General features: G+C 40.0%; 4 protein-coding genes across 5 annotated transcripts; 2 read left to right on the plus strand and 2 right to left on the minus strand.

Moving 5' to 3' along the window:
* Positions 1 to 7,838: 7,838 nt before the first annotated feature.
* PRT1 (proteolysis 1) lies at positions 7,839 to 15,110 on the minus strand. The gene is made up of 9 exons (XM_078583761.1): positions 14,959 to 15,110; positions 11,783 to 11,811; positions 11,504 to 11,683; positions 11,238 to 11,294; positions 11,158 to 11,165; positions 10,228 to 10,386; positions 9,493 to 9,583; positions 8,350 to 8,444; positions 7,839 to 8,239 (listed from the first exon to the last, which is right to left on the minus strand). The coding sequence occupies exons 1-9, from the start codon at positions 15,108 to 15,110 to the stop codon at positions 8,000 to 8,002; spliced, it is 1,011 nt and encodes a 336-aa protein (XP_078439887.1). The 3' UTR covers positions 7,839 to 7,999.
* Positions 15,111 to 27,851: 12,741 nt separating this feature from the next.
* On the plus strand, positions 27,852 to 37,278 carry LUH (LEUNIG-like protein). The gene is made up of 18 exons (XM_078583826.1): positions 27,852 to 28,300; positions 28,480 to 28,515; positions 28,598 to 28,695; positions 28,778 to 28,887; positions 28,951 to 29,240; positions 29,316 to 29,370; positions 29,469 to 29,571; positions 30,268 to 30,317; positions 30,398 to 30,703; positions 31,140 to 31,232; positions 31,316 to 31,540; positions 31,629 to 31,770; positions 34,933 to 35,042; positions 35,178 to 35,327; positions 35,409 to 35,564; positions 35,662 to 35,778; positions 36,235 to 36,429; positions 36,914 to 37,278. The coding sequence occupies exons 2-18, from the start codon at positions 28,484 to 28,486 to the stop codon at positions 37,055 to 37,057; spliced, it is 2,376 nt and encodes a 791-aa protein (XP_078439952.1). The 5' UTR covers positions 27,852 to 28,300; positions 28,480 to 28,483; the 3' UTR covers positions 37,058 to 37,278.
* A 695-nt stretch (positions 37,279 to 37,973) lies between these two features.
* LOC144710240 (uncharacterized) lies at positions 37,974 to 38,594 on the minus strand. Its single transcript, XM_078583949.1, has one exon. It carries the CDS (start codon positions 38,455 to 38,457, stop codon positions 38,104 to 38,106), a length of 354 nt encoding a protein of 117 aa, XP_078440075.1. The 5' UTR covers positions 38,458 to 38,594; the 3' UTR covers positions 37,974 to 38,103.
* A 397-nt stretch (positions 38,595 to 38,991) lies between these two features.
* On the plus strand, positions 38,992 to 42,281 carry LOC144710514 (Alba DNA/RNA-binding protein). 2 transcript variants are annotated; one of them, XM_078584320.1, is made up of 8 exons: positions 38,992 to 39,235; positions 39,979 to 40,059; positions 40,160 to 40,245; positions 40,325 to 40,399; positions 40,483 to 40,601; positions 41,506 to 41,718; positions 41,802 to 41,873; positions 41,943 to 42,281. In XM_078584320.1, the coding sequence occupies exons 1-8, from the start codon at positions 39,113 to 39,115 to the stop codon at positions 42,026 to 42,028; spliced, it is 855 nt and encodes a 284-aa protein (XP_078440446.1). In that variant the 5' UTR covers positions 38,992 to 39,112; the 3' UTR covers positions 42,029 to 42,281. The 2 variants fall into 2 exon arrangements, with proteins under 2 accessions (XP_078440446.1, XP_078440445.1); XM_078584319.1 differs by having other exon boundaries at positions 38,993 to 39,235; positions 40,157 to 40,245.
* Positions 42,282 to 60,948: the final 18,667 nt, after the last annotated feature.

Below are 60,948 nucleotides of genomic sequence, written 5' to 3' on the forward strand. Positions count from 1 at the left end.
GAACTCTAGGGCAGAGGATTAATAGAACTAAAAGTGCATTCTATGTGGCTGATAAAACATCTTTACATAGGAAAAATGAAATTAAAGAACATACTTCTTTTTCTGCTGGTTGTTTTCCTTTTTTCTATTTAGGTTGTCCGATATTTACTGGTCAAGCTAAAAGTATATATTTTGATGACATACTAACAAATATCAGACGACGATTGGAAGGGTGGAAAGGAAAATGGCTATCTCCAGGAGGGCAACTTACTTTGATAAAGCATGTATTAAACATCATTCCTATTCATACACTCTCTATATATGATGTTCCCCAAAAGTTTAATGCAAGGATAAATAGGATTCTGGCACAATTCTTATGGTCAAGCAATGAGGGAGCCAAGAAGAGACATTGGGTGGCTTGGCCAAAACTTTGCTTTACAACCGAAGAGAATGGACTTGGCATACGGTCGTTAGAGGACACAATGAAGATTCTTCGAATGAAACGGGCATGGTCATTTCATAAGAATACCTCTCTTTGGGCCAGACTTATTAGAGAAAAATTTGGAAGTTGGGACATCATGCAATCTGACCAACCACTGCCCCAACGAATACAAAATCTCAAGGCCATATGGCAAGAGATGGAGAATGTCTTACAATGGAATTTGGGTCATGGAAATATCGATATGTGGACTAAAAGCCGGAGTGGAATTGGTTGACTTGAATATATTCCAGGCTACATCAGGCGAGAATCAACACTAACGGTAAAAGATCTACTCACCCAAGATTGGGAACCCTATCTTCGACATCACGGGGTTCCTGAACAGACTATCACACGAATGAGAAATAAGGAATATGAATTATCAAATGTTTTGGATTCAACAATTTGGACTCTTACTACACATGGAGAATTCACTACAAAGTCAGCATGGCAGCATTTTCGCAGCAAAAAACCCCAAAACATCCTAAACACAATAGTATGGAAAACTAAGATACCTACTAAGATCAAGTTTTTTATGTGGAGATTTTTCAATGATGTATTGCCAGTGGGCAAAAAAATACAAAAAATTGGTGTCCATCTTGTATCGAAATATTCATGTTGCCCAAGAAATCCTCACATTGAGGATCGAGACCATCTATTTTTCAAGGGGATTGGGCGAGATACCTTTGGAAGTGGTTAATGCAGAAGTGGAATGCGACGCAAACTTTCCATTTGTTACCGAAGGAATGGTTAATGAGCATAATGAGGCCTGTATCCAAAGAGAGTAAAGCCTCTATCTTAAGGAAATGTTCATGCCTTCTACTCCTATGGGAAATATGGAAGAAAAGAAATCTAAGGAAATGGGAAAATGGAGATAAAGGATATTGGTCTATCACGCATAAGATACAAGTGTGGATAAAAAATATTGAACACATCAGTACACCCACAAAGATCACAGAAAAAAAGATGTTCAAAGCCTGCTAAACTGGAACATAGACCCGGGACCACTGGAATACAAACATAATATTGTACTCATTTCCTGGAGGCCACCTCATGGATCAATATATAAACTTAATGTAGATGGCGCATCAAAAGGAAATCCTAGGAAAGCAGCAGGAGGAGGAATAGTAAGAAATGCGCAACATGTGATGATTTTTGCCTTCTCCAATGGATACCATGAAGGCACTAATATGGAGGCAGAAGGCTGGGCACTACTAGACGGATTAAGACTGTGTGAAAGTAAAGGTATCAACAGAATAATTGTAGAATCGGATTCTACAGCACTCTGTCAAATAATACAAAACCGTATCTGCTCTATGTGGAAATTAAGAGAATGGTGGGAACAGATCATGAGACACATAAATCAAATAGAGGAAATCAAGCATATTTATCGAGAAGGGAATAGTGTTGCAGATGCATTAGCTAACTATGCTATTGACAAAAATGAGAATTTTTTGTTCTGCAGGGTAGAAGACTTACCAATTGAAGCAAAAGGCAGATACCGAATGGACAAATTAGGTATGCCACATCCCAAGTACTTCAAATCAATGAGCACAAATTAAAAGCAAGCCAACGATATGGAAGCTGGACGCAAGCCAAGAGGTATGTTTTTCGCTTCCAAATTTTTAAATTATTAAACAAGTTAAAATTTCAATGCAAGAAATCGACTACTAATATACCCTGTTCATCATGTTTTTATGTGGTCATTAGCTACGATATACTTTATTTTAGATTCATTGAAAAATACGAATATATTTTCCAACTGTCATACATGATAGAATGGGAACTCCTAAAGATGAGACAGCTTATATTCCTCTGAAAGATGAGAAAGTGGGATAGGAGTGGAATATTCAAGGTCAATCATGAAGCTATAGATACAAGATCATCAATCCAGTAATACAGACTCTGTAGTAGGGACAGCTAGAGTGTGCGTCTTAGTCTGGGGGCTTGCTATTTGAGGTACGTGAAAATGACCAGGGGAACCACGACTAGAAGGGGGAAAGAGGCTAATACAAAATAGTGAAGACCTTTGAAATGGAAAATGCCCATCAACATGAACGCGATAAACGCAATCAACATGGTGAATGCCCCAGAAAACAAGTCTCTTAAATAAGCAAGAACAAGCACAATATTGGAAGGGCAACATATCAATCATGGGAGAACTCAAAACTTCGAAAAAAGAGAAAAAGGAAAAACCAAAGCTCAAAATGAAGTTTATGCAGAAAAGTGGAATTCGCAAAGCAACTAATTATGGCGATTAAGCTCATGTCAAAGCTGAAAATAAGCCCCCCCCCCCAAAAGTCAATGCTAACCCTCATCAAATGCACATCCTTAGATACCAAGTCAATGGACTGAGGAACAGATTCCTGCTGTAAACTGCTACAGTTTCTGTGTTGCTGTTTTGGAGAGTCAAATTCTATTATTTCTTGGTTAGCCTTGCGTATGTCCCCAAGTCACATGTCAATTCCTAACGAGGATATAGGCGTCATAATTGAAGGTTTTCTCATAGAGTATTGTGAAAAGAAAAGAAAATATAAAAATATTTTGCATGACCTCAATTTGATTTGAATGATTTTTATTTCACTTGAACCAGGAGCTCTAATACAAATCCTAACCCATATCCAAGTTTTTACTTGAGATGCATTTGTGCGTGCCATGGTGTGTTTTTTTTTTTTCAGGTGCAGGTCAGTTATTCAGCAGAAACAATGGAGCTTCATCCTAGAGAAGAGCACTAGTCACCATGATTTGAAAATGCATATCTGAAGCAAACTGAAATACGAGGAAAACACATGGCATACTTCTGAAAATGCCTCCGAATACAGAGGATGAAAGCAAAATTAAATCGCGGTATAGAATGCTACATGCCAACATACATGATGAAGTGAAGACTCTAGATCCACAAGAGGAAAAAGAATTACTATGTTCATCATCGCCGACGACATTCATACGAGGACGTTTTGTCAATTTCAACCTTATGTACCTCCTCCACCGGATGAATAACACTCATATCAAAGGTGGTGGCCGAATGGCCAAAGAAATTTTGTAAAGTCACATTTTATATCAATGAAATGTCAATATTGAAAAAAAAAAAAAGATAGATAGATAGATAGATGGATGGATGGATAGATGGATAGATAGATAGATAGATAGATAGATGGATAGGTAGATAGATGCATCGATAGATATATAAATAGATAGATAGATCGATAGATAGATCGATAGATAGATCGATAGATAGATAGATAGATAGATAGATAGATAGATAGATAGATAGGTATATAGATAGATAGATAGATAGATAGATAGATAGATAGTTCAATCGTCATTGACAGAGATTTATTCATATAATTTCCTTGTGCTATTTGTAATGGAGTCCAAGGATTCATGCAATGACTATTTAATTATAATGAGATCATATTATGGTGGTCATTAATATTTTTCATATTTATGGGATATTCAAAAATCACATCAAAATATTTGGATAAAAACTATCCACACAGGCCATAGGATTATCCCAATCAAATGATCAGTATGGCTGATCAATCAGCGATTAGTTTGGAGATAAAAGTTACTCTTTAGGGAAATACTTAAATGAATTAATACATATAAAATCCCTAGATTTTATTATACCTTACTATCATTCAGGTTGATTTATGTCATGGCTTTTTAAGTAATCCTGATACCTGAGACACCAAAGACATATTGTTGGTGTATGGTTGCAGTCTAACTATGTATGAATGAATTCCTAAATGACTCAAAAATGTTTCAATTTAGACATGACAGCAAGTCCATTAAGGTGACTGTGTGTTAATTAGGGACGGTCTATTCTTAGTATAAGAGGAGACAACGTCAAAAAGGTTATACAATGAATTCATTGGCAAGGGCAGTGGAATGATCTATTAGGATTTCGCTATTGACCATACCCTAAGTTGAACTAGGAATGCAATGCAAGTGAAGGATTATAAGTATAAAGTAACTAATGACTTAAAGGTTCTATCAAAGAGTTTAAAAAGTCATTTGTGACCTCTTGAGCATGAGATATAACTTGTAACCCCATGGTCTAACAGCTCAGCCTATTGCTTAGATTAAATCAAAATTTGATCAATAAATATATATGTGTCATACAGTCATGTCATAATATTTCCCTCTAATGATACAGTATAAAGGGAAACAAATGCATCTTTTTTATAAAGGAAATTTATAAACAAGCTGAATTAAACTGTCGCTTAAATTATTCTATTTTTTGATAAAGACAAAAAACTTCATTCATTAATGCCTCTTTAACCTCTTTTGGTCCAAAAAATGTAAAAATAGAATATCCAATTCTTTTTAGCTCGCATAGGATTCACAATTGTAGGTATTGGTTCATTAACCATCTGATTTCATTGTGTAAGGGCCACGAGATGGTAGCAACAGAACAGAGAAAAGTACAACATAGATTCTGGCAAATGTTTGAAATATAAAACTACCATTGCAACAAAACAATCAATTCAACTGGGTCTTGTAGCTCCAATTCGGAATTGTACCATGATGAACTCCTGGTACGAGTCCTATGTTTTTTTCTACATGGGCCAAAGATAAATGGGGCTCCACAGAGGGTTTTACCATGAAGAGAAGCAATAATTAACAATATATCTTCTTGCAGATATTTGAAATCTAAAACTACCACTATGACAAAAAGAATCAATTAAAACGGGTCTGAAGCTCCAATTTGTAATTGTTTAGGACCTTTAGATACAGTAATATTCAAAATTGCAAAGGTATATTTATCTTGCCATTTAATAACTTAAAATAACACTTAGTTAAAAATATTTTTCACAATGTTGGAACAGCTTCTTTTGTTTGGTGGATCTAAGGACCACCTATGATCAACCTTGATGGAAAGTTTCTTTCTTCCTACTTCTACTCCTGCTCCTCATGCATTCGGATAACTGTGAAATAAAAGAGCTGTAAAATTAGTTTAAAGAAGTCAATAATTTGTGCAAGTTATTTCAGAACCTACCTATAATTATGTAAACATGACTTCTCCGCCGGGAAGTTGCAGTTATTAATCATGTTAGTCAATAAAATGTTGTTGGGCTATTAGAGTTATTAAGATGACTATTACATCAGCCTAGAGGATCACATGAAAACTTTTTATAAAGCATTCCTTAAGTATAGAGTTTTTATGAAGAAATGCAGTTAAGTATGAATAGGATAAAGTTCAAAATGAAAGCACCCATGAAAGATGTGTTTGCATGTGACCGTCTAGGCCAATGTGCTAGTATTATTACTAATTCTAATAGCCCAACAACATTTTATAGGGGTACCCTCTCTTTTCGATGCAACCAAAACAATGAGGAGATCATTCTGGGATGAATTGCATTGCCTATGGAGTAGATTATGCATGTCAAAAATTGTTGGATACCAATTGAAGCCGAACACTTGTGCTGGTCATGACTACTAATTTTAGGAACCAAAATAGTGGTGGATTTGATTTCATACTAGTAGATTTGATCAAAAAAATTTTATTTTATTTAAAGGTCAGTCACGATTCTGTTTTGATTTCTGTTGTGGGAATCATCTTTGTGTCTTAGATCACAAACAATAGAACCCAACATCTGATCCCCATCCACATTTCTGATTCTCAATTTTTCGTTCTTTCATCTCACCAGTACCCAATCAAACTTACACATAAGGAAAACTTGAAAGGTTGAGTTATTTTTCTAACTTCAGGTCTCTGTACATACCCTAGTTGAACCAACTTTATTTAGGGCCCCTCAGCACCGTCAATGGGTTAAAGGAATGTAATCACAGAAGCCACCCTCATGCACGCTTAAATCAAGATATTAGTTCCACAACTAGATAACATGAGTATAGTTGGTAAAAAAAATTATCATCAAATTTTTTTGATTCATTTCTTCCAACAAGATTTTTTACCCAAATGATCTTGTAAATATTTGGTTTTGACTTTATTTATATGTTTAAAGGGGTTATCATTTGACTTTTACTTTATATTAGAAATTGAATGTTTCAAATGCATTTGGGCACGTAGATCTGTTTGAATGGATCTGCATGGAGCATCTTTTGGGATTTTATTTAAGGCATCATGTATGTAGTCTCAAATATAATTGGCTCAAAGAGTTCCTAAAAACGTGTTTTACCCTAAATAATAATTCTCTCTCAAATTATATTTTGAAGATCTAAAATGGGGAGTTTTCTTCACTTTTAGTTGAATTCATCCGTTAATTTTTTTAAAATTTATAGGATTTGACCCAATGGCCGTTGATTGTGTCATTCCTTCTTTTTATCTACATCTGCTATACAATATTTGGTTCAGAGTATTTATTCCTTGTTAATCTACTAATTATGTGCCAATGGGATGCTTATATATCACAGGAAAAATATTTGTTTAATATGTTAGCCTGTGAAAAAATGTCTACTTATGACTGCATCATATCTGGGTCTCATGTGATCCATATAATAACCCAAGGTTTCGTTCATTGTTAATCCTGCATGGTACTATATGCATAAACCATCAGTTCATCATTGGCTGGTCATCAAACATCTACATTGCTATTTGCTACGTATGTTGGATTATCTGAGAGATGATGCCTATCTCAATATTTTAAATGCTGCTAACTGGGATGGTTGCAATTATGGCATAAGACCAACATGAGGCTACATAGTTTAATTTTTCAAAACCTTAGATCTGTGACAAGCAACCCACCGTTGCTCATTGAAGAATGGGTCAGAACATAATGTTATTACAGAACATTATGAGCTCAATCTCTTCTGCATAAACATCAGATCCCACATCTTTGGGACAAAAACTTTGGTGCTGCTTACCTCATGACAAACCCCACTTTAGATGCACAAAAAACATATCAAAATAAATTTTCACATCAATGGCAAAGGGCTGCCTCCAACCAGCTGTGGATTCATTTTAACCTCCAAGTACAATCATCTTGATGACATCCTGATAAAGGCTCTCTCTCAGAATTGCTCAGATCGATGGATTATTGAATCTGAATCACTCTTGGATATACAGGGGTTTGTGAAGTCATCAACAAATCAAAATTTGAATTATCCAACCATTGAACTTTCAATGCCTCTAACTGTATCTTTAGAAACATGTCTTAAAACATTCTCTGAGCATTTAAACTTTCATTCAAAACTCAACTTAAAACATTATCTACTAACATGCCCCACCCCCAGCCAATGCCACTTGTTTCATCACCATCCTCATGAAATGTCCACTTCTATTTCAACATCATATGCAAATAAACAGAAAAGCATCACTATACTCATTGTGCTCTCACTTGTGATTCATTATTTTGAGGCAAAGAGAAAAATAGAAGGGTAAATATGTTAGTAGATATATAGATAGGTTGGTGGACAGTTGGATAGATAGAGAGAGAGAGAGAGGTGGATGGATAGAAAAAAGAGCTGGATGGATAGGTAGAGAGATAGATGGATAGGTAGAGAGATAGATGGATAGAGAGAGAGAGAGAGGAAATCCCACTTTTGGAGCAAAAAGATTCCCCAAAAGAGATTAAAAAGTCAGGGGGCATCAGGGCTACCGGGCGGCTCTGGGCCAATGAGTTGGATTGTGCGCACGCCGGGCCAGGCATGCTGAAAGTACACGGCATCGTAAACAACAAAGGTGTGATCTGGTGTATGATGCTGGTTGAACCGGGCCGCAAAGAAGGACCGGCCCTCGTAGCAGCTCTCGCACAGGTCAAAGCCCATCTTCTCCTTGCAGTCAACGCACTTATACCTCTTTCCCACAATCGGGTACATCTGCATGACCAGCCAGTAAAATAAATATGCCAAAAAAAATTTAGAATTTATTTTCAACAAAAACTTTCTTCCTGAGCTTAATGAAATCTCAATTTATTTCAAGATCTCACCCCGCAGTAGTCGCATCCAACCCAGTAATGAACCATGGTCATTTGGGAAGGATCCTCATTAGTGTGGCTCACAGGTTGCTCTGATTGCAGGACACCTGTCGTCGTTATTTAAAATTAAAATATGTATTAATTTTAGTTAGGACTGATAAATATGCTAAGAGAGAGAGATGAGAACAAATAGATAAGCATATCAATTGATGTTGGACAATGAGAACAAAGCGAGCATGTCGATGAAGATATTGAGAAAGGAAGCATATTAAAATGCATATAAACGGCCAGAACTTGAGAAAGAAATGAGTGAAAGAGAGATGGAAGGAGAGATGACGAAGTTATACAGATGAAACAGATGACTATGCATATAATGGGCAACAAAACATGTGGTTGATGACAGATAGATAAGCAGATAGCGAGAAATGGTGATATATCATACGAAGATAAAAACATATGGATATGCACATAAATGGACAGCATGGGGGAAAGATATGGATGTTTGATGAAGTTATACAGTGAAAATCCAATGGATGTCCATACAAATAGACAGCAGAAGAGAAGGAGATGGAAGATGGACAGAGATATATAATGAGAGAGGGAGAGAGAGAGAGAGACGTTGAATAAGTTCTAAACAGAAAAAGCAAATAGATATTCATAAAAATAGATAGCAAATGAGAAGGATATTAATGATAGACAGAGATCGAGAGAGGGTTGTCTAGAGAGAAAAACATATAGATATCTACATAAATAGACATCAAGTGAGAAGATGGATGATGGACATAGATCAAGAGAGAAAGAGAGAGATGGATATTGATGAAGATCTACGGTTAAAACGATAGATATCCACATAAATAGACAGCAAGTGAGAAGGAGATACCAACATAAATAGACAGTAAGTGAGAAGATGGATGACAGACGGAGATCGTGAGAGAAAGAGAGATGGATATTGATGAAGATCTACAATTAAAACGATTGATATCCACACAAATAGACAGCAAATGTGAAGGAGATGGATGATGACAGATCAAGAGAGAGAGAGAGAGAGAGGAATGTTGGAGTTATAAATAGAAAAACAGATGGGTATTACATATTAATAGAGAGCTAGGGAGAAGGTATGGCTGATTGACAGAGATCTAGTGAGAGAGTGATTACTTGAGGGTGCCATGGGTTGAACGGAAGCTCTCCTAGCCTCATACTCCTGGGGAAATATCATCTCCAAAATGGCGCTGAGAGGCAGACAAACCTGAGGCGGATCCCCGGATGAAGGGCCCCACAGATTTGGCATCTGCCTTTCTCTTTCATCAGGCTCGTCGCACAACGCTCACAGTAAGCTGGGACATATGAATCAAAGGACCAAATAACGTGACTTCAGGAGTCATGAAATATTATCTACCAGATAAATGAAATAAATTCTTTCAAAACTTCTCTTGAAGATAATTATCTGCTGGATAACGTTATCCAGCAGATAAACGATGAAAGTCAAAGTAAAGAAAACATGAACCATAAAATTAATCAAAAGAGAGTGCTTTTTTTTTGTCATCAATTGAAAGAGGGTTTCATGTTGAGCTAAGATGGCTGGCGAGTCCCATTAGGGATTTGTCAAAGAAAACCTAAAAAGGTCCATATGAATCAATATTTGGGAAGGAAAGTTTGTCTTCCAGACAGTTAAAAATAAGAGGTGTACCGAACGATGTATCAGTAGAATGTTCTGCTATCTCGAGGGCAAGGTTTTCTGTATTCAGAAATACTTGAGGTTTTGGGCATTCTAGCTTCTCATATTGATCTTATGCTCTCTTCTTTTGTGGTTCTTGATAAATCTCAATGAGGGCTCCATCACAGGGCGAGAGTGAGTTCCTGGGAGAGTAACAAACGAGGGAGGAGTCTCACCGTGTCCACAGTTGAGGACCGCAGGGCGGAAGAGCAGATGCTTGCACCCTGCGCAAAGAGCATCAGAGATGGATACTTCTCCATGTGTACAACCACCCTTGGGTGGCCTTTCATTTGAATCTGGAGCCGGCCAGCGTCCTGTATTGGAGGTGGCTTCTTCTGGAAAAGAAGCCCATGAGATACTCAGAAATTTGGAGGAGAAATTTTCTGGGAATTGTAAAGTAACGGTTCTACAGAATGACGGGAGCAGGGAGATAGAGAGACAGGGAGAGACCATACCATAGATATAGAGAGGCAAGAAGACGAGAAATGGAGGCGGATAGAGAGAGAGGGGGGAGCGGAGGGCACTCAACAGACTCGGGTGAGCAGAGTTACAGTTGAAGAACCGACTTAAAAGAGTAGAAGGAGAAACAGAGAGAGGAAACCACAACAAAAGTTTGAGAGGGACCAAGAATGAGCTAGAGAGAGGGAGAGGGAGAGCAACATGAGAACTGGGAAGCAAGCTAAAGAGAGACAGCTAGAGGAAAGCTGGAGAGAGAGAGAGAGAGACAAAGCCAAAAAGACCTTCCGAACAAGCTACAGGGAGAGATGAAAGAGAAGAATGGAGCCAAAATATTTTGTTTTTCGAAGAAACGGAATGGAGCCAAAAGATAGGTGACAGCTTCTAAAAGCTTCAAGATTCTTTTAGAGCCTTCTAGATGCTTCTAGAATCTTATGGAGTCCTCTTGACTATTCAAGAAGCTAATGAATCCTTCTAGAAGCTTGTGGGTCTTTCTAGGTGTTCTAGAAAGTTGCTTTTTTTTTAACTATGTGTTCTAGAAAGTTGTAGAAACCTTCTAGAATGGGAAGAGCAAGAGAGAGATAAAGAGACAAATATCGAATAAGACATGTTGAAGGAGCCGATATAGAAAGAAGAAGGAAAAGAAAGACATGATCGCCTGATAGAGATGCAGAGGAAACGGCGAAACGCTAAGTGATGTGCAAAGGAGATAAAAGGAGAAAATGCTTACCGCAGGAAGCAACCCCGATGAACCTTGTGGAAAAACAGTCGATCTCCTTTTCGCTCTCTAAGAATGATAAAACCAAAGTGAGGACCACATGAACTGGCCATGAAAGACTCTTAAATAAACTCTTTTGACAAAAGGCTTCTGAATTGATTATTCTTAGACTCACGAATGATGTAATCATTCTGTGGTAATTTTTAAGAACATTAAAATACGCATAAAAGACAAAATCTAACAGTTGAAAAATAAATGTAATAATGACTGCAGTTCACCTAGCACTTCATCCTCTCGCCTCTTATAATCTGTTGGCTTTAGTTTCCAGAGAAGATTGTGGAGCAAGTGGCAGACGGCAGGAAAATGTTTATATGGCTTCCTACAGATGGGACAGTGGGACTCCATGATCCCACTCATGGCCTGATGGACGCACCAAAAACAGGAGATATGGCCGCAAGCTGCTTTGCCAAAGAGGGATAGAATGTAGTGAGTACACCTAAAAAATTTGGGAACCCATCTGACAGTACAAAAAGTGTGGCAATGCAGAGTGTTCTCACCCAGAACAACCGGCTTGTAAATGAGATCCCTGAAAAAAATGTGAAAAGGATAAGACCAGACATTTTTATTTGCGTTGTTTCACAAGACATCGGAATTATCTCTGGAAGAAATGGAGAATGTGGAGAACCGTCACTGAGAACAAACAAACAAAAAACCAAAAATTGTACCTGGTGCATCAGGGTGGAAGTTACCTAGTTTGTCACTCATCAACATCAACCGCACTCATTAGCGAAGACTATGATGTCGTTAGTTTCAACCGCCCATGATGACGATGAGGTAGACAAATTTTCATACTATGGACGATCGATTTTGATGACGATGATATCATCGGAATTAGGACAACCATTGATCATCGTCATCATCATCTAGAGGATGTAGAGAGTGAGAAGATATGCCAAGATGCGGAAAGATGGATGACTCACAAGAGATTGTCTCCCTCCTCACCAAAAGGTTCCTCCCACAAAACTGATCCCCCTGATCCTTCATGATTCGCCATTCTGGCCCCCCCTGAATGGGTTCGTGCCATCTCCTTTTCCTTGAAAAACAAAATAACACTGAAGGGGTCTGATATTACCACCATTTCCCACTGATGGAACCACTTTTTTCCCATGTGGACGTCAGGGAAAGATCTTGGACGTCCCAGCATGTTGATATTGTAGTGGGAAGAGAACCTGTTATAATTGACATAGTTATTTGGTCGAGGGACGTATTGTCCTCACAGATACTTCCAACTTTCTAGAGAACAAGTCATTCTGGGCTGCAGAATGGCCTGATAAACAACAAAACAACTAGAATGGACAACATGTCCAACACCAACTCCACTGGATCATGACTATGCACATCAGGGTATCTAAAGGACATCGAGTTGATGGGCGACTTTCTTGGAAGCTGATAAGTTCTATTCAAGAAAATACCAAAAGAGGTGCGAGTACAAGCAAGGTCGGAGCACTGCCTACTCTGGGCATTGACCAAGTCAAGATCCAGACTTGGTTGGACACTATAAATAAAGTGGTCGTGAACCACATTAACACTTTTTGGCATTTTCTTTCTTTTGAAGGGAAGAAGCGACGGTTCACTCCGTCGGGGTCGACAGCGGGAGAGCATCGCTGACGGCAAATCGCTGCAACAATTCAAGAAGAGGAGGGAACCAGATCGTGGAAGGAGCTGCTTTCTCCAGAGAAGCCGTCTCGATTTGAGCTGCGGAAGGAGCTCGTCTTCGAGGAGGAGGGCCGTCCGTTCTGTCTATCTTCTTGATCTTAATTCTTCTTAACGCACATTTGGGAATTGAGGTTTCATACTGGAATTCTTACCAATTTCTACTATCGATACCTAGAGAGTATCAGAAGCAGGTGTCTGGAAGATCACTTATGTCCATTTAGAACATTGTAAAATGATAATGTAGCAAATCGTCAATCAGAATTGGTGTTTGGGCTTTTTCCTTTGCGACCAGCCATTAGCAATCAAATGAAGGTATATCCAGCAGAACCATAGTCTGAGCCCCAATTAAGGACTGACCAAAGGGACAACCTTGCGCTGTTTCTTGCATCAAAGTGATATCGTCACACTCTTGCTACCTACCTTGAGCTAGGTGACTCGCACACCCAAATGAACCTGAGTAGGCAAAAAATTCTCTCTCATTTTGAGTCCTGGCGGCCAAACTGTCTTCATAGTATGATAGAATAGGGTAGACCACTGTTTGTTGCAGCTTTACAACCAAAGATGATATGGAAAAAAGAACTCCATAGCTGGATAAGAATTACCACTTCTCGGGACAAAACTTTGACATTAACCTTCAACCTTTAGCAGAGTCGATGGATCTCTGAAGGTTGGCTTCAACATTTTTTGTCATGTTATTTGCTCTGAGTCCACTTCGGAAGGTCCACCCCGATTGTCACACTGATCTCCTGATCTGTTCCTAGTAAGGCATACAAAGAACTGTTGAAGTCGACATCCTGCTTTGGTAGGAAGTGAAGCAGCACCATTGCATTCCGCTGTAGCTTTTAGCACAGAATTAGGCCCTTGAATCTTAACATGGTACTGGAACCAAGGTCGAGGGTCTGAATCCCAGGAACAACACACTGTGCTCAGCAGAATGTGATGACACAGAATTTCGAAGGCAGCATCTATGTTTATTTGCAATAGATTTTCGTACAATGGTAGGCAGCAGGCACTTGAATCTTAACAGCGTTCACAAAGATTTCTCTGACCATACTTCCCATCATAATGCAAGCACAAAATTCTTCAAAAAAAATAGTGGAAACACAAACCTAGGATGGTAAACCTGGTATTCGAGACAATTGAGGAGTCCCCTTATTGATGTTCTTCCTCGCTCTTAGACCCTTGAGCAGGCTCCAGAGGTTGGATGCCACTTTACAGGGGGGTGAAGTTCATCACTCTGCCAGAGGATGAAAGACCGTGCACCTGATGTGCAGTTGTTGGCTCCACAGAAGTTCCATCCACCTCGTAAGGCATTGAGATTTTATTTGTCCATATGCACCAAATCAAGCATATGACATACTCTACTTGGCAAAAGCATGTTAATTCCAGCCACAATCTTCTGGAATGTGTGAATCTACCCATCTGCCTAAAGCTTTAACAGTCTTCGAAGTAGCTTGGATTGAAATATCAACTCTCAGACGTAGAATCGAGAGACAAGAGACACTTGTTGCCAGCCTTCGCTCATCAAATACGCAAGCAAAGAAACCCCATTGCACTACTGGAGCCCTAAAATCTAAGCCACATCACCCAAGCCGTGGGAGCATTGGCCGTCACAACAAAGAGCATGAATTTATTCTCCCCTTGAGGATTATCTCTTTCCTGCCCATAAAAAAATAGAATAAATAGGAGGTTTATTTTCATCGGGTCCGACCGGGAGATGATCACTCAACAGCCACTACGACGCAAATTTCACCAAAAATTCATCTCACGCCTTTTTGGAGGCTCTACATCTCCCATAAATTTATAAAATCTTTCTTTCACGAACCTAATCACTCAATCCGCAGACCAGATCAAACAGATCAAAGGATGAAACGCATAAACGAATTATAACACATTCTCGAGAATCGTGAAAGCCTGGCAGGATCGAAATCGTTATCACCAGCAAAATTAAAGTAAACTGAAAGAGAGAACGATTAAAAGATCTACATGCACAAGGACGGCGGATTTCAAATCTTACAAGCAAACACAGCAATCGAACGACTCGAGAGGCTCGGCGAGAGCAGACTGAGAGACAAGCTCTGTTGAACAAGCTCTGCCTTCTTCCGGCGGCGACGGCGACGGCGCCGCCTCTCCCGCCGCCGGAGTCCCCTCTCTGACTTTTGCCTCCATCGTCCGTGGCAAATCTCAATTCCGCCCTTTCCACGCGCTCTAACTGCCGCTATTTATAGGCCTCGATGCCGTAATTGGGCCAGAATTATAAATCAAGGCCCAACTCCAAATAGTATACTTCTACTTTTCTAGGTTGGTGTGGAAGAAGATATTTGAAATGGGCTAATCAGACATCCAGCTTTACGGATATTTTGATATAAAATGATGATATTAGATATTGGTTGCGCTAGTACTGTTAGGTTATCTGTCCTCATATCGGCATCTGTTTTCGTCTCAATGGTTGGATGAAGATATCCAAGATTAGTGTCGGATATTGGGTGTTTCCATATCTGGCGTTTAAAGTGAAATATAATTTAAAGAATTCATCATTTTACTGGGAGACATAAATGTGCAGTTTAGATATGTGAGTTTTATGTGTAGAATTAATATTTGTTAATAGAGTTTATCAGTATTCAATTAAATGATACCCGTTGAAAATGTTAGAGTTTTTACTTAGTCTGATGGACCCAGACTAAAGCCTGGGGTGGTCCAGACTAAAGCCTACAACTTGGTCAAACATATTTACTGCACATTAGGTAGAGGGTGGTGTTTATTATGAGTCGCGTTAATTGAAAACATTTATACTCTTTATTTATCTTTTTCTGCATGGGACAATGGGTGCTAACTTTTAAACCTGAAATCCAAAATTCGAGAGACCTATATGTGTATCATGACTTATTATGTGTGTGAATATTCAATATATGTTTACTATTGTATAATTGGTGTATTAAATCGTCTCGATGTCGTTTGGATAACAGATATTGGACAGGTGGACACTAGTCTCCACATTGAAATTGAACTTTGAGAGCCATGGAGATTATGCTAAATTGTTTGGTGTTTGTTGGGTTATAGCGGTCTTGATATGGATGAAGATTTCAAAATGATTCGCAGCGGAAGACTTTAGCAAAATTGTAATGGCATCAATAACATATTGAAATAGATTACCTTGGCACTGATCACACTCGTGATTCGTTTAATCCTCGAACAAGGCACATAGAGCTGCTCATATGTGCAGTCTCTATAAGTATCCACACAGTCATCGGCACGTCGAATCTCCTCCTTTTTTATTAGCCTCATTCAATCTCCTTCGTTGTCATTCTTCTGGCCCAATCGCATAGAGTGTGGAGAGGAAATGTGGAAGAAAGGAGAAGGAGAAAGCCCCTGAACAATTCTGGACTAGGTGAATTTCGTTTAGGGCCTTCCCCCTATTTATACTAAGTGAGTATTTTTCATTTGCATGTGACCCTCTAGGCCCCTGTATCAGTCCAATTAAGGACTCTAGCAGTCAAATAACCTTATTGGTCTTCCAAATTAATTAGTTATAACATTATATGGATTAATTAATGTCGTATCGATTTAACCCAATTGATAGGTCGAGTCTCCAACACGTGTGTTGCCAAGCTACACCTCGAGATCTAGAAGATACGAAGGAGTTTATATTGACTCATTCATGGAACATATTTTTTTATCAGTTACGATGTATATAAAATCCCATATCCACTTGATGCTCCTATGAGGACTTAGGGTATGGTCAACTATCGAACCCTAATCGATCATATGAGTTAGTACTAATGTGTTTGGAAATCATCGGAGAACTCTTGTCCAATATTTCACTGCCTTGGCTAAGGACTTCATTGCATCGTCTTCCTTGAGTTGTCACCTCTTATAATGAGGATAAGCGATCCCATCTTGACCACTCAGTCGTCTTCGTGAACTTCTTGATGCACCCGAACTATGGCTTTTTAATGTCGGACGTCATCTAGGACGTTGTCCGGTCGGCACCGAGTATGATGGCTCGATACCGATAAGGGATGGTGGTATCAAACGTCGACGGTGTTGTTGTCTGACGGATGAAACCCTTACGGGTTATGTAACTACGACATGATGAAATGCATCCTACGTGTCGTACGTGAAAGTTCTGACTCAAGGGAGGCCCCGAGCTCCGAGCTTGAACGGGGTCGTCAGGTGACGGCGACGGTGGCCTCTCGAACCTCGTCAGAGCGACGTAGGCACCTACAGTCGAACGGAATCAATCCGTAGGGCTCGCATGCAACGGACGGTCTTGTCCATACCGGTATGACACTCAAGTACATCATAGTTTTCTCTCAAAACCTCTCTCGCCTACCTTGCCCGAGTGCAGTGGAGTCAAGACGAATATTTACTGCAAGTGGTAATTAAACGAGCAATGGGAGAGGACAACGTACCTCGTCAACACGGCTCGTGGTGCAGAATTTTTTGACGGTCAGCGACTGTCGAAGCGGGTGGAGTGGAGAGGGGGCCGGAGAGCTAACGACGGCTCGACAGGTGATGTAGTGCCGGAGCGATGATAAAGGTCGGAGGAAGAGAGAGACTACCAAAAGGGCCACGGCGAGCTGACTCAAGCGTAATTCTAACCCGGGTGTGTCCCTATAGTGGATAGGTGCTGTAGGGTCAGGCAGGTGACGCGAGCAATGCGTCGGCACATCGACAATGCGCAGGTGGCCCACGTTCATTCGATCGTGGGTGGGGGTCCGACAACCAGTTACGTTTGTTTGAGAAGGGGTCCTTCAGTCGACCGGGGCATTTGAAGTCCACGGCCACCAAAGAACCAACAAACCAAGAGTTCCCACAAAATTCCACCAACTGGTCCTTCGGGTTCATTGGGTCAGCAGCATGCGTCAGGTTGATCGCCACTGGTGGGTAAGACAGCCTGCGTGGCGGAAGTTGGTGGCTCAGCAAGGGGCGTCCGCTGGGAGGTCGGTCGCGCATGAAGTTGGTTCGCATGGGGCGGATGAGGCCGCCTCCGAAGTAGACCTCGGTGGACAAGCCGATGGCGATCGCAGGTGGGCCAGAAAGGGCTGCCTCCGCACTGAACTTGCGTGGGATCAGCTTGTTAGCAACCGCCTGGGGTTCTTGCGCACCGTAAATTGACCGCATGGGGTGGATTTGGCTGCCTCCTTACCCGACCTTGGTGGGATCCGGCTGATGGTGACCGCCTAGAGATCTGGTGCAGTTGAATTTGACGCCCAGAGATCTGACGCCCAGAAATTGACCGCGCTGGTTTGGAGTTGCATGCCTCAACAGTTGAATCCAGGTGGGATTTAGTTGTTAGTGACCGCGTGGGGGTTCTGGCGCACCAGAAATTGACCGCGCGGGATCGGATTTGTCCGTTGCGGATCTTCACTTGCATGGAGTGCCGGGCGGAAGGGGAAAGCTTCGTCGAGATGGTCAACCACTCCAGTAGAAAAGGACGATGACTCACGAGGGAGAAATGAAGTTGGGGAGGGGGAAGTCGACTCCCTACCTCCCAATTTCCTTCCCTTTGCCCCTTATGCTCTCTCTTCCTCCTCCCTCTGTATTCTTCTCTGAACGAGGAAAGGGAGACCAGAAAATAAACAACACGATTTTCTTCCTTGTTCTTCCTAGTCTGAATGAGTAGGGCGCCCCCTCTTCCCTTATAAAGGGGAGAGGTCAAATGGGCCCCCAAATTAGGTCAACAAGGGTGGGGGGGGAGAAGAAGGGTCCATTAAGGGGGCCCTTATATAATGGGCCCCCTCATTACAACATAAAGAGGAGAAATTAAAATAAAAATAAAAAAAAGAAAGAAACAAGGGCACAAGGAAGGTGGTCCAAAATGTCCAAGGACCCCTCCCCAAGGACGACAAAACACAACACAAGGTTTGTCAAAGTGCGACAAAAACGGACGAATACGAAGACATGAAAACACGAGAAAAAGAAACACGAGAAAACAAGAACGATGAAAAACAAAATGCGATGGTCAAGCATCTTTCACCCCGCTTTCAATGATGGTGGCCGGCGGTGTGGACGACGTCGTCGGTTATTCTTGACGACATACACCATCACTATTTAGATACCATGATTAGGGACACGTAGATCATAGTCAAAGTACAATTGTTTGTCCACAAGACGTCTTTGGTGTCTCAGGTTTAAGGACCTCTTACACAACCACGATGTGAACCAATCTAATTGACAGTTCAGTATAATATAATTCAGAGATTCATACGGGTGATTCAGTGAACTCTTTCCACTAAAGAGCACCCACTATCTATCCATAGTGAGAGATTGATGAAAATATATGTGGCCGACAAGCCAATCACTCATTCCACTTCTCGTTCGATGTTTATTGGTATAACATATTCATTATATTGCACGTGTGATGCTTATAATGAAGTCCATGAATACATGATCGAACTTAATGAATTATGATAAGATCGTAATACGGAGATCACTAGTCTTTAAGCATGTGTTATAACTATTCCTATTCAAAGGATACGCGAGAAGGACATCGAAGTATCCGGATAGAATAACACTATCTAGCCTCATTCATATAATGAGTATGGTCAGTCCCGAGCCATTATTGTGGAGACACTAACGATAGATAGTCGGTACTCCTTGGTGAAAAGAGTTCATTCAATTGATCCGTACGAATCCTTGAATGGTATTATACTAAACTGTCAATCAGGTTGATTCACGTCACCGTTGTGTAAGTGGCCCTTAGACCTGAGACACTAGTGATGTCTTGTGGATGGACGGTTGTACTCTGACTATTGGCCAACGAGTCTCTAATCATGTAATTCTAAACGGTCTTAGTTCTAGTGCATCAAGAAGTTCATGAAGACAATTTAGTGGTCAAGATGGGATCGTCCGTCCTTGGTATAAGAGGTGACAGCTCAAGGAAGACGATGCGATGAAGTCCTTGGCCAAGGCAGTGAAATATTGGAGAAGAGTTCTCTAGTGATTTTTGAATGCATCAGTACTAACTCGGATGACCAATTAGGATTTGATAGTTGACCATACCTTAAGTCGTCCAAGGAGCGTCAAGTGAATGAGGGACTATACATACACGGAAACCGATGAAGAACAAATTCCATGTAGTGAGTTGATACACACTCCTTTGTATCTTCTAGAACACGAAGTGTAACTTGGCACCCCATGTGTTGGAGACTCGACCTATCGATTGGGTTAAATTAATCCGACATTAATTAATCTATATGATGATATAGTCAATTAATTTGGAAGGCCAATAAAAGTCATTAGGCTGTTGGAGTCATTAACTAGACTGATACATGGCCCTAGAGGGTCACACGCAAATGGTCTTTTGAACGTCAGAAGATATACTTAAGTTTTTGGGGTTTTAATGAAAAATACCCACTTAGTATAAATAGGGGAAGGACCTGAACGAAATTCACCCAGGCCAGAATTTTTCAAGGGGCCTTTCCCATCTTCTCCATTCTCTCCACACACACTCTCCATGCACGATGCGATCGGGACAGCGTAACGACGATGATGGAGGTAGAACGGAGCTCGTCAACGAGAAGGACGAGATCCAACGTGTCGAGGATCGCGTGGAAACATCTAGATGCTGCACATTTGAGTAGTTCGACTCGGCTCACTCTAGGATCCAAGAAATCAAGGATGTGATCCATGTAAAGGTACTTCGTTTCATGGTTTTAATGATGTCATTCGATTCCTTTCAAGTCTTCCGCTGTGGAATATTTTGATTTATTCATCCATATCAAGGCCTCTAGAACCCAACAAGTGTCTCCACACTAATGGCTATGAGAATGACCATACTCATCATATAAGTGAGTCTAGATAGTGATAGTCGATCCGTATACTTCGATATCATTCTCGTGTATCCTTCGAATAGGAATGTTTACAATACACACTTAAAAACTAGTGATCTCCTTGTTACGATCTCATCATATTTCACTAAGTCTGATCATATATTCACGAACTTCAATTTAAGCATCACACGTGCATTATAACCAATATTTTCTATCAATGGATGCATGTAGGATAACTTTGCCAAGGAAAAGTAGGTTAAGAGCCCTGCAAGCCAAAGATAACCTTATTTCAAGCTATGAAGTAATAAGTAGGGCTTTCGACTTGTTATGTGAGTTTGAAAATATTCATCCCTCTATGCTGAGAGGGAAATGACCGGTTGTTTCCTTGATCAGCAAGTAAGCGAGCTAAGGTTAGGTAGGTCAGTCTTCGACAAGTGAGGCCGAATAGCCCTGGGTTTCCTCTTCCTTCTAAACTAGCTGCTCTGGCTTAACTCTTATAGTGCGCAAGCTGATAACACCCTAATTTCTATCTTTATTTCATGATTTTAGCATGATTTTATGCATTTAAAGAGCTTAAAATTGGATTGTTATCATATATTTACATGAAAATAATGTTTTCAAGTAATATCTGATTTTTCCATAATTTCTTGTTAATTATATGAATTTTTAAGGATTTATTGAAGCTCGAAATAATTATTTTTGAATGAAAATGACATATTTAATATTTTATTTCGACATTTATCAGCATGGGAATGAATCAGGGAATTTTCTAGATTTTTTTACGAATTTTAAGGATTTTTCTGGGATTTATTTCAAGAGGAAATGCATTTATTCTAAGAAAAAAAGTATATTTATAATAGAAAAAAAGTATTTTTATTATTTTCGAACTTTCAAGGGTCTTTTTGCGAACTTTCATTGCAAAAAGACCCTGAAAACAGCTCTCGGTCGCCACTGCAGGCGTAAAGATTGGATTTAAAATTTTACAGGGTTTTATTGCAATTTTGTAATATATTTTTAATGTTTTTAGGAGAAATTGAAGGAGAGAGAGTGTACCAGGGGCATTTACGCAATTACTTTTGGGCAGCGTCCAAAAGCAATTCCAGGCTTTTTAAGGACTTTTCTGCAAAAAAGAGGATTCAAAATGCACCAGCCAATGAGAGAGCGACACGTCATTGCGTGTTTAAAAACGAAATTAATAAATAAATCAATTTTAAATCCAATGAATTAAATTGGTTTAAAATTGATTTATTAATAACTTTTGATCCTGAAGTCTGATTGAGATGATTTTTATGGATTTTTTCGTCTTGATCCCCTCTTTCTATCTGTACGGTTGGATCATTCAGATACAGCCTACATTGATAGATAAATATTAAGTACTAAACGGGGGTAAAATGGTGATTTTTACCATATAACCTAAGTATAAAAGCTAAATTTCGAGACAGAGAGGAGCCCCAGCCTGGATCAACAGTTTTGGTACTTTTTTTCTTTCATTGTATTTAAACTTTTATGCATTTTGAATGAAATAGGTTAAGTTGTTTGTTTCTTCATCTCTATTCTGATATGAACTTCTAAATCGCTTGGCTTGAGCGACATGTACAAGCCCTGATTAGGATTGAGAGGAGAAATTGAGGGATTCACCTGGGCATTCAATTGCATTCCAAAAGAAAACTCTAAAAAAATTTAGTTTTAATTCTTAGGATACTCAATTACCCCATTTTAGTTCTGAATTATCAACTTGCAAAAATCAACCAAACCCAAATTAAAAATTCCTACCAACCTCTCTAATTGAATTCTTTGATCCATCCAATTGGATCAATTAATTCAATCTAGAGCCCACATTTCTTCCATTCTTCTCACCTCTTCTACCCCCCTTTCTCAATTCTCATCTAATTAGGGTGACTTGATCCTCGTTGAAGATCAAATTCACTCTAATTAGGATTAAAACACCAAAAGATAATCACATTGAACTTCCTACTTGCTTCCCTTGGATGACACTCACACTTATCACTATAAATGTTAAGTAGAGTTTTATAAATTTTATTGCATAAGCTAGTATTCACAACGACAAGGGCTAAAAATCCATAATTTTCACCTCTACTTTCGGCTTATCACAAGCAAACAGGTCGTGTTTGGTCGGGTCAGACCAAAGTAAGGAATGGGAATAGCACTCACTCGTTGAAGTCCAGCCAGAAACAGGGGTTGTCCTCTCCCTTAATTAAGTTGTAGTCCATTTTTTTATTTACTTCTGCAAAAAACCCACATCTTCTGACGAAATAGTTTGGTAGCTCGAAGGAAGCGAAAACAAAACTGATGTAACACGATGATCGGAATTCGATACGCCGTGCAGCGCTTAGATATTAGGCTCTACATACAATGAAATGATGTGAAAATATAACACAGTCGATTTTTTGAGAAATTTTAAACGAGAAGTACTACAATCGTCAGAAGACGAGAGTGATAGATCAATTAGGTGACACGTGACGAGTTAGTCACGATCAAACTCCCAATAATCCACGTAACCGAATAGAAGGGACTGACGAGGTGGGGGACGTTCTCGTCCAAGAGCGTCCCCACCGCCAGCGTAATCGTCAAGATCCGATACCGTCAATGAAAATCTATAATCCAATAATGGTGGCTACTTCTTTGGAATTCACGTGCTAATTCGCTCAAGGGCAATGAGCGATTAAGAGACAACACTGGAAGACGCAATTAACACTATAAGAAAATGGGAAGGGGTAGAACCTGCTATTTCAGTTCAGATATCCAGACCGGGCGCAATCGATGGATACTGATGAGTTCTTGTAGCTCTCGTGGTGTAGAAGTCCTCGATCACACGACGGAGGTGCAATAATCGATCAATGGCAATTCTTAATTCGTCGATATTCTTCTTCTGATGATCTCTTCCAGAGAAGAAGTCCAAGAAAAGCCAATAAACTGCCCTAAGTGGTTCAGATTCTCCCGGTTGCTCCAAATGAGAATCCATAACCGCCTTCTCACCGGTGCGATGAGAGGATCCCAGATCGACGGCGTTTCCTAGGCAAGACAATCTGTAATTGGAGAATTTCCCGTGGTCCTGGTGCTAGAATGATGCTCCTTGGGATAGGTCGATTGAGAATCCAACAACGGTCCAGTGGGGAAACGGCGGCGTCAAGGTCGGAGAGCCGGGGACGGTCGATGGAGAATCAAACGCGATCATGTTGAACGAACGGAGGAGCATCAAATTACCCAAGATAAATGCAGAGTCCTCAGTTTGAGGATGTACTTGGAGTATAAGGGAATCAAAATGAAGATTTGACCGTGGGAATTCTCATGGCTAAGAAACAGAGGAAATCCATTGACTGTGGTTTTCTTCACAATCGTCGAAGAAAATTTTCACCGCCTTCAAAATCCACCGTAACGGGCGATGAAAAATCTGAGTCTATTTCACCCTGCTTCTTCGATCTAGCCTTTGCCGGTGTCGGGAGATACCACGAGCAAGGAACAAGGAGAAATAATCAGAGGAACTGGGCGTCTCTTCTTTATTGATCTTCTGTCTTTTTTTCTACAATCTCCCGCGGATATTTCTGCAAGGACCTTCTTCGTCTTGACGAACTCTTCTTCAACACATAAGAACTCAATCTAGACTGATGCTTGAACGGATTTTGGGCACCCAATCATTAGAATTCACTCTCTTTTTCAAGAACAGAGCAACACAACGAGGAAAGAAAGATAACTGCCAATTGAACAACACAATCTGGATTTTGCAATTCACCAATCACTTGGCCTCCATGTCCACTCCTCCCTCTTCTTTAAAGAGGGGAAGTGGCAGTTGTGGAGGCTCAATTAGGCCCCCTCTTAAGGAGAAGGCCTATTTGGCTTTCCCCTTAAGAGGGATCTTTAGGGGGAGAAGAAGCCCAACATGGATTTCCTCCCCCTTAAGATGACACTTAAACATATTTAATATAAAACACTTACAAGGGGAGGCCGGTACTCACACAGGAGGGGCCTCCCGATGATCCAAAGACGACGAAAAAAAAGAACGAACATAAAGATACACTACGCGATGCGATAAGACGATGTCGCTTCTCAAGCTTGGTAGTGGAATTGTAGATTCTTCACGTCCGCTTGGGCTCCACGATGTGGCTGGCGACGGATCGGGGCGTGATCGACTGGATGGTCCTCCATAAAAAACCAACCTATCTTTCTTTCAAAACCAACCTCCATGGGTTGTTTTCTATATGACATAGTCCATTGGATTGGGGCAATGGTACGCACCTATATTTGGTGCCACCTCTCTCACTTCATTATGAACCTGGTTACGAAGTAAATGCTAATCAATGAAATTGAGTCAAAAAGATAGGTGACGAAGTTAAGTAGCCGGACTAGCCCCTGGATCAGCTTTCATAGTGGGAAATAAGAGTCAAGTTAGGTGCAAGCGAGCAGAAGCGACGCGCGACGGAGCGAGGTTACAAAGTCAATCATGATTTACTTCGTAACAAAAGGTTCTGAAGGGGTGAAGCGAATAAAGAACTAAAATAAAACCTTCAGTTTCTTCAAGAAAAAAGCTATGGATGGCACCCTTTCCGAGACTATTGGCTTGGGCTGAATCTACTATGTTATTTCGCATCCCCCTTGGCATAAAAAAGGTATAAGGCGCGGAAGCGGTGAATATGAGGATTTAGACGCGACTGATGGAGCAGAACAATGAATGAGGTGCAAGTGAGCGGGAGCGGAGCGATTCAGGTTTGACGACGCTGAGCGTGGATAAGAAGTCGAAGATGAAGAAGAATAAATGCAATAACAATGTTCTTCAAGGTTATGTTATTTTTCACATAAAATGATCTCAAGTCGCGGAAGCGGTTCATATATGAGGATGAAGACGAGCGTTCATATTAAGATTCAGACGAGCGAGCGGGCGAGAGGAATTTATAAGTAGGAGCGAGGTACGAAGTGAAGATGAAACGAAGTAACGAAGTCAAAAAAATTTATCTTTAGAAAAAATAAATATCGAATAATAATAAAAAGAATACTAATGTCACTGAATCAGCAGATAAGGTTATCCGAAGGTGATGCCTAGGATAATTATTCGAAGGTTCTGCAAGAAACACAACGTCTTCATTAAGATTAAGATAAGGAGGTATGGATCAGATATGAGACTTGGCATGACATTTTAGATTGTCGTTAGCAGATATCCTGGCTAAAGCATCAATCAGATTGCATGGTCGGTAATGGACCTTAGACCAAAGCCATCATATCTAGGAAAAGTCACTGACGAGAGAGACGTTCTGAAAGAAAGCGATGAACTATTAAAGAAGGGCATAGTTACATGGTCTAAAAAAGAGAGTGTCTCATGGAACGAGATATGGAATGTATGATTAGTTTGCCGGTCATGTACATTTCCATTAGTGTTGACTCTAATTGTGGAAAGCCCATACTCAATTCTCTTTTGACTATTGTGCTTTTTTCTGAGAGATATCGTTGTCATTGGAACACACAAATAGTTTACAAAACTACCTGACTACATTAATGAATAATATTAATTTGTATAAAATTAACTTCTTGATAAGCATAATTTTATACATACACATACCAGTAAGTTGTTAATCAGCTTTATTTTAAGCCCAATTTAGTCACTTCTCATTACACTGAACATAAGTTATGTCACCATGTACCATAGCTATGAAACTATATAACTATATTATTTTTACTTCTTTATCACAATCAATCACACCGTTTATTTTTTCTGCTAAAACAACATTAAGTCGAGTATCAGGAAAGCCGAGCTCTGCAACTGATATCCAATACTGGCATCCAAGCCCCATATGATATCCGATGTAGCATCCATGTAATGTTGACTTCCGGACAAGCTAACAATACTCCAATCCATCTTATACTCAGAGGTGGATGAAATCCATCATCTATTTTGTCAATTGCTATCAGCAGTCATCGTAGTGCACATACACTATTAGGATGCTTTTTTCATCTCGAGGACGAAAAACCATCCCATATAGGCCTTGGACGTCAGGTGATGTGGAAGGTCATCGGCTAGAAGGACAACGATTTTTACTCTCTAGGATGAAAAACCATTCAGGCCATAGACAAACTTGATGCATAATGAATATACTATAATTTTGTTTTATGCTTTTTATATAATAAAAAACTTATATGAATCGAAACATCTTTCTTTTTCCATTCTCTATGTCATACTGAATTAGGAAACCAGGGGTGTGCCTGTCTCCCCCACAAAAAGATTCCCCGATGAGATGGTTACAGATGGGACGATCCCAGACGGGACAGTTTTGAAAGGGATAATTATGGGACGAGGCAGTTTTGGACGATTCAAAAAATTGGGACATGGGATGGGACGAAAGTCATCACAAGTTATCAGCCTGAGCACGGGACGGAAAGCTAGACGACCACATTGACGTCGCATCCCATTGTATCATCCGTCATCTATATCCACCCAAGTCCAGTCCGACATCCCGTCACCCGTTGTCAGGTATTGAAGCTTTAGTAAGTTAAAACGTGTTAATTTCTGAGTGGTGGTTACATATAGGGACGACACGTGCGGGATGTGACGGCCTGGACGTGACCAGACGAATGATGCGTGGTGACAGACTGGGATGCCACGAGATGTTCGTCATTTGTGTCACATGTCACTAACTCCATCACTGGACGGCGTCACCGTGACGGAAATATATGATCTGAAATTAAATAATACAATATAATGTATTTTAAAATGTCACTAATTTTTTAATTTCTTTAAATTTCCACTTTCTTCATGCTTTAAAATTTTCGTCACAAACGTCATCCATGATGTCCGCACTGTCACGTCACACATCCTAGACCATCCGTCATTGTCACGTTACCCGTCACAGGTATTCTGTCACCGTCACCGCCATGGGACAAAAACGTCATCCGTTATCCATCACGTTATCCGTCACGTATCCGTCACCGTGATGAATGACGCGACGGATGCCGTTTGCCGTTCGGCAAAGACTCAGAGTTGAGTCAACTCTTACGTCAAAGAAAGGCCCACTAATTACATTGACCGGGGGCCGGCCCAATAAAAAGGCGAACCGGGCGGGTCAGGCCGAACCGGCGGCCGAGATTCTAGCAGCGTAAAACGGCCGTAGTCGGAGGCTAAGCTTTGGAAAACGGAAGAAATAAACAGCCTGCGGATTTACATTGACAAGGGCGGTGGAAGGCGACGAGAGAGATCGAAAAGAGTGGAAGGTTCGGTTCTTCGATTCTGATCTGCTGCCTTGATTTGCTTGACGTTCTCGATTCTACTGATTTTGCATCGTTGGGCGTCTTTTCCTGGGAATTGCCCTCAGTGCGATTCGTCTCGGTTCTGATCGAGAGGAGTACCCGGGCACTCGAAAGTTTCAAGATTTCGAACTGGGCAGGTCGTTGCGATTGAAGGGGGGTGTTGGTGTTTCTCCTTTGGGAAGTTTGCGTCGGCCTGATTTACCGGGGATCGTTAGGATCTGGAGTTTTTCTGCGTCCGATGGTGGAAACGCAGCGTGATCTGCGCAAATCGAGACGGCTTTTCGTTCTACGGTGGTAATGTGGCTTTGATCGAGCGAAGCGCAAGGCTTTGAGGTCAGTTCTTCGGTGATCTGTCAGCCGATCGCTTTCTTCAGCTGTTGCTCTCTTATTCCGGTTAAATCGGCGTCTTTTGTTTTGGTTTATGTATTATCTCATTCCGTTTTTTTGTCTGTTTTCGGGGTTTCTTTTGGAGTCCTTTATTTTTTTCTCATATCGAAATTGTTGTCGATCAGGAATATGGCGCAGGGAAGCTGGGAGGCTGACAAAATGTGAGAGACGATCAACGGATCCTTGAAAAGCCTTTTTTATGTAGTTTTTGCCCTTGTCACGCGCTAATTTTCTTCTCCGTAGGCTTGATGTTTACATCTACGATTATCTTGTGAAACGGAACCTTCAAGCCTCTGCAAAGGCCTTCTTGAATGAAGGGAAAGTTGCTTCAGATCCAGTCGGTAAGTAGGAAATTAAGCGGGCAAGAACTTTTAAAATATTTCCCCTTGATGAGAATTTTTTTTATTCCTTGCTAATATCCAGCGATTGATGCCCCTGGAGGATTTCTCTTCGAGTGGTGGTCTGTATTCTGGGATATATTTATTGCCAGGACAAATGAAAAGCATTCAGAAGCTGCTGCGGCTTACATTGAGGTAATTAAAATTTTTTAAAAACTTCTAGAAACTTCCTCTGACTTCATAATTAACTGTTATCAGGCACAACAGATCAAGGCAAGGGAGCATCAGCAGCAGTTACAGATGCAGCAATTGCAACTCATACAACAACGTCAAGCTCAGCTGAGAAGGGATACAAGTCATCCTTCTCTTGGTGGGTCTATAAATGGCATTAACTCGGAGGGTTTGCTTGGGCCGTCAACGGCTAGTGTGTACGCCGCAAAGCTCTATGAAGAACGGATGAAGATTCCCCATTCGATGGAATCGGAGTCATCTCAGCAGTTTGATGCAAACAGGATTGCGCTTCTCAAGTCAGCCGCTGGCCATCCAGGGTGATATTTCTCTTCAAAATTTATGGTTATAGTAATTTATCTGAAGTATTTATTGATTTTCATTGCAATTAACAGGGGGCTTGTCCCTGGGAACCCTGGCGGGGTCTCTGGAGGCCTGCAGCAAATGCAGGTAACTGCGTGAAGTTTCTTATGGTTAATTTTATTTACTTAATCTATTTCTCTTGTTTAAAACTTGGTCGTCCCCTAATTTTCGTAAAATAATTTTAGGACATTAAGAGTGAAGTGAATTTGGGTGTGGCGCAGAGGACATCACCCATTGACCCATATGGGCCAGGGCTTATGCAGCAAAAGCCTGGGCTAAGTGGAGCTGGTAAGTTTGTAATCTTGCAAGATAGGATTGTTTTTTATAGGTCTTATGAGATTTGAGTTTTTTTTAATTTTATAGGCCCAAAGAGTTCTTTTTCTGTGAATTTTGTTCTTCATAATTTATTGTCAGCGAAATTTTATTTTGAATGTGTGGTCGAACCATGATATTTTATTACAGGAATTTTATTTTATTTTATTTTGAAGAAAAAAAAATGTGCCCGGGCTGTTATTATCCAATTCTTTATGATCGGCATTATAGATAAAAATTTTAGAAAAGGTTTAACCTCTTTGAAAGAAAGAACAAAATAATAAATTAATGAGAAACTACGGTAAAGTTGAAGCTGGTATCATCCTCTGTGCGTTGCTCCTTCAAATCTGATTCCTGCCGATTCTTTCCTGAATTTGACCTTCAAATCTTATTGTGAGGATTATGGGCATGTGATAAGTGTAGATGATGTTCATGTCTGGTTCGAGCTTGTCTCTTTTTCTCATGTGGGTGTTGCGATTTGTGGTCATTTTATTTGAAGTTCCATTATGGCCCTCGAATTCAAATTTACGTTAGGATGCCTAATATGAAACTCTTCTCGCTTTTCTTAACATTTTCGCATATTTTCTTTGGAGCCTAGATAGAGTGCCACAAATTGTAGAATCAGAGTTTTTAAAAATGCTTCTGTAATTTTTACTCTCGTTCATTCGGCAGGATTGAATCAAGGAGTTGGTGGTCTTCCACTGAAAGGCTGGCCGTTGACGGTGAGCAGCTTTCTGTAAAGAGCTAATTTTTTTTGGTACGTTGACCATTTTTACGACTTTACCCCTAATTACATTATCAGGGGATCGAACAGTTACGTCCGAGTATGGGGCCTCAGGTGCAGAAGCCATTTCTTCCCTCGCAAAACCAGTTTCAACTGCTGACGCCGCAGCAGCAACAGCAGCTTCTGGCTCAGGCCCATATTCAAGGCAGCCTCGGGGGTAACCCTAGTTTTGGAGACATGGACCCTCAAAGATTCCGGCTTTTGCAACGCAGTAACCTCAGTGGAGTTGACGGTCAGGCTGCTGGCAATGAAATGGCAGTAAGCTCCACCGTTCAGTCGGGTTCGCCAAAAGTCAGGCCAGATCAATCTGAGTACCTTCTAAAGGTTAGTTTCTTCTTGGGATTGCCACCGAACAATGTCAACCACTATCAATGGGGATGGTTGGCAGCGACTTTGGTGAGACAAGATTTAGTGTAATTAAAGTGACGTCTATCCATCAACGTGACATCGGAATCAAGACCATTTTTTTACTCCGACGGATGGTTGATGTTGACAATGACGTAGATATCAGCTATGGTTGATGCTGTAAATGTCAATTCATCAATATCCTGTCAATATTGACGTTAATGGGACATGATGAACCCTAACTTCTAGTAAGCAGATCTTCATTCGAATATGAAAAACACAACGGGAAGACAATAATGTCTTGTAGTTTCTTTAATCGTTTCTCAATTTTTGTTCATCTGGTCATTGCTGATGCTAAAAGTTGGGTTTTTTATTTCCATAATAGGGGCTTAAAATTAATTTTCTCTATGAACAGATGAAGATGGCTGCCCAAATGCAGCATTCCTCCTCTCAACCATCGCAGGATCAGTTGCAGCAGCAACAACAGCAGCAGCAGCATATACAGCAGGTTCTGTTATCAAGAAAATGGTTTTGGTTTCCTTTTCGTATTTTGCTGAAATGCTTCTCTTTCTGTTGAATCTTTGATATCAGAATAGTAGAAAAAGGAAGCCAGCTTCCTCAGGGGCTGCAAACAGCACTGGGACGGGAAACACGGTGGGGCCCTCCAACTCTCCACCGTCTACTCCATCCACTCATACGCCTGGCGATGGGGTTCCGCTGTCTGGTAACTTGCAACATATGAACAGTATGCCCAAGAGTTTAATGATGTATGGCGCAGATGGAGGGGCGACGCTAGCATCATCATCCAACCAACTTGTAATCTCTTTTTCTTTGTTTTTATGCCTGTTTCTGTCGTACTCTCTCCTCTTGCTCTTATCATGAATGTTGGTCCTTTGTGGTGTAGGATGACATGGAACACTTTGCTGACGTGGGTTCACTGGACGACCATGTAGAATCTTTTCTTTCTCATGACGAAGGAGATGGACGTGATATCTTTGCTGCATTGAAGAGGAGCCCCGTTGAGCTTACAACGGAGTCAGCAAAGGGTAAGTGGTGACGCTTTGCCCCGCCAAATAAATGGATTGGCTGTTGATGAAAACTGCATCACCATGGTCATTCCTTAGTATCATCGTCATTGATGGTAGGCTTGGACTGTCTGCTGGCGATCCTTCTATAACGTTATTGTCATTTTGATTTTTTTATAATAACCGTTACATCAAAACCCCGTTACTTTTTCTTGTTATCTCAAGAAATTTCCAGACCTGATACTAATTAGGCAGCAAATCTGGCTCGTTAGTTGACAAGGAACCAGCCAAGAAGGAGGATAATCTATCAATCGGAGGGAATTCCATTTGTCCCTTAAAGGACGACCTACAACCTGGTGTGAGTGACTAATATCCTGGTTCATATGACTGAGCGTAATGAGGTCAAAGAATGAATCGTAGGCAAGATTCCAAGATGGCAGAAGCTTCATTCTTCAATCTCTTGAATTGTGACTTGCAGGAGAGTGGGAATTGGTGACTTAGGTTGTGTTCCTACTTGTTGTAGAGGTTGTGAAGTTCAGTGTCTCAAACCAGATGGATTAGAGTCAGTATGTAAAGTAGATATTGGAAAGAAAGTGGTTAAGTGACCACATTACAGAGATGGGGGATCCAAGTCTGTAGTATAAAGCATGGAAAAGAGAAGACAAAAGTGTGAACGCCTGGTTACTGGGCAGTATGATGGTTGACAGGCTCAGAAAATATCTTTACCGAAAAACTGCTAACCAGATCTGGGATCGTCTTCGTAAGGGGTTGATACTTATGTGGAGAAAAGGAAGAAGAAGCATAGTCATCATCTCACACATGCCACGTCAGACGACACATGAGAAGAAGAATAAGCGGGAACCCCGCCTATTAATAAAGAAAACTAGGGATGACTCGCCATCTTGGAACGACGGTTGCAGCAGACTGGCTGAGCGGGAGATCCTCCCCTTCAGAGGAAGACGAGCGATTGGCCTCGTCTATCAAGCCTAGTTCATCATTCCATCGATTCCCCTCTCCATCTCCGTTTTTCCTGCTCATTGTCCTTGGTTTGTCCTCTTCCGTGACATTTCTTGAACATCATTGCTATTGTTATAAATCTCTGGTATTTTTTGGATATTTTGAATCACAACTTGCATTTGTCCATCTCTACATCGATATCCTCCTGGGAGCATATCAGGGGTCCATGAAGAAAAGTAACACCTGGAGGATATAGGTTGTTTAAAGAGTGTGCTAGTTGACAAATGTTGGGATGAAATTCAAGCTCTTTCGAGAGAGCCCAACATGGGAGCACTAATATAGAGATGTACTTAAACACGGATTCTGTTGTCTCTGTCGTGGATAGGAGATCTACAATAAGGTATCGTTCATTCTTGCCATGCGATCTAATTACCCGGTAGCCAGGTCCAGTGCAGGACAAAGCAGGTGGAAATTGATACGTATTTTATCCGGGAGAAGATCAATCATAGGAGTAATCAGATAGAGTACGTGGAATCCTTAGATCGCGGTGGTTGACATACTGACAAAGGGTGTACCAAGCTCAACTTTTTGCCAGCTGGGAGCAAGCTGAGAGTCCAAAATATCTGCTTACCAGCTTGAAAGGGGGGGGGGGTTTCAGCCGGCGCTCCTCCCACACTGTTACCGTCATTTTTTAAGTTGGTTATTATAACCGTGATATAGACGCCTGGTTTTTTTTTCTTGTTTTCTCTATAACTTTCTAGGCTCTATATTAATCAGGTCCACTGATAACCCATAAATATATGGGGTGACCATGTGACTAGAGTGCTCTTTGCCTTCTCTCTCCTCAACCCGCCATCTTGAGCTGTAGAGTCAGGCAGGATCGCCACCAAGAGAGATTGTGCTGACGCTGAGCTTCACCATGGGACGAGATGGGCAAATGTCAGTTTCATCATCATCCATAGGAACTTATCATCATCATCAGTTGGATGGGGATGGTGACGATGAATTTTCGAAACTGAATGACGTGGACAATGACAAACAATTCAATTGCGCTCTTCATTGTCGACATCGAATGAGGATTGGCCGATGAACGATGAATTCACCATTGTCATTGTTGTCATCGTCCATTGTGGGTGTGGACAAATGGAAATGACGATTCATTTTCTACTGATGATGAAATCGACATTTACCAATAGGATGATAAGGATGATAATACAGACATCTTGGGAACTGAAAAACGAGCAGCCCATGATGAAACATCATTGCCCGCATGTCATCTTCCTCATTGACGCCGAAGTAGGGTAGGAATACCATAACGAATTAATCAGTATCTGATACGAACCTTGATCTAGGTTCGTATCGGGAGGAGGTTGGAGGACGAGGCGAGATAGACGTTCCCGGGGTAGGAGAGTCGAAACGGGAATGAAGAGAGAGGTCGAACAGATGGGGACAGGGATCGACCGAGGACGAGCCGCCTGATGATGCGGTGAAGGTTTGACGATCGCGGGGACGGGGATCGCCGGAGACTAGAAGGGAACCAAACGGCAAGGGTAGGGATCAGATTGGAGGGGAGCCGGCTGAAGATCCGGTGAGACGACCATGGGGGTAGGGGATCGCTGGACGGTCAAGGGGACGGGACCGAGACGAGAAAGATCGAGATAGTGAGCCAAGAGGCCGATCTTACCATAAGTCTTGACTGCCCTTCTCAATGGAGGGCTACACCTATTTATAAGGAACGTAAGCAATCTACTCTAAACATCAAATTACTAAAATGCCCCTAGTGGGCTAAATTCCTAAGATACCCTTTGGGGTAGAGGATCGTATCAGTATCACCATCTTCAATGTGTAGGCTTGGGTGACAATTTGTGATTAACTAATATTGAAACCGCCGTTGGTCCTTCGATGTCAAATGACGAATCCTGGAAACTGGATGATGCGTGGGCGATGACTAAACGTCATCATCCACTAGTCACCTTCGTCATTGACATCGAATTAGGGTGGGCAGACGCTGACGAATTAGCCACTGTCATCATCATCCACGACCAGGCTTGGATGAAGAAAGATGATGATAATGATTTTTCATCAACCAATGATTGGGATGATTATACATCATCATCATCATCATCATCGCCCACTCATGATCGTCATTGACTTCAAACCCTTCCAATCTGAGAGTCTTGCCAGTCCGCCTAACTGGTGTTAAAGTGTTGCCCCCTCATCTTGCAGGTTTTACTTTTAATGAGGTAAGCTGCATCCGTGCCAGCAATAACAAGGTGGTTTGCTGCCATTTCTCTTCCGATGGAAAGTTGCTGGCCAGTGGGGGCCATGACAAGAAGGTGCTAATCCAGAGATGAACTCAGTTTTCTTTGCCAAGAAAATTTTCTATTTATTCTCTTCATTAATTTTTCAAAAAAACATAATTTTTCTCCAGAAATTATTTAAGGAAGCTGCAATCTCATCTTCATTTTCAGGTTATCATCTGGAACTCGGACACACTACAAACAGAGAGCTCTCCGGAAGAACACACTCTTCCTATTACTGACATCCGCTTTAGGCCCAACTCTTCCCAGCTTCTGACTTCTTCATTCGACAGAACTGTGAGGTTGTGGAATGCGTCAGATGTGAGTTTTCTTCTATAACTCTCTTCCTTTTTTTCCCTTTTATTTTGCTGCCATGACGACATTACTCTACTGTTCTTTCAGCCTCATTTCTCTTTGCACACGTTTTCTGGGCACAATTCTCCTGTCAAGTCAATGGACTTTCATCCAAAGAAAACCGATCTGTTCTGCTCCTGCGACAATAACGGCGAGATGAGATTCTGGAACACAAGTACCTGTGCTCTGTCACGCGTTTCCAAGGTGCGCTTTTTTTTTTCTGCTCGAGTTTCCTTTATCTGAGCTGTAAAAACCCCTTTGATCTGCGGTTGCTGAAGTTTTTGCCCTCGTCAACCTACAGGGTGCCTCGGGAAAAGTCAGATTCCAACCCAGACATGGCCAGTTCTTGGCCGCCTCTGCTGAAAAACAAGTCCTAATCTTCGACATTGAGGCCGATCGTCAGATACGCACGCTACCGGTAAATTGAAAAGAAAATTGTTCGTACTTTTCGTCACGTAGGAACTAAATTGTTAATCATGGATTGGAGTTATAATTGAATTTCTTTTTCCTGGTTCGCCCTTTTCCAGGTGTAGGCGAAACAAGAAAACCCAGTTCACAGTTTTCTTCATCATGAAACCAAATTGTTCATCATGGATTGAAATTATTATTGAGTTTATTTTTCCTCGTTCGCCTTTTCCAGGGGCACACCAAAGAAGATAACCCAGTTCACAATGTTTTCTTCTCTAAGAAACCAAGTTGTTCATCATGAATTGGAACTGTCTTTCGATTTCTTTTTCTGGGTTTGCTTTTTTCTATGGACAAACTAAAGAACGAAAACCTGATTCACAATGCTTTCTTCACTTAGAAACCAAATTGTTCATCATGAATTTGAACTATCGTTAAATTTCTGTTTCCTGTTTTGCCCTTCTTTCAGGGTCATACCAAAGAGATAAGCTCCATTTGCTGGGATTCCAACGGAGACCTCTTAGCCTCCGTATGCCAGGATTCCGTCAAAGTCTGGTCCTCATCCGGCGAGTGCATCCACGAGTTCAACTCCGGTGGCAACCAGTTCCATTCTTGCGTCTTCCACCCCAACTACCCCAATCTCTTGATCATCGGCGGCTACCAGGTGATTCATGAGTAGTAATTTTGCAAAATGGTATTTAATTTTAGGTTTCTTGTATGGATGATGTGTCATCATCCGTCCCGTCCAAAAACGTCATCCCATCCAGGGGCTTGGAAAGTGGACAGTCCGGATCCAAAACTGTACCGGTTCCATACCGGTATGATCCATCTGTTTCATACTGGTTTTGGGACGCAAGGGTGAGACAAGATAGAGGTCCCCTTGATTGATTCTGAGACAGAACCAGTTCCTTGCTGGGTACTGTTTGAGATGGAAAAAACACCAGTGGACCAATGACTGACCAAGTGCCCCGTTTCGTATTCTTGTCATTCACATGATGCCTCTTAGCATCTGTCTGCGAACACTAATTATTATTTTTATTTTTATTTTTATTTTTCCGCACTTTTAAAGAAGTTTGGCTCCAATTGTCAATTTGTTTTTCTTAAAGTTCTTGAGAACTCTGATATTTACTGTTTTTTTCAATCGTCAGACGCTGGAGCTGTGGAATATGACTCAGAACAAGAGCATGACAGTTCAGGCTCATGACAACTTGATTGCGGCCCTGGCCCAGTCTCCCCACACCGCCATGGTTGCTTCAGCAAGCTACGACAAGACAGTCAAGCTCTGGAAATAGCCTCCAGATATAGAGAATGCATGCCCTCCGCCCCCATGAAAAAAAAAAAGAAAAAACAAGTCCAGTCTTTCAAGGCCTCTCCTACAATCTTTAAATAAAGCCAAGGGTCTCTCTCTCTCTCTCTCTCTCTCTCTCTCTCTCTCTGTGGGAACTTGCAACGGATGTCAGCCTTTTGTGCTGCATAAAAGTAGCATTAAAGAAAGCTTCTCGGTTGAAGGTTTCCTGGTGGGTTCTTGGAGAAGATTAGCTTAAAGCTTTAAGATCATTCGGACATACAACAGATTTCTTCAAGGGAAAGGTATGTTAGGTTTAAGTCTTCTAAATTGCTCATTAAGCAAAGATCTAATCACAATAAAGTGATGTCATTAGTTCATGTTCATTAGTTCGTGTCTAATCCCAATAAAGTCCTCTAAATTTAGTTCATGTTTTGATGGGACTTTGATATTTCATTAAGTTAATGATGGGAGAAAGAAAGAAGGCTGATGGGGGAAGCATGAACTATAAACGAGTGACACTGCGAGAGACATGATTATCAGTTAAGTTAAAACATATGATTATCTGTTTTCCTATATCGGATATTGAAACATGAAATTCTAAAACTAGAATCTCATGTTCAAACACTAGAACATAGAAGGGAAAAAATGCCAACAGAGGAAGCATCTGAAACCATGAACTATAAACAAGATAAGTTGAGAGATACAGAGGGAGATTGACGAGCCCACGAGGCGGCCGCTGCCGCCTTCCACTATTTCTGATATACCAAGCAAGTTAAAACATCTGATTATTTGTTTACTGATATCGGAATTCTAAAATTAAAACATGGAATTCTAAAGCTATGGATATCAATATCCGATATCCGATATCAGTCACCATAGTTAGTATCTGAAACCATGGTCATCCAGAGACTCAAGTACAATGAGAGAGAAAGAGAGGTAGGTAAAAAACAAGAAACAACCCTGTACAATTTCCCAGACAAGGAGCGGTCCGCTGCCCCGCGGGTACAACGAGAGAGAGAGACGGGTGTGTTAAATGCTGTCCTCCATCCATCACATCTGAAGCCAGAGAGCAAGTTGACTAGGGTTGACTACTCCCGCCACGTGGGCCCCATCAGTCTTCAGCAGATACGCCACGTCATCATACGCCGCCGTTGACTTCTCCGCCGCCGCCCGCGGGCGGCGGCGCTGCTCCGGCGGCCGCCCCAGCAACGTTCCCTTGGTTAGAAACTCGTGCGCGAGGTAACCGGCTAGCAGCCAGTTTCCACCGGCGCTAGCCGGTTGCTGAGGGGCGGTGAAGACCGGCTTCACCGGCTGCGCTGTTGGGCCGGTTTCGGTCCCCTGGTGGGCCCGCTCCTTTCTCTTTCTGGAGCCCATCGGCCCGCTGTTGGGCTGGCTCCACGACATAGGGACACCCGCGCAAATTCCCAAAACCCGAGGCCCAAATTCCTGTCCAGGACTTTTCGGAGGGTATTTCTGTAAAATACTCGGCGCTGAGATCTGGCACGGCGGCGAGAACCGGCGGCGCCGCCGGCGACGGCGGAGGAGAGAGAAAGAAAGAAGTCGTAGAGAGAGAAAGAGCGCATATTAGAAGCGAAGAGAGAGGACGAAGAGCGGTATTTATAGCCGCGAGGGCGGCTACCACAACAAACCTTCCAACTTTTACCCCTCATAAATCTCCTAATTTCCATAATGCCATTGGGATAAACCCTGCTGACGGGGCCCGCACGTGCCACGTGCAAGGGTAATATTGCCATTTCAAAAAATCGACGGTGATTACGATTCCACCATCGCTGGTCGTCCGATCGTTGCTCCCTATGAAAAGCGAAATGAACGGTGGATTTCTGCGTTACGTGGGAGAATCCTGAGGGTTGGTATGGATAATATTTATTTTAATTAAAAAGGGGAAGAAGAGGGAATTAGAGGCTCTAATACGAGACTGTAGCGAAGAACTCGGGGTCAGTTGGTAAGCTTTCACCTTCTCTCTAGTTTCTCTCTCTATATCTCGTCCGCTAGGGTTTTAGAGGGGGCGTTTAGAGTGGTGTGCAGAGAGCCGTCAGCCATGGACCGGTATCAAAGAGTGGAGAAGCCAAGAACAGAGTCGGCTATTAAGGAGAATGAGATCCGTATTACGACGCAGGGAATGATTCGCAACTATATCACCTATGCGACTAGTTTGTTTCAGGTATTTCCCCTCCGGAGACCATTTTTTCCTTGATTTTAATGGGTTATGATTGATTTTGCGTTTTGCTTTTGAATCTGCAACGGGTTGGTTCTGGTTTCTGCTTGGTTGAAGTCACTTGTATCTGCTGGAGATGAATGTCGTGCTGATTGCATTTGTTTTTGAATCGAATTTGTGGTATTTTATGAACGCCCTCGTGTTCTTTGCCGATTTTCTCTTCAGACTTCTTGTTCGGATTTTCCCGGCTATTTAATGATTTGGGACGTCTATCATCATTTTTTAATGCAGTCCACAGTAATCAAGCATCAGTGCTTTCCCAGAATTTATTGAAAGCGGTATCGTGTGCAATCCGCTCGATCTTTTAGTCTACTTAACCTTGCATTAATTAGACTTGTTTTAATATATATGTTTTCGTTTTTTAGCTTCGTTACTTTTTGCTTGAGGAGCCTATTTTCATTGAGTTTGGCCACAACATCCTGAATTTATTCCGAGTTTGCGTATGAATTTTTTCCCTCTTAATTACCCTTGTACCCTCTGAAATGATCTAGGGAAATCTGAACATGTTAATGTCATGCAACTATAGTCTCCTGCAATATCTGCCCCCTCTTTAAAATGGACTTCGTCTCTATCTTTTAACGAGCGAGATTGAACTGCACGCGTATTTAATGCACCTTTATAACCATCAATAGTATTCGCTTTCGGTTAACTGAATTAATCTCGGTCAAGCATTTTATTTGTTTTTTTAGGATAGGCAAATGAAAGAAATCGTCTTGAAGGCGATGGGCCAGGCGATTAGCAAAGCTGTGGCAGTTGCAGAGGTTATCAAGGTGTGTTTTCCAGTTGATTAACTCTCTTGAATAAATAGTGTCGTGTTTAATGATTTGCGTTCCTCTCTTAATAATGAACCCTGACTTGTGCGATTAGAAGAGGAACCGCGGGCTGCATCAAGACACCAAAATCAGCTCGACCAGTATCATCGATGTTTGGGAACCCATTGAAGAGGGCCTCGTGCCGTGAGTTCTTCTTTCTTGTTTAGCCCCAATTTTCCTTCTCTGTTTGCAGAGATTGAATTCTGACCGAAATATTTGGCAGCCTGGAGATGACCCGCCATGTTTCTGTGATTTCAATCACGTTGTCAGTTATTGAATTGGACAAAAACTCTCCTGGGTAATCGACTTTCTCATTGCTGAACACCAAACCAGTGAACTGAGAGCATGATATGATTTTATCTTGAACTCTGGCCTCTTTAGATACCAAGCTCCAACACATGTGGAAAACAACAAGCCGCATTCCCAACACTACCCAAGGCAGCAATGGCAGCAACAGCAACCGCCCCAAGTCAGAGAGCCACAAGGACCTGTGCCACAAGGTATTGACGCAAACCCTCTAGGAATTCCTCCTGAGAATTTTTCCTCCGGGGAATGTTAACCAATCAGAGTTGATCAGGATGGACCAATGGATCGGTCATTGTCTGACTAATCTGGTCGCTCCGATCAGATCGATCGGATCATGATGAGGATCATTGGATTTGTCAGTTCTTTCGATCAGATTTGGTCAGATGCATCAATTGATCAATCATCATCTGACCGATCTGATCACAATAAGGATCATCAGATTGGTCAAGTCGTTTGATCAGAAGGACCATTTGTCGATCATCATCTGACCATCCAATCAATCATGTTTGATTGATTCAATCACGATAAGGATCATTGGATTGGTAAAGTCTTCTTTCGATCAGTTTTGATCAGATGGACCAATTGATCGATCGCGATCTAACCAATCTGGTCACCCTTATTAGCTCAATCCAATTATGATAAGGATTCCGAATTGGTCAAGTCCTTCGATCAGATTTGATCGGATGGAGCAATCAATTTATCATCGTGTGACCGATCTGGTCACTCTTAGCAGATCAATTTGATCACGGTAAGGATCATCGGATTGGTCAAGTTTATTTGATCAGGTGAACCAAATGATTGATCATCATCTGGCTGATCCGATCACTCTTATCAGATCAAGTATCATCAGATTGGTCAAATTGGATCAGATGAATTAATTGATCGACCTATATCCTGCCGATCTGATCGATCAGATCAGATCCATGAGAGCACAATAAACACCAATCAATTGTTCAAATCTTTCAATCTGATCCAATTTCCGACCCCTGACCCTAGTAGGTCCAATCAATATAATGGATTAATTACTTGGATCTGATCTGATTTCTGGTGGCTAATTCCAAGTATTTAAATTGATATCTACTTCATTTTCATTCGCAGAATCCAATGGCCAGGCACGCGGCCGCGGTAGAGGGCGTGGATGGGGCCGAGGTGGATACGGTTACCGCGGAGGATATGAGAGAGGATACGCTGGCAGGTACGGTGGTGGTGGTGGCGGTGGCTATGGCGGCGGAGGATACGGTGGAGGTTACAGAGGAGAGTACGACGAAGGATACGGTGGGGGCTACGGAGGTTACCACAATGATAACCGAGGTATTCTTTTGGACCGCAGATGATCATTTCATGAGATTCTTGGATTTCTTATTCTTGACTTGGGGATGTGGACTGACTTGTAGGCCCAGAAAACGGTGGATGGAACCACGAGGGGGGCCGGGATAGGGGTCGTGGCAGAGGCTGGGGCTACCAAGGTAAGATTTTAAATTAAGGGGTACAAATCTGAACTTTTTAGAAAATGGGGGCTGAGTTTTCAGTGGCAGGTGGAGGTGGGTACGAGAGAGGAAGGGGTGGAAATGGCCGAGGAAGGGGGCGGATCGGCGGGAGGGGAAGAACAGGCCAGTCCTAAGGTTTGATTTGCTTCAGAGGTTTGGTAGGTTAATGGGAGGGGTTTGGTCTTTATAATCTCTCAATATCTTGCTTGGAGGACTCTGTCTTCCATGTTTCTTTCATGTTTGCTTGGGGAGGTTTTAGAGAGAGAAAGAGAACTTTTTGTGATCCCATTCTCGCCTGTATCTACGGATTCATCCTTTTCTATAGTCGGTGGGTACTTCTACGGAATTTGGCTGATGGTTGAGTTGGATCTTTTGATTTTAGCGTTATGTAAGGTTCAATCACTCTTGCCCACTTGCTGACTTGCCTAATGGCCATTAGGAATGGCCCAGTGGTGTCCACAAATTCTCTGAAGTGGGTGGATTTCCAACTGCCCCAGATCCCTTGATTGGTGTACGCAATGCACAACTGCTTAAAAGGCATGGGTTTGATATTTAAAAAACAATTGTATCATAATTTTTAAATATTATCGATCTTCTAATTATGTCATATAATTACTGTGTGAGAGAGACTGATAGAGAGAAAGGGAGAAAAAGAGAGTCAAACGAAATAGAATGAGAGAGGGAGAAGACTGTTTTACAGCCAGAGAGTGAGAGAGAGAACAGCAGAAAGCCAGTGAGAGTTAGTGATAGTCTGAACAGTGTCGAAGTTATTTATTTGTTTGCTATTTGATTAAATATGTTCTCTATGCCTTATTTGAGGGAGAGTTAGTGATAGTCGGAGCATAAGCACGAGAGATGCAGAGTGGGAGAAGAAGAAAATTGAAAGAGATGAAGGGAGATTAGGTGAGAAATGAGAATTTTTTGATAGAGAGAAAGGGAGAGAAAAGGCAAAGACTTGTAAATCTCCAAGTATCCTGTGATTCTATTTTAGAACCACATCACTTTCTTCTTTAAAGAAATGCATGGGACCACCCAACAAATCTGCACAAAGGCCTGCTCAGTGTGCGGTGGATGATTTGCAGGTTGTGTGAAGTGTGGTTCAAAAACTTGAGTACAATGTGAAAATACCACATGACCATTAGGCACTGCACAAAATAAATCTTGCACAATTGACATTTACGGATAAGTTATCCCCTAATAAAGATACCACTAATTGTGTTAGAACATGATTCTGTGTCGCTTTTTTGGTTACCTGCAGCAGCCTGCACCTAATGGGCTGCACTTCACATACCACATGGCCACATGTCCCACAACACAGCATTGTCCTTCCCTCTTCCTCCCAGCCTAGGTATTGTTCTTTCCTTATAATGCTTTTTGGCCCATCTATATGGAAAAGTGCTTCCTAATCAACAACTCATCTATATCCAAATTCTTCAAGTAATGTGTTGTTATCCCATTTTTCTTTCTTATTTCCTCTTCTATTGGTATCTCACAATTAAATTATCTCAGTTATCTTGTTTTTACCAGTTACCGTTTTTTTTCAAATAGTTATGGCATTACTATTTGTGTCTATTTAATTGTGAGATAGCAATGAAAGAGGAAAATATCAAGGACTTCTCATGCCCGCAATTATTTTTCCTGTTATATTGATATTTCCCTCAATCTAATCAAGTATCTCAGTATATGTATGATTTCATCCATACTGATCTCTTTATATTTGAGTATGTATGATTGGACAAATTGAGAGTTTGAGGAATCAGTTATACAAAATAGCAGAGAGACTATACGCGAACTCAAGTTGGTAGTCATTTTCTTAAATGTCTCGTATCAGATTTTATCTCATGTGTCTATGTATAAATCTAAATTTTATCACCCTTGATGAAAACTAATTTGTGACTTATCTTCTGTGAAATGTGTTCTAAAATTTTTATAAAAAATTTCAAGTACCTCCAGATATAAGTCATTTTTTATGGTGCATAATTATGTTAAGATCCTGAGGAATTTCAACAAGAATGCGGTCTGCTAAAAATATAGATAATCAATTCTTGAGTTAACACTGATAAACTGATGCGATCAGAAAATGTAGAAGTAGTAGATCGGTGTCACAAACAATATCATTCAACAGAACAAGAAGGAACAAATGATAAGAACAGATCTGATGGGGAACTGCCCTTGCGGGACGCGGAAACTGGCCACCGAATCGGAAGACGTGGCAAGGCGAGGAGGATCTCCGTCGCTCTCCAGAAACTTTGAGACTTTCTTGATATCCCCTTTTCTCTGACTTTCTTCTCCATTTATAGCCTCCAACTTCAGCGCCTTTCCCGCGCTTTTATTCAAATGATCTCACGTGTCAGATCAAACCGCACGTGTGGGGTTACCCAATCTCCTCTTCTTTATCTGATACGTCCTTGGGAGAAACTTATCATTACTTCCTCCGCTGAAGACCAATTGGTCTCCAATTGGGAAACTTGGAAACTGACGCTCAACGGTGTTGACATCTTCCCACGTGGCTTCATAGTTTGGAAGATTTTTCCACTTGATGTGTACTTGCATCCCGTCTCTGTTGAATCGATAAGATAGAATGCTCTCAGGATATGCCTGCCATTCCAAAGATTCAGACAAGTTAGTTTGAATATCCAATAAGGACTGATTTTTCCCTATAGATTTTTTTAACTGTGACACATGAAAGACAGGATGTAGTCTGCATGTTTGAGGAAGATCCAGTTTATAAGCGACCGGTCCCAATCTTTGTAAAATTTTATAGGGACCGAAATATCGATGCGAAAGTTTTTCTCAGGGCTTCTTAGCTAATGATTTCATGCGATACAGACGAATCCTCAGATATACTGAATCTCCTTCCTCAAATTCTATATCACGTTTGTGTTTATTGGATTGATACTTCATGCTATTCTGGGCCTTAGCCAAATGTTTTTTTAGTAGCTCCAAAAGGTTATCTCTTTCTTGTAGTAGTGTATCCAGAGAGTCCAAAGGAGACGTTGGGCTCCCATATCGAATGAGACGAGGTGGCTCTCTCCCATAAACTGCCTTGAAAGGAGTCATTTGGATGGCCGAATGAAAAGATGTGTTATAGCTGTACTCAGCCCACGGTAGCCATTTTGTCCATTGTTTGGGTTGTTCTGATGAGAAACATCTCAAGTAACACTCAAGGTTTCTATTTTTTACTTCTCTCTGACCATCCATTTCAGGGTGGTACGATGAACTGAGTCGTAATTTCGTTCCTTGAATCTTATGTAGCTCCTTCCAAAAACTTCTGGTGAACACATTGCCTCTATCCGATATTATAGATCTTGGTATGCCATGTAACCGGAAGATTTCTTGGAAGAATACCATAGAAATATCATAAGCCGAAAAAGGATGTTTGGCAGGAATGAAATGTGCACACTTGCTCAGTCTGTCTACTACTACCAAAATAGAATTGGATCCCAGGGAAGTAGGTAGAACCTCAATAAAATCTAATGATATATATCTTCCCATATTTTGTCAGGAATGGGTAGAGGAGCCAACAAACCAGCAGGATTAAGTGTTGAAGACTTGTGCGTTTGACATTTATGGCAAGAGGATACAAATGCCTTTATCTGCCTTTTCATACCATGCTAGAAAAACTGATGAGAGACCCATTTGTATGTTTTTAAAAACCCTCCATGGCCACCCACCTTGGCATCATGTAACTCTCGTAACACTTCAGTGACCAACATTGATTTGCTCGGAATGACCAACCTTGTTTTTTAGAACAGAAGACTCTGGCGGATTGAATAGTTTTTATATTGTCCATTGCTGGCGAGTACCGAGCTTTTAATTTTTGCAAGGACCAGATCTTGAGAAATCTCTTGTTCTAAACTCGCCTTGTCCATCCAATGCGTAACTGTTATACTGTTAATAGTCATTTCTCCCATGGACCTTGATTAGGCATCTGCCACTACGTTGCTCTTGCCTATTTTGTACTTAATTTCAAATTCATACCCCACAAGCTTAGATACCCATTTGTGATAACGTTGAGGCACATCTTGTTGATCATTGAGGAATTTGAGAGAAGCTTGGTCTTTTAATATATTAAAATTCCGAAAAAGCAAATAATGCTTCCACTTGTTGAGCGCCCATACAATAGCTATCAGCTCTCTTTCATATGTGGACTTTGTCTGAGCTCTGGCAGATAATGTTTTACTAAGATACGCTATCGGGTTTGCTCCTGTATGAGTACAGCTCCTATTTTGTATCTGGATGCATCAGTTTCCACAATAAACGGTTTAGAAAACTAGAAGGCTGAGAATTGGTGTAGATGTCAATGCTTCTTTGAGCTTCGAAAAGACTAAATCTGACTCGGATGCCCATAGAAATGCATTCTTTTTGAGTAACATGGTTAACAGGAAGAGCTATGCTGGAGTAGTGTCGCACAAATCTTCTGTAATAATTTGTCAAACCCAAAAATCCGCGTAACTGTCAGAGATTAGTAGGAGTAGGCCACTTCTGGACAGCCTCTATCTTTCCAGCATCAGTGGACACCCCTTCGGCCGATACCCAATGACCCAAAAACTCAATTCTATCCTTGTGGAATGCACATTTTTTAGGATTCACACACAGCCGATTTTTCTCTAACAGCTCAAACACCAATTTTAAATGGGATTCATGTTCTGTCACTGACTTACTGTATATAAGAATATCATCAAAAAACACTAACACAAATTTTCTCAGATAGGGTTTGAATATAGAATTCATCAATCCTTGAAAAGTAGATGGAGCTGCAGATAAGCCAAAGGGCATCACCATAAATTCATAGTGAACCCTGATGAGTCTTGAAAGCTGTCTTAGGAATATCATCAACATACATTTTGATCTGGTAGTAACCTGATTTTAAATCTAACTTTGTAAAAATCATGGCTCCATTTAGCTCTTCCAATAATTGTTCTACTATTGGAATTGGGAATCTGTTTGGTTAAGTAATTCTGTTTAGGGCACTGTAGTCAATACATATCCTCCGCCCTCCATCCTTTTTCTTAATCAACAATGCAGAACTTGAAAATGGACTAGTTGAATGCCGTATGATTTGTGCTTCTAATATTTCTTGAATCAGCCCCTCAATTTCATTTTTTTGCAAATATGAATATCTGTACAGCTCAAAGTTTACCAGATTAGATCCAGGGGTCAAGTGTATTCGGTGATCCAATTCTCTTTTCGGATGTAATCTCAAATTGGATTCAAATATGGAAGGATATAAGGAATCATAATCGAAATGATGGAAGAAGGTTGAAGATTGAGTACCATAGCTTGCTTCGGATTGCACAATTCATGAAGCCGTCTGAATTGTCTCTTGCTCTTGAGGATATCTTGGGGATGAAGATTAGTTGTATCACCATAAGGTCAGAATTCAGGATCGGATTGAAGAGTATACATCCAATTTTTCCAAAGCACCTTGAGAGTTAATACATTGTGATTTGAATTAAACCATTCCGGCGTCTTGAGCCACTTGACTTCTAACACAACATCAAACCTTCCCATAGATAAGGGAAAGAAATCGTGGATAATATCCATTTCCTTGCAAATATAGGTGCACATTGAGACATACACCTTGCGACGATCTCAAATAACCATCACCCAACATCACATCAAAACTGGGTCCTGCTAAGATGGGAATTTCCAGGGTGCTCAATATCGCAGGGTTTATGAAGTTGTGGGTGGCTCCTCCATCAATCAGAACAACTACACTAGAACTCTTGATAGAACCCTGCAATTTTAATGCCCCAGTAGCGGGCTGTCTTTGAGCATGCCTAAGGTTTACTCTTGCCAGAAATAGTGCTCCCTGAGTGATAGGTTCCTTGTCGATCTGCATCAAGTCCTCTTCTTCCACAAGATCACCATCCTCTGACAATTCATCTCCTTCATGGATCAGAATCAAGTTCAGTTTCTTTCTGCAGCGGTGACCAGGAGAAAACTTGTCATTGCAGTAATAACACAGTCCTTTGTCTTTTCTTTGCTGATATTTAGAGTCTGTGATTCTCAAATTTCTTTTTCCTCCTGATCGGTCGAGTCGACTGTTCTTGTGAGTGCTCTTAGAGTTTGAGTGCAGTGGAACATAGTTGGTGACTGGCTTATACTGATTGGCAGAAGTCGTGTTGCCCTTATAGGTATTCGCCATAACTGATCGTGTACCAGTAGTGGTGTCTTGAGGTAATTCTGCGTAGGGTGGTACTGTCTGCCAAACTAGATATAAAATGCCATGATCCACTTCAGCTCTCAAGGATAAGTGCATGATCTCTCTTAATCCATATGGTCTATACCTAAGTACTTCCATCCGGATTTCAGGCAATAACCCTCGGAGATAGGCAATTTCTTTGATTTCTAGAGCAACTATAGGTAATTGTATAATGATGACTTCAAATCCTGTCCTGTATTCTCCCACTGAATTCTTCTGTCTGATTTCAAATAATTGCTGATGAAGGACATGAACAGCTAGGGCATATCTACCCTCAAAATGATTCTTGAAATCAATCCATGTCACCATACCAAAATTCTCTTCGGTATTGATGAACCAGGTTAATGTTGTGTCGTCCATGTGCAAAGCCACCAAATGGAGCTTGTCGCGTTCGGCCATTGGGTGAAGACATAAAAATCTTTTGACGCTCTTCAGCCAGACTTCTAGTTGATATCTTGAAAAAATGGGGAGATCTACCCTTTTATAGCGACAATCAAAGTCAGTTTTCCTTTCAGGTGGGGGTGCGGGTGCTTCAGTAAAGGAAATGGAACTAGCATTGACTAGAGACTTATTCTTTAGCTGCGCATTCATACTTGCCATTTCCTGCATGATGTGGTCGAGCACACTAGTGACTCGACTCTGATTAGCCTCTACCTTCATAGATAAGGCCTCGAGTTTCTCTTCCAGATCCACCATGAAATTCGATGACTCGAATGGCTCTGATACCAAAATTGTTAAGATCCTGAGGAATTTCAACAAGAATGCGGTCTGCTAGAAATATAGATATCAATTCTTGAGTTAACACTGATAAAATGATGCGATCAGAAAATGTAGAAGTAGTAGATCGGTGTCACAAACAATATCATTCAACAGAACAAGAAGGAACAAATGATAGGAACAGATCTGATGGGGAACTGCCCTTGCAGGATGCGGAAACTGGCCACCAAATCAAAAGACGCGGCAACGCGAGGAGGATCTCCGTCGCTCTCCAGAAACTCTGAGACTTTCTTGATATCCCCTTTTCTCTGACTTTCTTCTCCATTTATAGCCTCCAACTTCAGCGCCTTTCTCGCACTTTAATTCAAACGATCTCACGTGTCGGATCAAACTGCACGTGTTGAGTTACCCAATCTCCTCTTCTTTGTTTGATACGTCCTCGGGAGCGACTTATCAAATTATGATTCAATACTGTCAATAAAAGGTAGGTTTCCTAATCCCCTTGTCATTCCCTCATTGTTCACACCTATCATTGTTTTAAATTTTAAAATTTTTACATGATATGATTTTTGGTACCAGTTATTTGATATAATTATCATTTTAGATGAAACAAGGTAATTTAATATTAACAATGTAACTTAAAAGTAATTTAAATCATTTTATTATCTTTGTCGAATGAGTACGGTGACAATTTTGGTGTAAGATGTAGGAGCTTGTGGTGATGGGTAGGGAACAGTACAACTTAAAATTCCAAGAAATTTTATTAGAGCCTCTAAAAATGTCAAAATTTCGACTACAATACTAGATGGTTATATGCGTAAGATTTACAAAACAGCCAAACACAAAATATGTGTAGTGGCTACAAAGCACAAACATGGATGCACATATAAATGATGTGGACACCTCAAAAGATCTCATCTTTGGTGCAAATGAATTATTCAGAAGTGTCAATTAATTGGAACTCCATCAAACAAAATAATTGATTTGCACCAAAGTATGAGATCTTTTGAGGTGTCCACATCATTTATATGTGCATCCATGTTTGTTTGTAGCCACTACACATTTTGTGTTTGGCTGTTTTGTAAATCTTACGCAATATCAAACTATGATAAGTTTTTATCTTCAATTATGCTGACTGTAAACTCATAAAAGACATCTCATTCTTCATCATTTGAACACCAAGAAATGGAGATATTGATTTCATATTATGACCAAAAACATGTTAACACGGTGATTAAAGTCCATGAGTAACACATTGATGTTGGGTTCTTGAGGCCTAGATCTAGATGAACATGATGATTCCATGCAACAGAAAACTCTTAACAGAATCGTAATAACATCATTAAATCATGAAATGAAGAACATGTGCATGGATTGCATCTGTGATTTCTTGGATCCCAGAGCGAGACAAGTTGAGCTCCTCATGTGTGCATCCTCTAGATGTATCCACGCAATCCTCGACATGTCGAATCTCCTCCTTTACCTTGATGAGCTCCGTTCATCCTCCATCAGTGGCATTACATCGTCTCGATCGCATCGGGAGTGGAGAAGGGTGTGGGGAGAAGGGAGAAGAAGAGGAAGACCCTAAACAATTCTGGCATGGGTGAATTTCTTTCACGGCCTTCCCGTATTTATACTAAGTGGGTACTTTTCATAAAACCCCCCAAAACTTAAGTATATCTTCCAACGTCCAAAAGACCATTTGTGTGTGACCCTCTAAGTCAATGTATCAATCTAGTTAACAAATTCAATGGCCCAACAACCTTTATTGCCTTCCATATTAATTAACTATATTATCATATAGATTAATTAATGTTAGATCAATTTAAACCAATCGATAGGTTGAGTCTCTAACATGTGGGGTGCGAAGCTACACCTCGTGCTCTAAAAGATACAAAGGAGTGTGTATCGACTCACTCTTGGAACATGTTCGTCATCGGTTACCGTGTACGTATAGTCCATCATCCACTTCATGTTCCTTGGAAGACTTAGGGTATGGTTAACTATCAAATCATAATCGGTCATCTGATTTAGTACTGATGCATTCAAAAATCATCAGAGAACCCTTCTCTGATATTCCACTACCTTGGCCAAGGACTTCATCGGATCGTCTTCCTTGAGCTATCCCCTCTTATACGGATGGTGGACGATCCCATCTTGACCACTCAATTGTCTTCGTGAACCTCTTGATGCACCCGAACTAAGACTGTTTATAATCCCATGATTAGAGACTCGTTGGACATAAAGTACAACCGTCTGTCCAAAATACGTCTTTGGCGTCTCAGGTCTAAGGACCACTTACACAATTATGATGTGAATCAACTTGATTGACAGTTCTTCATAACATGGAACGAGATGTGGAATGTGATTGGCTTGCCGGTCACATATATTTCTATCATTAAGACTATCTCCGATGGGTTATTTTTACACAATACATACAAAGAAGCTCTTTTAAAACCAATACCAAATTTGGACACCTGATTTATCCTTAGAAAAGGAATCTACCCGTATTCCATTATGGGTAGGGTTCCCAAACCTTCATCCTCAATTCTTCAATCCAAAACCCTTTAAATCCATTATATCTTTGTCGGAATCATTTATTGCTACAAATTATGGAGTTAGGAATTTTACTCAACCAGGGTATGCGAGGGCTAGCATGGAAGTGGATTTATCATAACCAATCCCCGAATATATTCTGATCCAGAATGGGTCCCTAGATGTTATTAAACAAAGGATAATTGTTGAAAAAAATCCTATTTTCTGTTGGCATTGTCATATGGTTGGACACAACATAGATACGTGTAGGAAAACAAATAAATACGGTAAACAAAGAGTGTATACAATTACTAAAAATAAAAAACTCAACGCCGATAGGCGAGTATCTTTATCTCATACATCGTCATACTAACAATTTTATATCTGGGGAGAAATTCCAGTGGATTCAAAAAGTCAATACCACATCTAAAATAAAAAATGACAAGGGAAGAACACAACTTCAACTTGACACACCACACTTCCTAGTACAAAAAACATACAACACAAACATTCAAAATCCCTTATGATACCATGACCTATAGAAGGGAAAAATATTTACTATGGCTCCAAACTCCAGTCAAATTCCTTGAAAAAATTAAATGAACGAGCAAAATCTCTTCAAATAGGTGGTGTTTGGAAAAAGTTAGAGAGGTATCAATATAAGGTTGACCCAAACACAGTTGGCAAGATTCAGAGATCTAAATTCTTAGATATCTTTATAGGTAAAATATTTTGGAATATTTATGAGTTTTAGAGAACATCACATCATGTTAAGAAGAGACCCCAAGTACCATAGGCACCTTATCAAATTCATGTGACACCTCTTTGACAACAACTCAAAATGAACATACTCAATTAGCATCCAAAAACTTCTTAGACTAGAAGAGGCACCATAAAGAGTTAAATTTATGATAAATACATTTATCTGGAATATTAGGGGTATATTGAAGGCAGAAACCCATTTATGTTTTAGACAAATGATTCTACAGTATAAATCAGCATTGTAGGAATTATTGAATCGATAGCTATTAGGGAGAGTATGAAAAGATATAGAGCAAAGATTGGATTAAATAGTTGTTTGGCACAACTAAATGGAAATATCTGGATTTTTAAAGAAAAAAGAGACTAATTTAAAAATTATAGATGAATTCTCCCAAAGTGTTACTGCATCAATTCAGGGACATGGATATTCAATGATGCTCACAATCATATATGCATTGTATCGCCCTGAGGTGAGAGTAGATTTATGGAAAAATCTAATCAGTAAATTCGGTAATATGCCTATACCATGGATGATAAGAGATGATTTCAATATTATCAGGCATGTGGGAGAAAAGAAAGGAGGCAATGTTCCCAATGCTAGAGACATGGATGAGTTCAACAATATTATTATGCAATTACAATTGTTTGAGCCCCCTCATGCAGGAAACCAATTATCTTGGTGCAATGGTAGTATGGGGATACATAGGATATATTAGAGGCTTGATTGAATACTAATGAATATTCCTGAATATGACATTAATTATCTTACAAAAAGACTTTCAGACCATGCCCCAATGCTTATTAGATTTCAACAAGTTACAACAACAATACGAAAGCCATCGTTCTGATTTCAGGCTATGTGGACTAGACATCCTAAGTTTTATGAAATAGTAGCTACCAACTGGTGTCAGGTAGGTCATTCTGAGCCCATAGGGAATTTAAGTGTTAAATTTAGATTTTAAAAAATGGTGCTGAAGCAATGGAATAAAACAACCTTTGGAAATATTTACACATAAAATGAGAAACTGAAAAAAAAATCAATTTGTTGGAAATAGACCTATTAAAATTCTGGGATGAAATTTAGCACACTCTTTGGACCATACTGAAAAAATAATTGGCACTAAGAGAGGAGCAATATGAAATGTTCTTGAAACAAATGTCAAATAAAGATGGCTTTTAGAAGGGGATAAAAATACAAAGTACTTGCATTCCAATGTAAATGAAATATAAAAAATAAGTTACTATAAGCATATTTGTAGCAATCATAACAACAACCCAAAACAGTTAGTAGAAGGTGCGATGGGATTTTATAAACAGATTCTAACACCACAACCTATATGTAGTGATCCTATTTTGTTTGAGGTGATTCCAAGTGTTGTGAGTTTAATGGACAATGTAATGCTTTGTAGCACACCGACTACATTAAAAATTCTAGACACATTGAAATCAATGAATACTGATAGTGATCCTGGTCAAGATATATTCACATCGCAATTTTTTATTGACTGTTGGAAAATTATTCAGATAGATGTTTTAAATTCAATTCAAGCTCTTTTCCATTCAAAATATTTACCAAGATCATGGAAAGCTACATTCATAGAACTGATTCCCAAAATCAGACATCAAATTCCTTTTCTGATATTAGGTCCATAAGTTTATGCAATGTTACATATCAAATCATTACAAAGTTTCTCAATCAGAGATTAAATAGCTGATTCGAAGATTGATTTCAAAGGAACAATTTGGCTTTATAGAAGGAAAATCCATTCATGTGAGTGTTAATTTAGTCCAAGAAGTTACCCAATCCATAAATCACAACATTACATGACAGAATATGATTCTGAAGTTGGATATGGAAAAGGTATATGATCAGGTTGAATGGACTTTTCTAATTGATGTGTTAAAATTTTTTGGTTTTTATGAATCATGGATTGAGATGATTTGTATGTGTGTGCAAAATAACACATTCTGGATGCTTGTGGATGGAAATTCTTCCCAGTTATTCTAGGCATCTCGAGGCCTTAGATAAGGAGATCTGATCTCTTGCAACTTACTCATTTTAGCAAAAGAAATACTTATTCAAAACATAAAGAACTGTATTGCTAATAGACATGTGGGTACATATCTTACTTAACTTGGAGCTCCTATAATATCACATAATTTATTCACCGATGATACAGTTATCTTTCTAAATGGGAAAAAAATCTCTCAATAACATGATGAAATTACTAGAGAGATATGAAATGTTAAAAAACAAATAAAACTAAAAGTGCATTTTGCATGTCTGCAAAAAGCCTACATATAAGAAGACCAAAATTCAAGATTATATGGATATTATTGTCACATCTTTTCCATTTTCTTACTTAGGTTGGCCTATCTTAACCGGTCTAATTAAATCTATTTATTTTGATGGACTTCTTTGATGATTAGGGAGAAATTATAAGGATGAAAGGGTAAAATTTTGTCCCCTAGAGGACGCCTAGCATTGATAAAGTTTGTTTTAAATAGTATGTCCATTCATGTTCAATAGGCTATGACCTACCTCAAAATATTTTTACATCAATTAACAGGATCTTAGCACAGTTCATATGGGTCAATAGTGGAGGCCAAAAACATCATCATTGGACATCTTGGGAAAATATTTTTTTTCCTAAATATGAGAATGGCTTGGGGATTCAAAGTCCAGATGAGATTATGAAAGTCTTCACATGAAAAGAGATTGGCATTTTCATATGAAGACACCCTTTGGGCTAGATTGCTAAGAGTCAAACTTGGAAGCTGGGATTTGATGGACCTTTTAGGCAAGAGGATGCCTAAAAGAATTCAGAATCTTAAGTCCATATGGCAAAAAAAGAATGAGGTTATTCAATGGAAGGTTGGGAAGGGCCACACTGATGATTGGTCAACATATTGGACTAGTTTAGGAAACCTAGAAAATTTTCTGGCACCACATGTCCAAATCCCAACTTAATTGTTCAAGATTTATGACATGAAGATTGGGAAGAATACCTTAGGGGTTTTGGTTTTCATAGACTATCATTAAAGAGATTAGAGATAGGAATATTAACCTTTTAGGAGAAAATGACAGGGTGATATGGCGTATTACAATGCATGTTATTTTCACAACCAAATCTTCTTGGAAATATTTTTGTATCAAGAAACCAAAATACACTTTAGCTGATGTAATGTGGAAAATGAAGCTTCCAACAAAAATCCAAATTTTTATGTGGAGGTTGTTAATGAATACATTACTGGTGTATACATCTGTTAAGAAATTAGGAATTCATATGGCGTCTAAATGCTTTTTTTGCCTTAGGAAGCCACAGATTGAGGATCATGAGCATCTATTTTCAAAGGAGAATGGGCCACACATATTTGGAGATGGATGCTTAAAGCTTGGGAAATTCCAAACAGGCCAGAATTCTCACTTTTTCATTAGATTCGATATTTTCTACAATACACGTTGAGGGAAAGCAAAGCCACTATTCTTAAATAATATACTCGTGTATTTTTATTGTGGGAGATATGGAAGAAAATAAATTGCCCGAAGTGGGAAAACAGAAATAGAGAATATTGTTTCATCGTGGAATCTGTAACATTATGAATTAAGACTATGGATGAGATTATCAAACCCTTGAAGGTTACTTTTAAAACAAAGATGGTGGGATTATGGAATTGGAATCTTCCCATTGGTCATATCATATATATTCATAAAGTTAATTTATTTATTGGGTGCCACCCATTACATCCATGTACAAGTTAATGTAGATGGGGCATCCAAAGGTATCCCAGGGGTAAGTTCAGGGGAGGTTATTTTACGAGATTGTAATCATAATATGGTTTTTTCTTTTTCACATTATTACTCTTTAAGAAAAATATGTCAGTATAATCGTGGGCTATTTTATATGGCATGATAATATGTGATCAAATTGGAATTTAGCATATTATTACAGAAACAGATTTGGCAGCTTTACGCCATATGATAAGTACACGAGTATGTAAATCATGGAAATTAGAATCGTGGTGGGTCAAAATAAATTCTTGTCCCCCTAAAATATTTTGCATTCAACATATCCTTCGGAAGCAAATTATTTAGCTGATGCCTTAGCTAATCATGCGATTAGACAACAAGGAAATATTTTTTTGCAATTTATTGGAATTACCGCCCAATGCAAGAGGAAGCTATTGTATGGAGAAGATGGGGATCCCACACATAAAGCGTACAAAACTATTTCCCTCTACATTGCCGCTGCATTAACAAGCCTAATCGTATTCAAAACAAGAATGCTTGACATACCCAGGTGCAATCATTTTATGTAAAGATCTTTTTATGTGGATATGTGACATGTCATTATAACATGATTTCATAATTCAATATTTAGAGGTATTATATAATTCTCATTATACACTATGACCAAATAACATTTATTATCTTCTCATTATACTAAAGCAACCAAATCATGTCATCATCTTCCATTTTATAATCAATATCTTGGTGTCAACATAAGTGTATGTTTCCCAAATAGCCCTATTGTTCAAGTATTCAATATAAGAGAAATGAGATCATTTGAGGTTTCTCATTAAATTGTGGAATAATCTGCCTCATCTTTCAAATTGGTACACCATTTTCTGTATTGTTAGCTATATATAGTGTAAGCTTGTACCTGTAGAGATTTTAATTAGGGCAGATGAGGGCAACAATGATGGAAATATATGTGGCCAGCAAGCCAATCACACATTCCACATCTCATTCCATGTTCATTAATAGAACATATTCATTATAGTGCACGCATGATGCTTATAATGAAGTCCATGAAAACATGATCGAACTTAGTGAATTGTGACGAGATCTTAATACAGAGATCACTAGTCTTTAAACATGTGTCTCTAAACATTCCTATTCAAAGGATACGTGAGAAGGGCATCGAAGTATCCAGTTAGAATAACACTATCTAGCTTCACTCATATGATGAGTATGGCCGGTCATGTGGCCATTAGTGTGGAGACACTAAGGATAGATAGTGGTGCTCTTTAGTGGAAAGAGTTCACTGAATTGATCCATACAAATCCCTGAATGGTATTATGTCAAACTGTCAATCAGGTTGATTCACATCACGGTTGTGTAAGTGGTCCTTAGACGTGAGACGCCAAAGACGTCTTGTGGACGGACGATTGCACTTTGACTTTGGCCAATGAGTCTCTAAACATGGGATTCTAAACAATCCTAGTTCGGGTGCATCAAGAAGTTCATGAAGATGATTGAGTGGTCAAGATTATATCATCCACCCTTGGTGTAATAGGTGACATCTTAAGGAAGAATATGTGATTAAGTCCTTGGCCAAGGCAGTGAAATATCAGAGAAGAGTTCTCCGATGATTTTCTAATGCATCAGTACTAACTCGGATGACAAATTAAGGTTTGACAAATTGACCTTACCCTAAGTCGTCTAAGGAGCATCAAGTGGCTGAGGGATAATACATACACAATAACCGATGACAAACAAGTTCCAAGAGTGAGTCGATACACACTCCTTTGTATCTTTTAAAGCACGAGGTGTAGCTTGACACCCCACGTGTTGGAGGCTAAACCTATCGATTGGGTTAAATTGATCTGACATTAATTAGTCTATATGCTAATATAGTTAATTAATATGGAAGGCAATAAAGGTTATTGGGCCATCGAATTTGTTAACTAGATTGATACATATGCGTAGAGGGTCACATGCAAATGGTCTTTTGGACGTTGGAAGATATACTTGAGTTTTAAAGTTTCTTATGAGAAGTACTCACTTAGTACAAATAGGGGAAAACCATGAACGAAATTCACCTAGGCCAGAATTTCTCCCCACAACCCCTTTCCACTCTTGATGCGAACGGGAAGATATAACGACGATGACAGAGAAAGAATGGAGCTAGTCAACGAGAATGAGGTGATTCAACGTGCTGAGGATTGTGTGGATACGTCTAGAGGATGCACATTTGAGCAGCTCGACTCGTCTCACTTTGAGAACCAAGAAATCACGAATGAGATCCGTGCAAAGGTGCTTCAGTTCAATAATTTTATTGATGCCATATGATTTTTCTTGTCTTCCACTGCGGATCATTTTGATTTCTTCATCCAGATATAGGCCTCTAGAACCCAACAAATCAGGGAAACCAACATATCAGATCCGCGGAAAAGGGAGGAGCTAGTTGATAAAGAACAAATTAGAAATATGAAGCAAAAAAATGGCAGAAAAAAAGAGAGAAATCCCAAAGGAGAATGAGGTACCAAATATCATAATGTAGATATCAAAGGTAATGAGTGCAATGAAGCTGGTGCATAAATACCTCGGCATGCCTCAAGCGCAAGGGCAATATTCAAGCCATCCGAAAATGTTCAAGCTTAGTTCTCAATATTCAGATTCTCTTTACCTTCAGGAATGGTTGATGCTAACCCTCATCTACTTCAGCTGTATGTGGAACTAACTTTGGGGGAATAGAAGTATACTTCATACAGCTAATCATGTTGAATCGCGCGGATTTCAGGTTTCAGGTAATACCCATAGGGGCATGATTGATCTCCATCCATCTCTATTCACTTCACAAGTATTACGGCTATCATAGGGATAATGGACATCTTTCATAATTTTCTCAACTTTCAATAATAGTATCATTCTCAAAATCATTATCACTTGCACCATATTATTGCATTAGTTACCAGTACCTTATTACTTAATTGTTTAACATAATACACTAAAATTTTCTTGTGTATATCAGGTTTCCATAAATTCTAAAGTTTCTGGTATGGCTTCAACAAACCGATCGATGCGACATATAGCAAAATCAACGCATTCTCAACTGCACTTGGTGAACACTAAGGAATTATGGTGCAAACTAGAATCAAATGATGAATCACTGAAAACACCATTTTAGCAACATTCATCCTAACAAGTGTTAGAGTATTGAAGTCAATGTAAAACACCCATCTCATTATACACATCTATCTCTAATGTGGTTCCCTGATAACATGCATATATAGTACGTTAATATGATTGTATTTACATGTCTATTTGTGTTAGATCACTCATATTTGGATGTTATCAAGCTTAAACTGATTAAATATATTTTCAGAATGAATTTCTGAATTTTCTAATTTTTGCAATTTTTTTGGGAAATTTGTTGAAAATAGATTCTAAAAGAATACAATTTTTGAGACTGAATATGATTTTTTGGAATTTTTTGACATTAAATTATGAAAGATATGATTTTTCTAAGTCGAAATATATATTTATACATATTTTTTGCTTTTAATTTATTTAATATGAAATTTTAAAGTATTTTTGGCTTTTTTGGCGCAGGATGACGTGGCGCGCATACGCCCACTCATTTAAAACAAAGAAAAAAGAAGAAATAAGAAAGAGGGTGACGTGGTGCGCTGACGCGCCGCCATGTCAGCCTCAAGAAAATGTTTTTTAATGCTTTTTCTTGTGTTTTTTTTCTGTGTCCTTTTTCAGGTACATGTGGCGTGGAATACAAAAAGTGCCAGCACGGAATATGAAAAAATGTGGAATCTCAGGTGCTTTGACTTCTTAACGGTCACTGAAAACGAGGACGCTGATGCGGAGAGAGAAGGAAATCAAGGGCTAGGATTGGCTCAACCTCAAACGGCCATAACTTTTGATCTACAACTCTGATTGAGCTAAAATTTTCAACATTACTTCATCTTCCCATCCTCTTTACATTCAATACCCTATGATCTATAAATAGAGAAATGGATCATTATGACATTCATCTTGAACTTGCTTCCTACCTGTGTGGGCTGATTGAAAGATAGCGAGTTTTGAGATCCATCAAGTGTGTTCTTGGTGTCTTGGGTGTGTGGGAAGAAGCATAAGAGAAGAGGGGGAGCTTACATGCACTTGAAAATTGCTGTCATCGTGGCATAACATAAGGATCTAAGGTAAGTGTCTTTGCCTTACGTTGTTTCTCTCCCGACATCATCGTTATCATAATTATGGTTTGTTATCATCTTTTCATTATCATTTCACTTCCTTGCATCCCCATTATCTTGTCCCCATTATCTTTTTATTACCGTCATACTGCTCGTGCATTCGATCACTATCGTATCCGTCACGTCCTATACCTTATTCTCGTAACACTTGAGCGTAATTCTACTTATATTTCCTCGATATCATTATCTCGTCTATTCTATTCTCTTATTTATCTCTTCTCATATCGATAATCACTTAGAGAGAAAATTAAATCGTTAATCATCGTTCCCTGTGGAGATGATCCGTACTCATCACTAACTAAATATTCTTTAGTACGGTTAAATATATTTTTTATCGAATAATCTCAATTACCAACGATGAAATCAAAACCCCTAAAATTGAGATTATCATTGCCCGAAAGGCGTTTTATACTCTCTAGTACCATGGTCAAATCAATGTGAAAAGTATTTTTATTAAAATAAAAAGAATAAGATCCATGATTTCTCAGCTCCTCAAGTCGACACGGTAAGTTGTTCATGTAATCTGTGGCATGTTGAATCTGTTGGGTTCTTATGTTATAAAACACTTTTTTTCAAAATAAGCTATGGTCAATTCGAAATTGATCTCTAAAACACAACATATGAAGTGTACCTTGTGGAAACTTGTTTCACCCTTGACTTTCTCCCTGGAAGATTGTTCAAAAGTCATTCATGTGTCCAACCTCTAGACGTATCCACATGATCAAGGTGTTATTGGATCTCCACTTCCTCTTTTCTAAGTCTTCGCGAAGCTCTTGTATATCTTCTCGCCATGAAGCTCTTGTTATTGGTTGATGGATAATATGAGAAGGAAAAAGGGGA

This window comes from Wolffia australiana, chromosome 12 (genome assembly GCF_029677425.1).
Source record: "Wolffia australiana isolate 7733 chromosome 12, ASM2967742v1".
NCBI classification, from domain to species: Eukaryota; Viridiplantae; Streptophyta; class Magnoliopsida; order Alismatales; family Araceae; genus Wolffia; species Wolffia australiana.

Excerpts from the sequence above, each read along its gene's own strand:
- PRT1 (XM_078583761.1), bottom strand. The coding sequence starts at position 15,110 with ATGGAGGCAAAAGTCAGAGAGGGGACTCCGGCGGCGGGAGAGGCGGCG. Across the intron at positions 11,812-14,958 it reads TTCGATTGCTGTGTTTGCTT|GGATCTCATTTACAAGCCGG; the intron begins GTAAGATTTGAA and ends CATTTTTTTCAG. Across the intron at positions 8,445-9,492 it reads TCAACCCATGGCACCCTCAA|GTGTCCTGCAATCAGAGCAA; the intron begins GTAATCACTCTC and ends TAACGACGACAG.
- LUH (XM_078583826.1), top strand. The coding sequence starts at position 28,484 with ATGGCGCAGGGAAGCTGGGAGGCTGACAAAAT. Across the intron at positions 30,318-30,397 it reads TGAAAGGCTGGCCGTTGACG|GGGATCGAACAGTTACGTCC; the intron begins GTGAGCAGCTTT and ends TTACATTATCAG. Across the intron at positions 31,541-31,628 it reads CATCATCATCCAACCAACTT|GATGACATGGAACACTTTGC; the intron begins GTAATCTCTTTT and ends TTTGTGGTGTAG.
- LOC144710240 (XM_078583949.1), bottom strand. The coding sequence starts at position 38,457 with ATGTCGTGGAGCCAGCCCAACAGCGGGCCGATGGGCTCCAGAAAGAGA.
- LOC144710514 (XM_078584319.1), top strand. The coding sequence starts at position 39,113 with ATGGACCGGTATCAAAGAGTGGAGAAGCCAAGAACAGAGTCGGCTATT. Across the intron at positions 40,602-41,505 it reads ACAAGGACCTGTGCCACAAG|AATCCAATGGCCAGGCACGC; the intron begins GTATTGACGCAA and ends TTTCATTCGCAG. Across the intron at positions 41,874-41,942 it reads CAGAGGCTGGGGCTACCAAG|GTGGAGGTGGGTACGAGAGA; the intron begins GTAAGATTTTAA and ends TTTCAGTGGCAG.